Here is a 72,089-nt window from a genome sequence, read left to right as displayed (position 1 = left end):
TAGAATACGAAAGCTCGATAAACACACGAGTCAGCGGAAGCAACAAATATCTGAGTACAGACATAAAACGTGGGGTGCCTTAGAGAAGGCTAGCACAAAAGATACAACGATCGAACGAGGCGAGGCCTCCTGCCTGGGAACCTCCTAACTACTCCTGATCATCAGCGGCCTCCACGTAGTAGTAGGCACCGTCGGGGTAGCAGTCGTCGGCGGCGGGGACCTCCATCTCCTGGGCTCCATCATCTGGTCGCAGCAAACGGATCAAGGGGACAAGGGGGGAGCAAAGCAGCGGTGAGTACTCATCCAAAGTACTCGCAAGTCTTACATCAGAACTATTCTAATTATGCATCAGTATCAAAGAAGGGGGTTATATGTGGACTGACTGCAGCAATGCGAGAATAGAGAGAGAAGGCCTAGTCCTATCGAAGACTAGCATCTTCAGGGTCTTGCAGCAATAGACGAGAGTAGAACAGGGGGAACACATTAATAGTCATATTGTTGCAGCAATATTAAAGTGAGGTCACGCCTAAAGATCCTCCCTCGACTCCCTGCGAGGAAGCAATCCCGAGGCAAACTAATTCCAGTTAAGTAACAATTGTAGTTGTATAAGATCGGGGCACAACTCCAAGTCGTCCTGTAACCGTGGACACGGCTATCCGAATAGTTAATTTTCATCCCTGCAGGGGTGCACCACATGTCCCGTCACGCTCGATAACACTCTGGCCGGACATACTTTTCTGGGTCCTGCCCGGCCTCGGAATACCGACACGTCGCAGCCCCACCTAAGAGTAATCAGAGAGGCCAGCCCGCCGGTCTAAATCCTAAGCACAAAGGGTTCGTGGGCCCAGTTCCCCTTCACGCTCCTGCACGTGGCGTGGGCGGCCGACGTCAGTCCTAGCATCCCTTAATCACAAGCGCGATGCATCTCGGGACCACTCGGGCGCGCGCCGCTACATTGCTGGCATCTGAAAAGCTTCGGCTGATACCGCGATGCCGAGTACCCATAATTCTTCCCGCGTAGCCGGTTAGTGCGAAAAGGTCTCCGACCAACCCAGATCAGATACCAAATCCATTAGCATTTTAATTAGGCCAACAACACAGTCTCACGGGAATCCACCCGTCTTACAACTAATCACCAATGATCCCAGTAACATGGTCGAGTAACTGTGTGGTCGTAACATCGGGGGGGATCCGAGGTATCACCCTCGTTGGATTCCGAACGATGTACCCGTCAAGGTGGGCTTAGAGGAATCACCCTCGGGGGTCCCACACTCGCGGGGTTGCACGACAGAGGCGTCATCGGGAATGGTGAAAGAGGAATCACCCTCGATAACCACGACCGACTAGCTATACTACAGAGATATCCTCAGGAGTACTTAGCGAGGTGTCACCCTCGGTACCCGATAGTATCTCTGTAGCATCGTACAACGAAGGGGGTGAATGTGCTGTGTCGGGTCTGGCTCGTCGATCAAAGATCGAGATTTGAAAACAAGCGGGGCAACTGAACTACGGGGTCAGAGGGGATGACTGCTCCACCTATACTAAGCATATTTAAAGTACAGAACTGAAAGTAGCAGTTCATCAAAAAACAGGCTATGCATCAGATATAGGAGCTAACTACAACAGTAGCAAAATACTAATGGAAGCAGTAGGAAGAAAGACATAGGCGATATAGGAATGATCAAGGGGAGTTTGCTTGCCTTGCTGCTCTGCGGCAAAGGACTGATCGGCAGGGTCGTAGATGTACCCGGCAGCAGCGTCAGTCTCGGGGTCTACCGGTAAGAAGAGGGGGAAGAAACAATAAATAATAGCACCGATGCAACACAAAGCATGACATGGCAAGATGAAGGCTAGACATGAACTAACGCAGCAACATCCGTCATAGACGGGTCGGAAGAATATCTGACGATATTTTCCGGGTCTCGGGCTACTACCGGTTATACTGGAAACGATAGAAAAGTTCCATGTTTGCTATGCTAGGGACGCGTGACAGACGAACGGACCGTGTATCCGGGTTCGTCTCGTTTTGCTGATCAACTTTCATGTTGAAATTATTTTGATCTGACTTACGGATTATTTAATATTAATTTTCAAAAATTTATTAATTATTTAGGAATTAAAAACAGATTTAAATGATTTAATAAAATCCTATTATGACATCATCGCGATGTCATGCTGACATCAACATTTGACTCGTCAACTGACCAGCGGGTCCCGAACGTCATAGGCACAAGTTTTATTTAAGATTAATTATTAATTAATCAGATTAATTTAGTGGGGGACCCACGTGTCATACTCTAATTATTCTAATTAATTAATTTAACTAATATATCTATTTAACTAATTCATTAACTCATTAATTAATTATTATATCTATTTATTTATTCATTTAATAAAAACATTATTTTTAATTATTATTTTTAATTATCGCGTGGGGCCTCCCTGTCATAGACATCGGGTGCGTTGGCCCCACCGGTAAGTGGCCTAAGGCCATTTACTCATCTTTTTTATTAGATACCTAACCGTGCAAATACCGTATTCCTCTAAATATCCATATACGCAAATACATACATCACATCTCATACATACATACATACATACATACATACGCATCTAATACATCATTTTTTTTTTATTTTCTCTCAAAACTCTCATCTCCCTCTCTGTTAACACAAAGACACAGAACTCTTTGTGCTCCAACTCAACCTAGAGGAGCCAAATATTCAATCCTTCCTACCGGAGTCTACCGTCGACGGATCGAGGCCCCGTTTGCCGGAACGGAACCGGGGCGGTGAGGAGATCGACATGGTGGGAGGAGCCCGAGGAGGGGCTCACCGACGGTGACGAGACGGGCCGGTGAAGCCGGAGTTCGCGGGAAGGGGCGAGGAGACGGCGTGGTTCCGGTGGTGAAGGGGACGGTGATGATGGTGGTGACGTGCCGGCGAGGGGGAGCCGGCCGGATCCGGCGAGGTGATGACGTCTCCCTGCCCGGTCCCTCCCGGACCGAGCGGGAGAAGGCCGACGGGGGCCGGGGCTCGCCACGGGAAGAAGGACCGAGGGGGGTCGGGGCTCGCCGCGGGAAGGAGGAGGGGCGTGAGGGGGCTGCCGGCGGGAGGAGGTGGCGCGTCGGCCAGGGAGGGGTCTCGCCGGACAGGGAGGCAGGGGAGGCCGTGAGGGGGGCTGCCGGCGGGAGGAGGAGAGGCCGCCGGCCAGGGAGGGGAGCCGAGGTGGGAGGGGTCGTGGGGATGGAGAGGGGGCGAACCAGGGGGGTCTGGCATGGGAGAGGGTTACGAGAGAGAGAGAGAGAGAGCGCGTGGGGGGTGGGGGCTCTCGTGGGGGTGGGGGGAACCGGGAGGGAGGTGTGGGAGGCGCTGGCGGCGCTAAGAGGGAGGGGAGGGAGAGAGGGGAGGCTGGCCTGCCGCCAGGGGGGCCTCTAGGGTTTGGGTGGGGGTGGGGCGAGGTGGGCTGGCCAGCTAGGCCCTTTGGCCCAGCTCGGCCAGGGGGTGGGGGTTGCTTTTTTTTTGTTGCTTTGTTTTGTTTTATTTTGTTTTCTTTTTCCCTTTTCTATTATTTCTTTCTTTCATTATTTATTTTACTATTTGATTTTTCTTTTTAAATACTTTCTTTTATTATACTTTCTTTTACAATTTATTATACATAATTTTAATTCTTTCTTTCATAAACATAATCTTTTAAAATTTGTAATGAACTTATAAAGTACTTTACTTTTGTTTTCAAATTTGGAATCCGGACAAACTCGAATCAACGCGGGTCTGAGATGAAAATTCGATGACATGGCATCATTAGCGGTTGATCACTGTAGCTTAATTACAATCACTACTGTAGCAAAAGTCGAGGATGTCACAGTTGTCGGCGGTTTCTTTACTCTGGGGATAGGGCCACCCCCAGCTATGTCGCGCCTCCGACGACCACGGGCCTCCGATGGCCAACAGCCGCCGCTCGTCGCGCCCCGGGCCGTCCAAAGTGCCGCCGTGCACCACAGATCCCCCGGTGGCCCTCGCCTACCTCGGCGACGTTAGGCCGCCCGAGATGTCTACCTGTCAACGCTGGTGTGCCCTTCCCGTCGATGGACTCCACCGCTGCAGGTTCTGGTAAGATTTCTACCACTCCCTCCTCAACTCCCCTATGGCGCATCCGCCTCTCGCGAGGACCGGATCGCTAAATCCCGTCGCTCGGGCGCGATGTCAACAGCGGCTTCACCTCCCCAGGAAGCCAACAACAAAAGTGAAGCACCGTCCGGCTCAAATCGCCACCACGGTGAGTAGAGGAGGGGATCTACAAGTCTTCTTTCCCTTGCTCGTCACGGCACAGAGCAACCTGGTGATCCCTCACAGGCAACGGACTTTCGTTCCATACTGACTCTGTTAATTTCGACCTGCAACAGAGGCAACGCCCAAGGCAGTGCTGAGGCTGATGGCCATGAAAGGCCTCACTCTGTACCACCTCAAAAGCCACCTTCACGTTTGTTCAGAAACTGCTCCACTCCTGCTCTTGTCTTCTCTTCTCTTTCGCAGTCCAGTCCAGTGGTGTACTACTTGCTCCTTCCGATCCAAAATAAGTGTCGTGGTTTTAGTTCAAATTAACATAGCGATGCTTGTTTTATCTTATCAGAAATGGCTGCGAAAGCACAACAAGAAATCCACAAACCTGGAATTGGCCAACAGCGGAGGTACATACACACATACATACCTTACAAATGTTAATTACAGTCAGCATCAAGATGCAGTCAAGCCAACGTTTCTCCTTCTAAAGTCCAAACCTGCCATCTCTGCTTTTATCACACTATACCACGCAGGACATCAACTTTCAAATCGGTGCGCCTCTTGTTGTTCCTGCTAGATGCGACGCCGTAAGGTAACTAGCTACACATTTCTCCTCTCCCCCTGGACCTATCTGCGATTGAAATGCCCTTTTTTTGTTTACTGCAATAGGTTGTAAAAAACATCGTCAGTTACCACTAACAGTATATAACGAGTTTCTTCGAAGATGCTTGCTGTCCCAATGCATTTGTTAAGTATGGTCAACAAAATACTGCTAAGGTATCATGTGCTAGAGCTAACTCCTCAATGATCACGAGGCATATATAGAAATCAAGCACTATTGTTTTTGCCTGCAGGACATAACTTAAACCGGCATTGGTACTAGAGATACTCAAGTATAACTGAAAAGTGAGATCTGATTAGTAGTTATACAAGTTAGTAGCAATCATTAGCTTTTCTTGGTTGTGATTAATTTTGCCCTTCCAAAAGTATATATGCAAAGTTCCTTATATAGAGTCACAAAGACGGAATCCTACTGATTACTTACTGTCATGTGTCTTCTATGTGCCTTTTTCATCAGTTGAGAGTGCATGATGATTTAACTAACCATTCTCAAAACATTTCTTATGTGAATCAAAGAAATGCCGCTTGAGGACACCCTCAGGTATGAAATTCAAGTCCAAAGAGAACTGTGTGAACAACTTGAGGTTAGAAAAGTTGTGCATCACTGCTTATACTACCAAACTTTGTACCATATAGGTTAAAAATGCTTGTATCAGCCTAAAAAAATGCTTATTTCTGTGATCAGGTGCAGAAGAAGCTGTAGATGCGAATAGAGGCTCAAGGGAGATATTTAAAGGAAACACTAGAGAAAGCTCAAGAAAACATTTCCTTTGATGCAAATGGATCTGCTGGCCTAGAAAATGCCAGATCCCAGCTTACAAACTTTAACCTAGACCTTCCGGGCTTGTCGGACAATGGAACACATGTGTATGAAGAAAGCAGTGAACAGTTGGTGAAAGCTATATCTGATGACAATCTTCATGATAATAATTTGGATTTTCAGCTCTATCGTGTACGAAGTCAGGAGGCGAAGAATGACAAATGCACCCCGAAAACTGAGGACCTGCTCTTATTAGACTTGAATATTAAAGAAGGATATGACCTGTCTTCGTGAGGAATGCAAGGGTGAGTCAGAATCCAAAGATTAACCAACAGAGGAAATAGAGATATATTTCAGCAAGCTGACAGTTTTGGGGAGTTTCACTGTTTGCTATTAGAATTTGTTTCCCTGTGGCAGTGCTTAACATGCTGGGTCACAAGTTTGACTTACTCTGTGATAATGTTAAATTGATGAAGAAATTCATGAACGATTGAAGCCTGTAATGTATGCATATGTTATGTAGAGTGCACATGGGAGATGAGAAAGCATGTAACAATCAGGTATCAAGATATATGTATATTCTAAATTGTCCTTTATGTACCACACATTGCAAAGTTTGATGTGCACAGATCCACAGAACATGTTCCATTTTTTTGCCTTTATCTCGAAGGGTAGGCAGAATAAACCCAATAACCTTGATTGTTACCATGGTTATGGTTATTTATGATTTATCCTAAAAACCTGAACATTAGCTAAGCATGTGTACAATAACGAGAATAAAAGAGTTTATAGGAGTGGTTTATTTTCTCATTGTCATATGAAGTACCAAATATCAATATTCTACATTTGCTGCCAATATTTCACAAATTAGATTCAATTATTTATTGGTGGGCATCTCTTTTTCTTGAGATGCTTCTATATATATGATGATTGTCTCTTCCTTGGTTTATTGGATTATGTTTTCAAATGATAAACATAGCAATAATAAAAAATAGTGAAAACAGAGAAAGAATAAAGTAAGAAGGAAAAAAAATCAATGAAAACCAAAAATGTACGAAATAAGAAGAAAATAAATAAATAAAAACTAACAAAGAAACACAAAACCGGTAAAAATAAAAAATTCAGTGATTAACCCGAGGAATACCAGTGCAAAAACAAGAAAAAACAACAAAAGTAAGAAACATACAGAAAACAAAATGTAATAAAGAACCAATAAAACCTACAATGGAAAAAAGAAATAAGAATAAATAAATAAAGTGTAATTAACCCAACGTTTCATTTTTCCTTTGTAAAGTCGCTATGCTTTATTATGGTTATTAACCAGCGGACTACAAATTTACCATTAGCATATTTGTAGATTTGGCTAGAGCTCAACCCTTTAATCCATAGTCCTCGATTCAATTCCACATAAGCTTATTTTGTTATTTTTTCTATTAAGCATATTTTTTATATTAATAAAACACAGAATTGGGGAACGCTTTTAAGGGTTGTTCCACGCACAAATCTAAATATATGGTGCATAAATTTAAAAACGGAGTAAGTAATTAAAATGAAAATATATGAAACACTCATGAGCATAATAAAAGGTGTTAATAACCTGTTGATGTATTTAACTTGCTTCATAAATTAAGCTGGCCATTTTTTCTCTCCAAAGAGAGTATACGAGACGAAAACCGTAGGAGTGTAAAGATTTTTTTTATTTAATTGTAACACATGTACATTTGACAAACGAAGACGGAAAAATAGTTGTAGTCATAAGACATGTAACAAAGTCCGTTACAACGCACGGGCTTTTGTACTAGTATAAATAAAAGCCAACAAGGGTTAACCCAAAGACCCTTAGATTGGTCTCATTTTTCCTAAAAACAAAAATCATGACCATAGCCTGTACGCTTTAAGGACGAAATAGCTATATTATCGTTATTAGTTATTATTACACCATTGCTGAACTTAAAACGAGAACTCTGAACACCAAGATACTCGTCAGTGAGACATCCTCACCCGACCATGAGTGACACACACAGACAGACTCGGACACGCCACAGGAATCTGGAGCTCCAGGAACTGAAGGAAATAAAAGCATATATATGCAACCGCGAGAGGTATATCTAGTGACGACTCTTGGTGACCGTCTCGGTGGTGTTATCTCCCCCCATCCCCAGCGTGTTCGCCACCGCGTCCTTAGCGCCGACCACCGCGTTCTTCACCTGCTCGCCGGCCTACACAGTAACCAAGTTCAGCATACGCAGCAGCAGCACAAAGAGAATGATCTACACAATGCCGTCTTTGACAAGTGTAAGTGGCTGACGCACTGACCTGACCGAGGACGCTGCCGGTCTTGTCCTTGCCGGCGACGGCGGAGTCCTTGGTGTACTGCGCCGCGTCGGAGGCCCTGTCCTGCGTGTACCCCGTCGCCTCGGAGGCCTTCTGCTTGGCGGCCTCGGCCGTGCGGCCGAGGTAGCTGCCGGCCTCGTCCTTGCCCTCGGCGGCCCGGTCCTTGGCGGCCTGCGCCGTCTCGGACGTCTTCTGCCCCGCCTCGCCGGCCTTCTGCTTCGTGGCCTCCGCAGCGCCCTGCCCCTTCCCCGTCGCCTGCCCCGCCGCGCCCGACGCCCGGTCCTTGGCCTCGTACGCCTTGTCCTTGGCCGCGCCGGTCACCTGTCCGGCCTTCTCCTGCAACCACACCACAACGACGGGAACATTTCAGGAGACCGAACACGGAGCGTGTTTACGTACGACGGCAGCTACGTGAAGAGGATCCGTCGAGATGGTCACCTCGGTGTGGGCCTTGGCCTCGCCGGCGCGGTAGCTCGCCTTGTCCTGGTTGGAGGCCATGGCTGATGGCTCGAACAAACACTTGAGTACAGACACGAACGGAGATCTCTTGGGAAAAGAAAAGAAAGTTCGCTTTTGCCTAATGGTTAGCTCGGATCAGCTGCTTGCTGCAAGGAGCTTGGAACAGGAAATATTTATAAGCTGCGGCTACCATACGGATAGAGCCCGCGGGCAGGACACGTAGCAGGCGGAGCTCGCACTGTCCGCCACGTAGAAAGAGGACACGCCTTGTCACCCACGCGTCCGTACCTTCGCGAAGCCCATAGGACAAAATCAATGTTTTGACCCACAAGAAAAGAATTCATAAAATGAACTCGGTTCGAAAAGATTCATGATCTGACACTTTTAGAAGCCCATGACATTATTGTTTCATGTAAAAACGTCAGTCTATAATAACGTTTTTAATACACATTCAGACGTCAGTCTAGCCAATCTGCGTTATAGTCAAACCCCATTGATTATGGCGTTTCCAACCACGTCATGGCTGGCTTAGCTAGTACGGCATGCATGCATCCCTCTCTCACCCTATGGTTGGCTTAGCTAGTAAGGCATGCATGCATGTAGCTTGAGGAGAGAGAGAGAGGAATAATATTATAGGTTGACGCCATGCGCCTTGATGTTGCTATATAGGTTGCAATGCCATGTGCCTTGGCGTTGTTGTATAGGTAGACTGGTGTTTCTACGTGCAGCAGCAACACTACAGACTCTGACGTATCTAAAAAGGGCCAGATCCGCAAATATTTTCAGAATGAGTTCATTTTGTGCTCATGTTTACCTGTAAGGTCAGAACAGTGAAAAAACTCAAGCCTGTACATGTAGACAAAGCTAATTCCAAACCCATGTGCGCCAAAAGAATTGATAAGCCTTGCCATAACGGAAGTAAGGCTGATGTTATTGTATGATATTACCTTTATAATGCATAGTATTATAAATTAGTATCATGGATAACCTTATTATTGACATGCATGATATATAGTAGCATAACATTTTACATGTTACGGTATCTACAAACATGCTGATGTGACAGACAATTAAAGAAGAGAGACGGGTTAGAGTAACATAGGTAGATACCGTAACATGTAAAATGTTATGCTACTATGTGTCATGCATCTCAATAAATGAGGTCATCTATGATACTACTTTATGATACTATGCATTATGGAGGTAGTATCATACAATAATATCATATGCATGATACTACTATATGATACTCCCATTATGACCAGCCTAAGCAAACCCGTCCGAAAATCGATACATAATCACACACGTTAGTTCCGAGGTTGCATCTCAAATGAGTCGATAACTCAATCATCCAAACAATCATAGTCGACACCCCACCACGCGACCAAGAACCGCCTCTACGGCTTGCTAACCTTAAGAACACCTACACATGAGCCTTGTGGCCGCATACCAAACAAACCGATGACCCTACTATCCAAGCAACCAGAGTCGACACCCTACAGCAGGATCAGAAGTTGTCGCTCCGACTTACAAACCACATCAAACGCACACACCGACCCCCGAGGCCACGTGCTGAACTAGTCAACGACCCCGCCACCCAAGCAGCCTGGGACGACACCTTGGAAATCCGGAGCAGAAACTCTGACTTCCACGCCGACCCCTGTGGAGACCCTGACTCATAAGTCCCGATAACCGAATGCACGTGTAGAATGATCCGAGGGATCAATGTTTCATACATACAGTATGATACAAATAAAGACCATTAAGGTCAAGCCTTACATAGATAGGGCCTTGAAGGCCAACGCATAAAACATAACTAGTAGCGAAAATCTTGAACAAAAGCGTGAACCCATGACATCTGCCTTAACCTTATATACATTCTGACTCGGAAGCGTCCTAATTTGCATGTTCGTCGCCAACAAACTCTTCACCATACTCCCATTTTTCCATGCATGGCCAATTAAATAACTAGTGGCAAGCCAATGAATACTTTAAATGTACTCGTAAGCAATCCATGTTTGTAACAAGGTAATAACAATGCATGATATAGCACTAAGTAGGTAAGTTGCAAAAATCTAATTTTGAGTGCCATGACATGTTAAATCAACTTGCAAAGCATGCATCAACATGTTGCGGATATCCATACAAACAAGCTACGGGTATCATCATAAGCAGGGGTTGAACATCTCATGTTCATTTATCATGTGAAGTCATGTGACTCAGGTCAAGCATCATCTTTTTCACACTATCATCTTTCTCTCTCACACACACACGCCAAGTTTGTGAAAACATCTGGACATAGTCTAAGAAGGACCACAAACTGTTCATGACCGTGGACATAGCTAGTTGAATAAATTTACACTATGTAGAGGTTGCACACTTTACCCACAAGACTCCGAAAACTTCCGTGTCAAGACACCACTCACGATATTGTGCATACCCGAGGTAAGTACCCAAAATAATGCCTGTCTCCAGACGACACTAACATACAGTCCACTCATTGGCACACAGCCCGCATGATGTACATCACAAGCATCATCCATGAAGGGACCAACGGTGTGCCCGTTGTCTGTAAAAACCGCCCATGGTCGTCTTTCCGGCACGACCCCGTATCGAGAGTGACCACGTCACTCCCGCCACTAGTAATGCGGGTTCTCTGCTAGTAACGACCAAAGTAATCAACAAAGCCCCGTCCCATAAGGGGTATCCTGGTTGCGCATAGGGTGGGACAGTGAGCACATCTTAAATCTAATCCGTTTTTGAGAACAACCACACATCTTGCCTCGGTACACCACTTCTTTCTCAAGTGGTTACCTAACTGAACACCATCTTTCTCAGGCATTAGTGACAGTCGATGGGTTTTATGAAAGTCTTTGAAATAATATCTTTTTTGTCACAATGCATATTCCCACCCCATTTGCGTAGAAACTACATAGCATCCTAACTACTTCCCATGTGCACAACCCTCATAGGAATGTAGGGTCATGCTCAGTGCAAGTATCAACGAGGAGTTATCAGAGACAACCCACCAAGGTGGTCACCGATTCATCATGATTCAAATGCAATGAAGTAAAGTGTCATATGACATGCATAAAAATGGATTCAAGTCATGGTCAAGGGGCTGCTTGCCTGGCTCAAAAAAGTCTCCACGGTCTTCAAAGTCTTCTGGTCCAACTCCTTTGTCAACAATGCAATCTATCGGCGATAATAACGGGCAAAAATAAGACCACAACGAAACAGGGAAAATATAACACTGAGAAAAATGTCTACCCATTTTTGTTTGGTTTGGTTTTTCAGGTTGGTTTGGCATGAAGTTTTTCATGTGCGCTAATTATGAGGAAGATCCATCCGTTGCTCCTTCACCGTACATCAGTCCTCCGGTATGCTTCAGTCATCAAGAATAAACACGTTGTAGATATTATTGTTAGCTTGATATTTATATTCCTATTTTTGTGTTCTCGGTGTTAAATAATTGATAGATTTGAATATATTTATATTTCTATTTTTGTTGTAGTCTCCTCCTCCTCTCTGCTGACCTAACAAATTATTTAAACTACTTAACTAACAAACCTAAAAATATTTTACCCTTGAAGCGTGCGCAGAAATGACGAACGACGTTCGACGAACACCGAGAAAAATGACGAACGCAGCAACCACCACCACCACCTCCAACTGCACCACAAGAACCACCTCCACCTCAACCTCAACCACCATCACCAAAAAAGGTTGAAAACAACCACCACGAACTACCCCATCGCGAGTGAGACGGATGGTTTGGCTGTCCTAACCCTATACAATAGAACTATGATGAGAAATATGGGAAAAACGACTACGATTAAGTGTAGAGATGAGAGATTTTTTGGGTGAAGAGAGAAGGAAAGAGGAGAAGGAGAGAAAGAAGCAGATAAGGAGGAGGAAGAATGGGAGGAGTAGGAAGGAGAGGGTGCGAGCGGGCCATTGGCTGGCCGGTTGGCCACATATCGACCACGCCACAGCCGAGAGGTCTATCGGCCAGGCCGAGGACGATTGGTCAGCCTCCAGGCCGAGAGGATAAGGGGCGACGTGGCCGGGCCAATAGTCGGCCTTCACGTGGCCGAGTAGTCACTATTCGACCACACCAGCGCAGACATGATCCAATCGACCTCACCTGGGCCAACATGATTCAATCGGCCACACCTGGACCGAGGCCACTATATTTTTGAAAATTTTCAAAATAGCATAATATTTTTCAAAAAGAATAAAAAAGTAATATTTAAAAAAATAGCTGTTTTATATAGACTATTAGATATGTTTTGGATGAAGATTAGATTTATGTTTTGAATGTAGATTAAATGGTTAAAGTTGCTGTCACTGGGTCTCAGTCCGCTCGTGGGCTTGGAGTGTTCGTGTAACAGGAGGCGGAAGTAGGAGGCCCGTGCACGGTGTGTACCTACCAGTTCTCGTTGTAGTAGGTAGTCACTGCCGTCGGTGCCGCGGTCGAAGGGCCCACCAGAATCGTGCCACGCACAGACTCCATGGTCCCACTGAAGCTCCGGCCCCACCCGTCAGGCCTTCGCCCTTTCCAGCCGTCACAGCTCACCGCGCTCGGGCCTCGCACAAGCCATTAATAACCGAACACGGAGGGCAGGCGGAAACTCCACAGCTCATCTCCCCACCTGAACGGCCCTATCGGCGAAGAGGGGAACGCCGGGAAGCAGTCGGATCGCGCAGCCATGTCCGCGGACGAGGCCGCACTCAAGGTACATGCACGCCTCATGAGATTTCCTCGGAATTCACCGCTCTTTTAGGGTGTAGATTTCTGCCGTTGGATCACCCGAAAGTTTTTAGGGAACAGTCGAGGGGCGGGGGCTTCAGCTGCTTTGGATCCTTATGGCTAATGCGGGCGATTCGTGCGATCTCGACGCCAATGGTGCTCGGGATTTTGGCCTTCGCCGTTTTGGGCCACTGTGGAAGGCCGGAGGGGGGGCAGGGCGCGGCTGAATTTTGGTGTGTATTTCTGTTCGATTTGCGCATTGCGGAGGATTTGGTTCGGGAGCGCCCATGAAACGCCCCTAGTACCATGCCGTGTTGCTGATCCTATAGTCTTGGACTTCCCTCAAGGGGATGATTAAACATCAACTGTGTGCGACTCAGTTCAGATCATCCCTACTATTTTAAGTATTATTAGGCTGCCCAAAAGCATTGACTGATCACAGTAATAATATAAATATATAAATACTCTATTCTTGTAAAGTTGCAATACGGTTTCTAATCTTAACTTCTAGTGGCCATCTCTTTGAGATCATATATCTCGCCTCAGTTGCTGTCCATCAACTTGCACTTGTTTTCCCAAGTGTTCCAGCTTTGTGATATATTTGAACATATTATATCATTATAAGTTATGTCTTCCTTTTTCTGTGGGTTGGCAAAAACACATAGAATATTCGTCTTTGACACGTGGTAGAAGAAACACGCAGTGCTGTCCTGTTGGGCATTGACTTGTTTGTCACATAGTGACTGATTCAATACCGGGAGGATTTTGAGGCCAAAATAGTACTGAAAACCTTGGATGTTATATGTTGTGAAGAGGCGATACAGTTTGGTGCCCTACCAGCTTCACAACTACTGCTAGATGCACAGCTAAACATGCTCTCACAGTTTGCTTAAAATCTTCTGAATTTTCTAATACATATCTGATTATACTAGGATTTCCACAAACCATGCCTGAGTATATGCCGCAAACTAAAATTTTGAAGTCATTGAAACAACCCGTGTTTTCGTTTTGTTCAGCCTATCGCTGTTGTTAATGCATGAACTTGGTTTAAACTTTAATGACATACTCTAGAGTTTATAAAATGTTTACCAGCAGTACTTGGCCTGTACTACATCTGTTCCTTTGAGTGGTATGTTTGATGCTGGAAAGCTTTCTAACTTTGTTATCCTTGTCAGATTTCATGTTGTCTTGATGAGGTTTATTCTATTACAGGCCTGTCATGAGAGAATAAACCTTAGTGTAGCTGCCTCGCATCAAGCTGAGAATGGGTCTCTCACCACAGTTAGTTCTAAGAAATCAGAGGAGGCGGCCTATGCATTTCTTCCTCCTATCGAGTCAACTGACGCGCACCTTCATGAGTTTGCAGAGGCCATGAGAAGTAATAATACAAATACTTGACATCATCTGAAGTCTGTCACTCTACTGTCTAAAACTTATGTGTGTCTGCACACATCTGTTTAATGTACATATACTTTGCACTTGAAGCTGTTGCAAAAGCACTGCGACAAGTTGCGGAAGGGAAAGCTGCTGCTCAAGCAGAGGCGGCTGAGTGGAAGCGCAAGTATGAGTCAGAGAAGGCAGTCAAGGCACACATGCAGCACAGTGTAATTAAAGGTACACAGTTAGACTTTGTATTTTACTAGTTGTTCATGGTAGCTATCAAATAACACTGCAAAGCATCTTTTGTCGTATTTCAGTACATGATATATTATTATCGTTATTATTTTGAATAATGATATATTAGTATTAGATCAGCCTCCAATGTCTTAGCAGTTCAAATTAGTCAACGAAAGAAGGACCCATTGTACTGAAGTTGTACCTTCCAGGTGCAGAATATTAATGAACTTTCTAAGAAAAACACGTAACCATAGTTTAATCAATATGAAAACTGCACAAATAACATGATTCCAGATACATAAGGAATGTTGTCAGCAAGTTAATGAACTGACTACTTTATCTTATCATGCACCTGATTTTGTCAGGAAAATTCACGCTAAACTAACATGTGCAGGCTGCAGCAACTGTGTCAAGGATAAGCTAGAGCATTTGGCTAGTAAACTGACACTGGAGACTTCCTCGGCTGATGAAACAGGCTGCTGCGGAAACCATGGGATCTGCTCACGTCAAATTCTCCAGGATCAGTGTCCTGGACCTAACCGTAAATCAGATGACAGGATTATTGGAAGAAAGGTATCCTTTGGGATTTGGGCAAGGATACCCTCACATACATCTGTTTGCAGCTGTTGATTTACATGGCCATACTAATGTGTTTTCTTCGTAATGTGGTTTGTGCTAAAATCAACTGATATCCAGCTGTTCTTCATCTGATGCTGTTGGCCTACCTCTAAATACTTGCAGCCTGTCACCCAGATTAACGAAAGGAAGCCAATACAAAATGATATGTGAAAAGAACATTTTGCGCATTAAATATGCACCATTGAACTCGCAGAATTATATTTTATTTATTTCTGATTTGCTATATATATTAGTGAAAAATCTCCCTGACAAGCACAAGTAGTTGCCTATGACATTTTGCTTGTGATACACAAATAATAGGAACGCTTTTCATGTTTTGACACAGTTGGAAGAAAGTCTTTTTCCAGTCAATTCGACTTGTCCTTTTTTTCTTTCTAAAAGCACCTTTTCCTTATATTTGCAGGTACCGTTTAGACTTTCGTGGGGTAGCAATGGTGATAAGAATGGTCAGCACAAGCATGATTTTGTGTCCTTCGAAAAAGGGGATATAACAACAGCAGAACGCAGCAATAAACAGGTAACCCTTTTATCCTCAGCTTGGTCCATTTTGAACAGATATCTTATTTGTTTCCACTCGTCTGAAATGATTGTTTGAGAACTCGAGATAATCTCATTGCTGCTGCATCTTTTTTCATGTCAACAAATACTGTCCTTGCAGATTTTTCTGAAATGGGATTCCCCTCCACAAACAGTTCTTTTTGTGACTAAACCTAATTCCAACTCCGTGCATGCTCTCTGTTCCGAAATGGTTAGGTATGTTTCTTTGCTGCCTACCTGAGAGAATTTTACTAATGTCAATTATCTGGTGTACTGCACGCAACAGTATATTTTGTTAGAACTTATTCTCTCCTGCTTAATGTTTTGTCGAACTGTATCTTCAAATACATTTGCCCACATGTGCTAAATGTTCTGTGTATTTCTTGCAGATGGCTTAAAGAACATAATAACATAAACATCTTTGTAGAGCCACGAGTTAGCAAGGAATTACTGATTGAAGATTCTTACTTCAACTTTATTCAGACATGGGATAATGGTAAGTGATTTTGATTGTATATTTCATCTCTCCATATTGCTTCCGACTGTAATTGTGGAATATTGGGATATTTGCTGTAATTTTCATGCCTGGATGTGTTTTATTTTTAAAATCTTATTTGGTATGTGAATGGTTGTTATGGCTGTTGATTATAAGAATGAAAAATCTTATGTTGTTATTTAGCAATTACATAAATGACTTGTGCACCTCAAAGTTCCAGAGCATGCAAGTGGATTTTCAAGTAATATTCTGAATTTGTGCTCCAACCATGATTTCTTTTGGGAGTACTCCTGTACATTTTCCTTGTTGAACACTCAAGCATCTAAATGTCTCTCGTGATTTTTGCAAGTGACAGCGGTACGGGGGTCTAGTTACCTCGAGCAGTTATTCTTTACTTGTTTACTGATTTTTTTTTTTGTGTGAGATAATCCGTTTCCTCTACTAAGACTACCAAGAACAAACTGCTCTTAAGTCTTAATAGTTGTTATATTTGCTATAATTGTTACTGACTTCCTGTTAATGCTCGAGGGTCATCTTTTATGAAACATTTCCTTCTCCATTGATAAATTATATCCAGTAAAGTTCTTCTGTATTTTCTTATAGATGGTTTTAAGATATCACTGATTGTACTACTTATAGTCACATGTAACCTTTTCCTTTTAGTGCTCAACTAATCAGAAATAACTGATAGATCAGGAAATGAAGACATTACACACGAAGGTTGACCTCATTGTAACTCTCGGCGGTGATGGAACTGTTCTGTGGGTATGCAGCACAATTATTGACAGTTTATTGAATATGGATGTTGTGTGGTTAGTTTGACAGAGCACAACCTTTTGGTTAGTTCAGTCTTTAATGAAAATATATTAGCAGTCTTATAACACTAAATGTGCTATTAGTGCGCCTGGTTCCTTTGTGAATAGGAATTTACTATGCAAGTGTTAGCTCACAATTTGCCCTACAATGTTGATAATCAAAAAGAAATGATGTACATCATGTTTTTTTCTTCAGAGGGTAAGGACATCCAGATGATTAGAGCAGGTCAAACAGTTCTTTTCCAGGTTCTATTAATGTGATGTAAAATTAAAATCAATTACATGTACCTTGAAGGAAACTGAGTAACTATCAGATGTACATAAAAATACAAGCTGTGTGGATGGAAGAGATCTGTAGATAGATGATTGAGTAAGTTCATTAAGAGCAACTTAGAGGAAAATATCAATGCTGTTTAGCATGGCTAGAGTGCAAGATGTTGTAGTGTGTTCACTTAGTTAACAGTGCATTGGAGAGTAGTTCGTCCACTCTTCTATAGTCAATGCAAGATCCGGCGGCTGATTTATTTGTGGCTACAATATACCCTTTTCAGGGATTGTAGATAGCGAGCCAGGTCTAGTTCTATGAGCAATAGCACCGAGTTCTTCAACCATTCTAGTCACATGATTACTTTTCTAACCTAGCTATTTTTCTTGAACTCATATTGTATTAGAAAAAGAATGGCGAGCGTAAAGTACAAACTACCAACTGTGGGGATGACCAAACTGAAAACAAACAAAGCCAAAACCAAAACTAAGAGAAGACCTACTCTACACCACAGAAGTAAGAGATACCTACTCCAATCTAGCAGCTACTACGTTGGTACTCCTTCCGTTCCTAAATATAAGTCTTTTTAGAGATTTTACTACGAACTACATACTGATGTATATAGACATACTTTAGAGTGTAGATTCATTCATTTTGCTTTGTATGTACTCCCTCCGTTCCTAAATATAAGTTTTTTTTAGAGATTTCACTTGAGGACTACATACGGAGCAAAATGAGTGAATCTACACTCTAAAGTATGTCTATATACATCCGTAGGTAGTCTTCTAGTGGAACCTCTAAAAAGACCTATATTTAGGAACGGAGGGAGTAGTCCGTAGTGAAATCTCTAAAAATACTTATATTTAGAAACGGAGGGAGTACTTGGTAGTATAAGCTGAACAATGTCCTACTATTAAATAACTCGATAACCTAAATGCTGTCTGTGTTATGTTGGAACAAATTCTGTCCTGGTTTGTTGCTCTCCATAATTTTCAGTATTCAAGGCTTGTTTTTATAATCAGCTTAAGCTGGGAGCTCTTTAACATGACATCTGTAAACAGGCTGCATCATTGTTCAAAGGACCAGTTCCCCCAGTGGTTGCATTCTCTCTTGGATCATTGGGCTTCATGACTCCCTTCCGTATCCTTAATCATCAGGTGTTATTTTTGTTATCACTGCTTGTAACCATGTTGCTAAACTGCACGGCTGTTTATTTTTGTTATTACATCTTTAACATTTGGATATTGCACTTCTGCCTTTTCAACTTTGCGTAGCTGATCCATGGCATGTTTGATTCCATCTGCAACTGGGCCATAGCAGATTGCAATGTTTGGCCTCAAAGATTTAACACATCCATACTTCACTATATGTGCCACAATCTCATACAATCTCTATACCAGGGGTGCTTACATATTTTGTACCAGACTAACAGTGAATCTAGTACTATATTAGTAATACGACATTTTTTTACTTGGTGGAGCTCTATGCTCTGTGCTCACCCACCATCTATATAGTTTGTCCTTAACTTAAGGTTAGCAAGTGAGCAGTATCGTGAATGCTTGGGCAATGTGCTGAAAAGACCATTTACCATCACACTGAGGAGCCGCCTGCAGTGTCATGTAATTCGTGATGCAGCTAAGGATGAAGTTGAGACCGGGGAACCGATTCTAGTGCTTAATGAAGTTACAATTGACCGCGGGATGTCATCGTACCTTACCTACTTAGAATGCTATTGTGATAGTTCTTTTGTTACATGCGTACAAGGAGATGGGCTAATACTATCAACAACATCTGGAAGCACAGCGTATTCACTGGCAGCTGGAGGATCAATGGTACATCCACAGGTATACCTTCGACACTACATATGTTCCTGGATTTTATTTAGCATTAATATTATGTTTTAAATCACCACCAAGTTTTTGGTACTTGTTATCTGCTGTGTTCCGTATTAAGTAATACTCCCTCCGTCCCAAAATTCTTGTCTTAAACTTGTCTAGATATGAATGTATCTAGTCACACTTTAGTATTTAGATACATCTATTTCTAGATAAAGCTAAGACAAGAATTTTGGGACGGAGGGAGTATAATGCATATTATGTTTCGTTAAGACAAGACTTTGAGCAAAAATCGCTTTGTTAATTGTTATTTATATGACATTAAGTTGGTTTCACTAGATTGTTTTAAATACTTACTGATGATTATGATTTTGTATCATACAAACCTTTAGTATTATTAGAGTAGTTCCTGGTCAAATCCTTGTGTTAATGAAAACTAATACACCTTATATTATGATACGGAAAAAGTATGTGATGACACTAGGTCAGGTGGATCTCAGTTTTTTTAAATCCTAAAAACCTTGTCCTAGTTATTCAAGTTCAGTCTTCGAGGGGTCACTGTTTCTACTAAATGCACTTAATATTCTGTAGCGTTGCCCGAGCAGCTCTTGATATCTCATAAAGCCCATTGTACTGTACATGGTTACCATCTACTCCCTCCGTTCCTAAATATAAGACCTTGTAGAGATTTTACTAAAGACTACATACGGAGCAAAATGAGTGAATCTATACTTTATAATATATATACATTCGTATGTAGTTTGTAGTGAAATCTCTAAAAGGTCTTATATTTAGGAACGGAGGGAGTAATTAATAGGAATCACCTAACAATTTGATTAAAATCATTGCATATTTCATGCCTTGCAGTTTAATCTTGACTCTTCAGTGGTAAATGATTATTTATCGTCTTCTCCGTTTAGTTACCTGGACCTGTATTGCGAGTTTGATGTTATGATTTGCATGTGCATGCAGGTCCCGGGGATCCTTTTCACACCGATCTGCCCTCACTCATTGTCATTCCGGCCTTTGATACTGCCGGAATACGTGACTTTGCGCGTGCAAGTACCGTTCAACAGCAGAGGGCAAGCCTGGGCGTCCTTCGACGGCAAGGGTAGGATTCAGCTAGGACCAGGCGACGCCCTCATCTGCAGTGTCTCTCCTTGGCCCGTGCCCACGGCATGCCTGGTGGACTCGACAACCGACTTCCTGCGAAGCATCCACGAGGGCCTCCACTGGAACCTCAGGAAGAGCCAGGCTCTGGATGGTCCTGCCTGATCGATGAAGTTTGCGTGTCATTGGAACTCGAGATGGCGGATGAGTCGGTAGATGCGATATTTCAGAGCATCTCCTCACAGCCCAGCGAAAATGAAGTGGATATGCATCATGCATGCTCCTGTGTTGGTTCGGTTCTTTATGGGTCTTTGAATATTCTTCTACTATTCCGTACGCATAAAAGGGTTTATTGATATGTTTATTAGGTGTCGGCTCGTGGAATTCGAACTTGGTCAGTTTGCCACCATGTGAATATCTAGAGTTTTATTGAGTATAGGCAATGTAATTATGTAAGAGTCGCAGCTACCATGTGACACATGTATCCAAAAAAATCAAAAAAAAAAGTAAGAGGCGCAGTTTTTTTTTAGGGGTAAGGCCAACTTTATTCATCAAAAACCACAGACAATGGGATACAGTGAGGATCATAGGGTTGACCCAGCCATATGTGGCGGCCCGGACCCAAACCTAGCGAATACTTGGCTAATTTATGTGCTTCAAAATTGGCCGCACAGCCTTCAAAAAAAAAATTACAATGAAAAAGGAAAACTCTAAGTGAGATTTCATGGACTATGGAACCGTTTCGCCCTCCTGTACCCTTAATATCTGCGACTGTTTGCTTGGAATCAGAGGCTATGGCGACATTTGTTATGTTGAGATCATCTGCTAGTGCAAAGGCCTCACGGCAAGCTATGGTTTCTAGAATTGCTGGGTCCTTCAAGCCCGCAATTACAAGCGCCGAGCTCGCTATGTAATTTCCTTGCCTATCCCAACAAACAGCAGCAACTGAGCCTCCTCTCCCCTTTCTGACAGCAGCATCGACATGTATCTTGGCATAGCCAATCGGAGGCGCTCTTGGTCGAGGGACCCTTGTAGACGGCACGCCCCTTGCTGGTGGTTGTTGCTCAATGGATTGCAGCTCCAAGATATACCTTTTAACAAAGGAATTAGTCCCTGCTGGTGACTGAAAGATGCCTTCATGGATGGCCTTGCGCCTGGAAGTCCAGATCGCCCAAAGGGTTACAACAGAGATAACAAACTGCTCATGCGATAACGTCTCCATAAGCGCAAACAGCCATTGCTTGGCGTTTGGTTCGGTCGTTGCCACTATGGATTGTGCAAGATCTTCATCAACTAACGCCCAGGTACACCGAGATGTTGTGCAATCAACAAGAGAGTGCCTCCATGAATCTTGCGAGCCGCACAGGCCGCATCGGGAGCTGTCGGTCATGTGCCTATGCGCTCGAATATCCTTTGTTGGCAGGGAGTGTTTTGATAATCTTCATAGGAACATCTTCAGTTTTCCTGGCACTTTTGTGTTCCACATGGTCTTCCATGCACCTTCTTCCGATACAACAGAGGATGGAGCTGCATTACCTTCTAGCCACGCTTCGCGACGGTGTTTCATTGAGGCGAGCATACGGTATGCAGATTTGACGGTGAAAATACCGTTTGATTCGAACTGCCAACTCTAGAAATCATCTATATTCCGAGTGCATAAAGGTATACTTTTGATGATGCGAGCATCCATAGGGAGGAAAACCGACGAGATCAATTCATGATTCCATGTAGCCGAAGTGTGATCGATAAGTTCTGAGACCATAGCTGGTGGATCTGCAACTAAACACCCATATGGCCGAAGCATCTCGTCTATTGTCAGCCATGTATCTTCCCAAATCCTCGTTGTTTCCCCGTTCCCAATCCTTCGGATCAAACCCTGCTTCAAAATGTCTCGGCCTTCAATGATAACTCTCAAAATCTGACTAGGGTGGTTCCCTAAAGAGGCCTGCGGAATTGTAGAATTTGAGAAGTATATGCTCTTCAACAGCCGAGAGCTTAGAGATTCAGGTGACCGCAGTATTCGCCAGGCCTGACGAGCCAGCATGGCTAGGTTAAAAAGTTCGAAATCCTTGAAACTGAGGCCTCCCATTCCCTTTCGTTGTGTCATTACTTTCCAAGAAACCCAATGGGGTTTTCGCTAAACTTCTTTACTCCCCCACCAAAATTTCCTATTAAGCATGTTTAGATGTTCACATAATCCTCTTGGGAGCTTGAAACAAGACATTGAAAAGAGTGAGATGGCATGTGCTACGGATTTGACAAGCACCTCCTTCCCCGCTGTTGACAAAGTGTTCTCAATCCAGCCCTGAACTTTGCCCCATAAGCGGTCCTTTAAATACTTGAAAGCCCCGTTCTTAGAACTTCCAATATCTGACAGCATACCCAGGTATTTTTCATTTAAAGTTTCATTAGGAACATTGAGCAAATTCTTGATTTCTCCGCGAACAGTCTCTGATACCCCTTTACTGAAAAATATAGATGATTTGGTAAAGTTGATACGTTGACCTGAAGCTTGACAATAACTATTCAAGACTAGGTTCACCTTGTTTGCTCCACTACTGTTAGCCTTACAGAACAGCAGGCTGTCATCAGCAAATAACAGGTGGTTCACCGGTGGTGCCGAAGTGGCAACCTGCACACCGCCCAGGTTGGATGACTCTCTTCTGGATCTTAACAGGCACGAAAGGCCCTCTGCTGCTAGCAAGAACAGGTAGGGAGAAATTGGGTCCCCTTGTCTAATACCCCGTGTTGGCTCAAACTCCTCTAACCTCTTTCCATTGATCATAACAGAGAATTTAAGTGTGGAAACCAGCCCCATAACTATGTTCACCCAATGTTCAGAGAAACCTAGCTTCAACATAACTGCTCTAAGATAAGGTCATTCGACCCTATCATAGGCCTTCATCATATCAAGCTTTAGGGCAAAAGCTTGGTGTTTCTTAGCTTTGTTTCTCTTCATAAAGTGGAGACACTCATAAGCTGCTATGATGTTGTCAGTAATCAATCTCCCTGGTACAAAAGCGGATTGTTCCTCAGATATGATGTCAGGTAGCACAACTTTCAGCCGGTTAGAGATCACCTTTGAAGCTATCTTGTATAACACATTGCAAAGGCTGATAGGTCGGAACTGGGTTAACAGGGTAGGGTTTTTTACCTTTGGGATGAGAACCAAAATGGTCTCGTTAATGCATGCTGCAGATTCCGTTCCCTCCACGATTTTTAACACCGCTTTCGTCACCTCCTCTCCACAAATCTCCAAATGACGCTGGAAGAAATGAGCTGGGAATCCATCCAGTCTAGGCGCCTTGATGGGAAACATCTGAAAAAGGGTTGTTTTCACCTCCTCGCTACTATATGGTGCATTCAGTGCCTCGTTCATCTCCTGTGTGACTTTGCGTGGAACAGTGTCCAACACCTGCTCCATGTCATGGACCCCCTCCGCTGTGTATAGATTTTTATAGAAGGAGGTTGTCATCTCTTCCATCTCGGCCACATTATCTGTCATTTGCCCATACGGCTTTTGTAGCGCTTTGATTTGGTTCTTCCTTCTTCGGCGGCTAGCACGTAGGTGGAAAAAATGGGTGTTCTTGTCTCCGTGAACTAGCCAATCCACTCTAGCTCGCTGTCTCCACAAGATTTCCTATCTATGAAATAGCTCAACCAGTCGGTCCCCAATCTTCGTCTCTTGCCTCGATGGTCCGGTTCTACCTGGTATTTCCCGCAATATTTTGAGCTCTTGTTTCAGTTCTGCTATCTCCTTTCGAACATTGCCAAAGTGGATGCGATCCCATGTCGTAAGCTCTCCTGACAGCGAGAGGAGCTTGTCTTTAACCTGGCCCACCGAATCTCCCGGGTCGAGAGCCCATTTACCACTAACAACTTCCTTCAATGATTGCTCCCGCTCCCAACAAACCTCATACTTGAACAGCTTCGGGCCCCGTTGGCACCCTTGTGTTTCTTGCAGTCGCAGCAGAAGAGGGGCATGATCAGATGTAGCTGTTGTTAGATGTTCCACCGAGGCAGTGGGGTAGGTTATTATCAACTTTGGATTTGCGACGCCCCTGTCCAATCTAACCCTCGTGAAACTTCCTCCCGAGACCTTCTTCTCAAAGGTCCAAAATTGTCCTTTGTATCCTATGTCGGTCAGACCACATGTATCAAGTGCGTCGCGGAAAGCATCCATCTGTGATTGGCTGTGGTTGCCCACTCCGTCATGTTCGTGTGCATGGAGTACCTCGTTGAAATCTCCTATCGCCACCCATGGCAAACTGCCCGTTCCGGCAATGCCTCGTAGCATATCCCAAGTTCTATGTCTTTCGCTCACTTGGGATTCCCCATAGACGAAAGTGATCCTGGTCTCTGTGCCCATTAGTTCTTTTAAGAGTATCAATGTGGTATTCCGAATAACCAAGAATTTCCAGCTTTATTTCTTCATTCCAAAAAATACCTAGTCCCCCACTTCTACCAGAGCTGCTTACAGCAAAGGCTTTATTTTATCCTAGCGATCCTACCAAACCCTCAACACGAGAACCTTCTATTTCCGTCTCCAGTATGCATACAATAGAAGGGGAAAATTGCTTCGAGAGGTCCCGAAGCTCTCGAACTGTCGCCGGATTGCCAGCCCCACGACAGTTCCAAACTAAGCAACTCACTGCGCTAGGCGCGACCCACTGTTGGGGCCCGCCAAACGCGCATCATTGTTAGTACTTGCCACTCTATTCTTCCCCTGGTTCTTTTCTGTTGTGGATAGGTTGGTCTTGGATCTCTTTGGTTCATGTTTGGACGAAGGACTGGCCGGAACTGAGGTGTCTGGGGGCATGGGAATATCTCCCTGTGTTGACGATGTGGTTCCTGGTGCAACAAGTAATGGCATGTTTCCAAAGGAACCCCTCTTGCGGTTCATATCTGCATCCTCCATATCGGCATCGACACCATCCTCATGCATAAACCTCTCATTAGCAGTTTGTCATGGGCTCTAGCCTCGCCCAGAACGGCCATTGCCACGACCTCCTTGAGCTCTTGTTCCTCTTCCAGCTCTCCCTTCGCCAGGTCCACGACCCTGTCCCAGGAACCAAGCAGCACGCAGATCCTTGAAGACTAGGGCTTTGGGTGGATGAACCCCGTCTCCAAATTCTTTGTGCAGATGCCCTAGATGACCACAAACGGCGCACCAGTCAGGCAATCTTTCATATTTGACTCTAAAGATCTCCCTCTTCCTCTTCTTGACCAACGAAACCACGTTCCTCAAAGGTTCTTGAACATTGATCTTGACACGAACTCGGAAGAAGTTCCCTTCGAAGTCCTGGGATTTTGGCTCAGCGAAAACGAACTCCCCTATAGTGGCTGCTAGCGACTTGATCAATGGGAAGTAGCCCTCCGGGAAATCGTGAATTTGTGCCCAGATATCGATCTTGTCCAGAACAATGGTGGAGGGTCGATTAAACCCATCATATGGTGCCATGATCACAACTTTACCTTTGAAAGACCAGGGACCTTCTTCCATGACCCTCTCCCAGTCTCCCAAGCACTGAAACTGGAGGGTGTAGAGATTCTCCTCAAGTGGACGGATTTTTACTTCTTGGGCTAGATCCCAGGTGACCCTCATCGTGCGATAAAACCAATATTGGATGTAGGATTTGGGCGTGTGCACTCTAGCAATCGCCATCCAACGTGTGGATTCTTCCGGCAGATCCTTTTCATCAACCACTACATCTTGCAGGCTCTCTTCGTTCAGACCTAGCTCCTCCATCATCGCTTCCAGATCAGAAGCACCCGAGGACGAAGCTTTCGACGCCATGATATCTCTTGCCCGTGAAAAGATCGCGGACGTTATTGACCCTAACCGGATCGCCGCCGCCCCCCGACCAGGAGCACAAGGCCCCGGCTCAACGGTGGCGAGGGGATGTCGCTGGGGAGCAAGATCTCAACGGAGGTGACGAGCGCTGTCGTCGCCTACGAGAGGACGAAAAACCCTAACGAGAGGGGAGCAGTATGGGCAATGCCCATCTAGCATTGTTGGTGTGCACGTGCTATGGGAGTAAGAGTCGCAGCTGAAACTCTCATCTCAGTATTGGGCCGATTTCTTCTTTGCTGCTTGCCTTGAAAGAAGAGGGGTGCCTACTAAACTTTGCATTTATCCCCCTTGTTCCGGCAGGCCATGACCACCTCAAGGAAAATTGGCATCACGGGGAGTGTAACGTCACAATCAGAGAGGGGATTGAGATCGCACCAGGGCAGAGGTGGGAAAATATCTAGTGCACCGAAGCTTATGGTGCTACCGGTGCCTCAAACTCACATTGTGTTTTTAAAATGTTTAATTTTTTTTGAAAACAAATTAGCACACTCACACAACATCAATGTAAGTTGTCATAAAATCTCAAGTAAAAATTCGAACATAACACAAAAACGAAAATGACAAATTCAGCACTCAACAGAACATTAACATAACTCAGGTTTAGATTTGACCCGTTATCACACTAATGCCAAATTTATCATTTTTATTACTCAAAAAAATATTTCTATTTTTATACAAAATTTTATGACATTATATACTGATGATGTGTTACCGTGTTAGTTTTTTTAGATTTTTTCAAATATTTTATGGCATCCGGTGCATCGGTAGCATCACAAGTGCTGGTGCACGGGATATATTCCCGGGCAGAGGTAGGTGAGGAAGAGAGGAGCATGTGAGGGTCCTCATGGAAGAACCGATAGAGGTGAGAGATAGGTTCACATTTTACTTCATCAATAAACCTTAAGAGTGGTCACACGCACCTTAAATATACATTTTAAGACATTCTCGCTAGGCTTTATTTAAATTATCACAATATTTACAAGAATGGAACTCGCGGGCATGCCTAACTGACGTGGCAGCCGAAACCAAGTGGAAGTGCATGCCTAGCGAGATTGCAAGTCTTGAAATTCAAGCTCATATGCTCGTCGATTATATTAATAACATAAAAAGCAACACAACGTTCTACGATTTCATGTATAATAGTTGCATGATCCGCGAGTGATCGTGGCTTAATATCATCCATCACATTTTTGCAATCGGACGCCTCTTGAATCTTCTGAGTATGCACGCTTAAGTAGCCAGACGAAACACGCCCTATTGTGCCACTTGTCCCACGATTACACGGCCGTGGCGCAACACGAATTGTTGCACTGATCAACGCACTCTCGGTCCGTTGTAGGTTTGGGTTCAAATTCCTGAACCACCTGAACCGTGGGCGTGGCAATCATCCCTCCTTGAGATGATGCTTCTCCCTAGATGTTGGTGTCAGGGTAGCAATTGTGGAGCACGTCATAGTCTTCCCATGCAACGGCGTCGAAAGGTAGAGTGGACCACCGAATTCTGGGTTGCGTGATCGTCGCATCGCTTTTCTTCACCATGCGGCAATCTGGGATGGTTTTCAGCGTCGGAAGGGTAGTCACCATCTCCGGGGTGCATGGCAGCTCGGAGAACACCAACGAATAGTTGGAGTGACCATCTTGAGCTACAAGACATGGAAGAAGGGATGGACCATGTTGTCTTGTGGTAGTTGCAGGCAGTAAGCAAGAGTGTCGATGTGCTCAACGACGGTGAAGGGACCGAAGTATTGTAGGTGAGCTTGGGGCAAGGGCGGCTGGTGAAAGTGCATTGACCTCCTGAATGGTATTTTGGTATTGATTACTATGTCGGTTATCGAGTTTATCTTAGAACATTGCTTGCTCGATAGTTATCGAAGGATATGGATGGCCCATAATTTAAAAAGGGAAAAGGTGTTGGTAATATGAACACACAAAGGTTTTCTCAATTTTATTTGACTCATAGGAAAGGCGCACTATTATGAAGGGTATCTCCTTGGTTTGATGGTGTAGCTCATCTTGGTACATTCCTATACACATCCTATGTCACTATCTTGGTACATTCCTATACACATCTTATGCCATGAAGATAGTCATTCTAAATATTTCTGATATTCACCAATGAAGCCAAAGTCTTAACCATGTCAAAGATCCATTTTCTAGCTTTCTTACACCTTCCGGATGCTCGCTCACCAACTCCGGAATCACCCTCCGAAACTTTTGAAATCCGGCACGTACTCTAGAGATCATGGGTTTGGTTGGCTCTGTGTGTTACTCCAAAGGTTACTCTGAAAGTAGTATCAAAATGCGAGAACCCGGCGGTGTCACTCTAGGAGTTTCGGAGCTACATATATAAGGTGTTTTGGACACCCCCAATGGGCATATTTTCGAGTGGGTTATACTTGTTCTTCCCCAAGGGGTATCCTCCACACCTAACTCGAGCTGAGCTCTTTCTCTCTCCTACTTCATTTTTTAAAGCTCAAAAGATCCATATTCTCTTATTCCCTTCACCCAATCACTTCACTCCACTGAGGGGAAAAAAGAGGGGACCAACCAATCTACACTTCCACCAAACCGATTTGAGTTCCTTGTTGATTTCATTGAGAATTTGTTGCTCTTGGAGTATGGACTACTAGGTTGTTTGTTCCTCCAGAAGCTTCCTTTCTTGTGGTGTGCACCGAAGAAGTTTGTAAATGTGTGGTGGTTGCCTTCAAGACCAACCCTGAGGGACTTGAGGCCCATTCGTTGGGGGTAACTCGAGGAGAATATAGTGAGCCTTCAGTGTTGCTCTCGAGCCTTGACTTTGACACCACTCAAATGGAGAGAATCACTTCCCCAAGGAAGTGTGAACTTTAAGATAGAAAATGTGTCATCGACTCACTTGTGGTTAATCCGTTCCCCCATATTTACATTGCTTTGTATGCTTGTTCGATTTCCAACCATATCGTTGCCTAACACATGTTCCTGTGAGCTTTCTTGACATATAGTTTGTATTCATTTAGTTGCATACCTAGAGAACCAACTTTATCCGCAAATCCCCAAAATTGGTAATTAAGCTTAAAATTTATAGTCCCCTAGTCACCCTCCCCCCTCTAGTCAATCATATCGATCCTTTCAATTGATATCAAAGCTAGGACTCTTAATTTGTGATTTACTGCCTAAGAGATCATTGTCAATACAAGAGATGCGTATTTGGGACAACGGGACCATGGTGTTGGTATTGGGCACCACTGGAGGTTCCCGCCACCACACTACCCGTTGCTCATGTACCCACGACTTGACGGTTGTGGATTTCACTTCTTTATGTAGGAATGTAAATCCCCCTTCATAAAGAAGTCTACAACATTGTCAAGGAAGAGGTGCATACAAGAGTTCAAGATTCCACTACCGCATCATACTCACTTACACTCCAAATGAGACACGTGGTGTGGACGGCTCGAGATAAACTCTTAACCGGCCTCAAACTATTACCACTCCACTGTACAATTATGTACAGCCTCACTACTCTCCATATCATATCCAACATTCACATATTAATCATGTTGGGGCTCCACCCTCTTTGAAGGCTAACATGTTTGCTAAGTGGAAACTCGCTATGGTGTCTCATTAGAAGTTCCTCTACTCAACTATGGTGGGTGATCGTCAAGGGTTCAAGCCAAGTCTTAATCCAAAGGAAGTGTTGATGATCAACTTAATGCCACCACCCTCAACATGCTTCGTCTTGTCGTCACTGATAAGTATGCTGACTAATACTCGTATTTTGACCTGTGGCTTGTATAAATACTCCATAATTTTGCACATAAGAAACAATGTGTTGAATCTTTGTTTACTTACCATAAAATAATTCATGAAATTACTTCTAATAGAAATCACGTGTAAAATATGTATTCCCGTGTTATTTTCTATCATATCTGATGTGGACATGGATGCATCACAATTGCTTCCTTAAAGACCCCCCAAAGAAATTTAGGGTTGCCTTGAGGAAATCTTTGAAGGTGATGATTGTGTTCGAAGTTCGAGGTTGGCCTTGATTAAGCAAACTTAACATATTCTTCAAGAATGAGGGAGAAACCGTGGAAGGGGTATTCCGAAGGTTGAAGTCTCTCTTGTTAGATTTGAGAAACTTTGAGTGCCTTGGGTAGACAACAACTTTGAAAAGAATGTGGATGTCGCCTAGAGGGGGTAAATAGGCTATTTAAAACAAGTACGGTTTAGGCTTGAACAATGCAGAATAAAACTAGCAGTTCATTTGTCAAGCACTAGGCTCCACTATGTGCACCAAAATTTATGCTAAGCAAGATAAACAACTACTCCCTCAGTACCGAAATGTAGGATGTCTTTTGTTACTATCATAGTGTCAAAAAATCTCTTGCATTTTGGGACAGAGGGAGTATGTGATAGCAAGATATATAATAAGAACCACTATGGCTATCACAAAGTAAGTGCATAAGTAAAGGGTTCGTGTAAGAAATAATCGAGGCACACGCAGACAATGATGTATCTGAAAGTTCACACTCTTGCAGATGCTAACCTCTGTTAGAGCGGTGTGGAAGCACAATACTCCCCAAAATGTCACTAGGACCATTGTATTCAAGTCGTGATTCCACTAAGGGACCCTTGAGGGAGATCACCAAACTCATACAATTGGCAACCCTTGGGGATGGTCATTGAACCCATACAATTGGTAACCTTTGGGGCGGTCACCGAACACGTACAATTGGCAACCCTTGGGGGTGGTCACCGCACCCGTACAAATTGCTCGAGGAAATCTCCACAACTTAATTGGAGACCCTCGAAGCTTGCCTTGAGCTTTACACCACAATTACTGAGCTACGTGACACCACGAACCATCTAGGGTGCCCAAGCACCCAATAGGCACAAGCTCTAGGGTGCCCAAACACCCGAGAGTAATAAGCTTCTTAACCTTTCACTTCCACATATCACCGTGGAGAACTCAAACCTATGCACCAAATGCAATGGAAAGAGCACACGGAGTGCTCAAGTCCTTCTCTCCCAAATCTCACCAAAGCAACGAAAGCTATGGAGGAATATGAGAGGAAGAACAAAGAAGAGAACACAAAGAACTCCAAGATCTAAATCCAAAGGGTTCCCCTCACTTAGAGCAGAGATGGATTGGTGGAAATATGGATCTAGATCTCTTCTCTCTTTTCCATCGTGAAGATGCAATAACCATAAGATGAATAGAGAGAAAGCAAGCTTCAAGGGATCAACAATGGTGGGGAAAATTTTCTCAAGAACTGTTAGGGGCAATGGGGAATAGGACCCCCATTTATAGTGTGAAGAAAAATCCAACTGTTATGCACTCGTTGTGCCTTAAGCGGTATGATAACCCTCAAGTATAGGGGATCGCAACAGTTTTCGATGGTAGAGTATTCAACCCAACTTTATTGATTCGACTCAAGGGGAAGCGAAAGAATATTCTCAAGTATTAGGAGTTGAGTTGTCAATTCAACCAACCTGAAAGATTTAGTGTCTGCAGCAAAGTATCGGTAGCAAGGTGGTATGATAGCAGCAGTAGCAACACTAACCAGTAGCAGCAAAGTAACAGCAGTAGCAGCAGCGACGGCATTAGCAGCAAAGTAACGTAGAAAGGACCAGTAGTAAAAGACTCGTAGGCATTGGATCGGTGATGGATGATTATGCCAGATGTGATTCATCATGCAACAGCTATAACACGGAGAGATAAGTAACTAGCTCCCGTTCGTCAATCTAATGTAGGCATGTATTCCGTATGTAGTCATACGTGCTTAGGGAAAAGAACTTGCATGACATCTATTGTCCATCCCTCCCGTGGCAGCGGGGTCCTAATGGAAACTACGGGATATTAAGGTTCTCCTTTTAATAAAGAACCGGACCAACGCATTAACACGTGGTGAATACATGAACTCCTCATACTATGGTCATCTCCGGGAGTTGTTCCGGCTATTGTCACTCTAGGGTTGCCGGGTCATAACACATAGTAGGTGACTACAACTTGCAAGATAGGATCTAAAACACACATATATTGGCGACAACATAATAGTTTCAGATCTGAAATCATGGCACTCGGGCCCTAGTGACAAGCATTAAGCATGGCAAAGTAGTCGCAACATCAATCTCAGAACATAGTGGATACTAGGGATCAATCCCCGTCAAAACTAACTCGATTACATGATAGATCTCATCCAACTCATCATCGTCCAGCAAGCCTACGATGAGATTACTCACGAACGGTGAAGAGCATCATGGAATTCGCGATGGAGGAAGGTTGATGATGACGATGGCGACGATTTCCCCTCTCCGGAGCCCAGAACGGACTCCAGATCTGCCCTCCAGATGAAGAACATGAGGTGGCGGCACCTCCGTATCGTAAAACGTGATGAATCCTTCTCCCTGATTTTTTTTCCGGGCGAAACAGAATATATAGAGCTGAGATTGGAGGCGGTGGAGCTCTGTGGGCCCCACAAGCCTGCCAGGCGCGGCCAAGCTCACCTCCTACGGTGGATCTTTGCGCAGGTATTTTTCATTAATTCCAGAAAAAATTCTTCGTAAATTTTCAGGTCATTCCGAGAACTTTTATTTCTGCACAAAAACAACACCATGGCAATTCTGCTGAAAACAGCGTTAGTCCGGGTTAGTTCCATGCAAATCATGCAAATTAGAGTCCAAAACAAGGGCAAAAGAGTTCGGAAAAGTAGATACGTTGGAGACGTATCACGGTACCACCGCTTAGTCTGGTCAACATAGCCCTTCAAGTAGAGTAGTGCTAGAACGGTAGTTTCATCAGAGCAGTACTACCATGTACAATAAGTCATACTATTGCTAATTGTTCGAGGGGCGATAGAGGACTCTCAACAAGAGGAAGTAGCCACGGTACCACCCAACGGAAATACCGCCTAAGCGGTACTGCCACATGTAGTAAGCGGTACTGCCGTGAAATGTTGAGGGGAAATAGAGAGCAAAATTACAAGAGGAAGTAGTCGTGGTGCAAACCAGTGAAGTACCGCCTAAGCGGTACTATGGTGGGCACCAACGGTACTATCACTTGTCCTCTCCCACACAGCCAGATGAATCAAGTAAGACCAAAACTGCCCTAAATTTTGCAAAAAAACTACAAATTTGATGAACTCAAGATTATCTTTTTGATGAACTTGAGCTTGTCAAGAAGATGACCAGAAGCCCCAAAAACTCACAAGGATAAAACCCAAACAAGAACCAAGAAAGATGATGCCAAGGATGCAATGGTTTGATCTCTCTACGAACAATACGATCAAGCTACTCACTCGACAGCGCCCCTTGATAGTACGACAATCAATCATATAACCCGGTCTCCCAACTAACATAGCGAGACTCATAAAATAGAAAACCTATCAAGGTCAAACAGTTGCCTTGCTCATAGTCCACTTGAACTAGATAATGACGACCTTGGATTCTTCAAGTTGGACCACCTTTCTTGATTGCACTGGCTCGATGAAGACTAGTAAATTGCACCCCATACTCTGCTATGGGGAGCCTCTCTTAGGCACATATTCACATATCCATTATCATGAGAATGGACGGCAAGCTTCGTGATGCTTCACTTCAACTTGCACACCGCTTGACATCATCAGTTGGGTTATATGAGATCTTACTTTTGATGCAATCCCATGGAAAGATACCTAACCCCACATAGAAACCTCAAATAGATCATGGGTTAGTACATAAAGCATAATGGACAATGCTTACTATACCATGGAATGACTTGACCCCACTCAGTACATCTTCTACGCTCTGTGTTGATCAACCTGAATCACTCTTTCACTCATTATTGATCAACCTTGTATCAAAACTTCTCTCTCTTCATAAATATGATGTCTTGAAGGTAAACATGAATGTTCAAACAATCTTCTTCTTCGAGACATGCTTGAAATAGGCTCAACTCTCACACGACCAAACTTTGGATAGCTCCTTGAATAGCATCTTTTTCACACATAAACTCCTTATTATAACCTTGAAACTAACATATGGTCTTCAAGCAATTCGTATGGTAAACCTTAAAGTATAACTCAAAACAACCATTAGTCCATATGAAATGTCATCAATTACCAAAATCAAACATGGGTGCACCATGCTCTTTTAAACTTCATCAAGGATAAGTTCATTGGAGTTGTGATCTTGATAGATCACAGATCACACCATGGTCAAGACGATCCATTCATCTAATTACTATGATCACATGACCCCTAATCAAGTTGTGTCTACCTTTGTTACTCGCTACATGACCCGTTGCGCCATTGGTGCAAAGAGCAACTGTAATCGGGGAGTTAAGCAAGCTATGGGTGATAGCAAACATTCGTTTCATGAATTATCATCACAGGTCGTAATCATGCATAAGAATAAATGACTTGTTGTGCCAAGACCAACTACAACCAGGAAGTCAGAACGTTTGGTAAATATTGGACATTACTCCTATAAAGGGTGTTGGAGTACCCGTCGCTTGGGGGTCTTGAGAGAGATTGCATATCGAGGTATTTGTTTCCAGGTGGCGTCCCATGGGGGCTCTTCACCCCATACAATATTCACAAACAATGTGCACCTGGGTGACCCGCCTGAGTGGTCCGCGATGGGTGGACCATCATGGGACTATTTCTGGCACATCCATGAGAACCCCTCTAGCATTGCCTCGTGCATAAGGAGGAGGTCGGACTAGATATGCATCTTTGCCCCGCGTTGGGTTGGTTCGGTCAAGACACGAGGGTGCTTGCTGCCCACAACACTGGCTCGCGTGATGGACCCCCTCTATCGGGGTGGTTCGCATGAGCGAGTCGGATGCGTGTGTGGTGTCCTCACCAAGTTGGTTCAGTCGCGCCAAGCATTGTGTGTGATGCATCTGCGTCGTGGCTTGCGCATGGGGCCCCCTCTACTAGGGTTGTTTGCTCGGGCTAGCCGGGTGCCAGCATGGCGTCCTCAGTACCGGCTCTCGCATAGGGGCCGGCTATCAGTAGCATTCGCCTTGTGGTTGGTTATTTTGGGCTCCTTTGTTAGGGGCACTGCTGAAAGGATCGATATGGTTGAATAGAGGGGGTGAATAGGCAACTATCAAATTTTAATTGTTTCTTTTAACAAATTAAGTTTAGCAACAAATAGGTTGCCTAGATATGCAACTAAGTGAGCAACCTATATGATTCTAACAACAACAATAGTAAGCAAGAAGTAAATACAAGTAAAGGTAAGAAATAACCACAAGTGGAACCGATGAAGATGAGGATGTGTTTCTGAAGTTCCTTCCCTTTGAGGGGAAGTACGTCTCCGTTGGAGCGGTGTGGAGGCACAATGATCCCCAAGATGCCACTAAGACCACCGTATTCTCCTCACGCCCTCACACGATGTGAGGTGCCATGATTCCACTAAGTGGTGCCCTTAAAGGCATCGATAAGACTTTTACAAACAAGGTTGGGGCTCTATCCACAACTTAATTGGAGGCTCTCAACGAAACTATGAAGCTTCACCACAATGGAATATGGCTTCGAGGTGACCTCTTCCGTCTGGGGTGCTCAAACACCCAAGAGTAACAAAATCCACACAAGAAAGTATGGGGGAATCAATTTTCCTTTGGTGGAAGTGTAGATCTAGATCTCCTCCTTCAATCCCTAGCAAGACAACAAGTTTGGGTGGCTAGAGAGAGAGATTGGGCAAGAAAGCTTGGAGTGCATCAATGGTGGAAAGAGAGAGGTAAGAGATAAGATGTTGCGGAACATGGTAGTGGTATAACCGGTGTTGCGGGCGGTACAACCGGCATGACCGGTACAACCGCCCAACCACCGCCCAACCATCTGACCACAACAGAAACGTTGTCGGCTATTCCACTCAACTCGATCGCTGGACATGGCAAAATCACAAGCGGTATAACCGCCTGGAGCACTGGTAATACCGGGCTATATAATACAGCGGTACAACCGGAGCTCAACAGAACCGTGTCCGGTTGAAGCCCGGTGCTGGGCCGGTTCAACCGTCTAGAGCTGCCACCCCTGGGTCACCCAGCTGTGGGTGGTACAGCCGCCCGGGGCAGCGGTACAACCGGCAAGCATGGAAGGAAAGAGGGGCATCTCTCCCTTTGATGTGATGGAACGAGTTCGGTGCATAAGAATGTGGAGAGAATTGATTCACCCAAGAACTTCCAATGTGGATTCCCTCTTAACAGTACGGGATCCCTACGACCAAACAGAATAAACACGTCGAGAACACCATCTTCGATCTTTTCCGTTTGGAGGGAATACCTAATTGTCTTGTGTCTCACACATGACACCTGGACAACTTGACACCCGATTAGATAACATAGTGAGGTGTCATCATCACCAAAACACTTAAGGTAAGAGAATGCCCTTACAATATCTCTTTTTTTGTGGATGATGACAACAGCACGATTTGCATTGATGGTCTCTAAAATAAAAGCGGAGCTCCCCCTCGTTGTGTGCCCCAGATGAGACAAGTACAGGAATTGGAGCTCCCCTTTGATTTTAGAGACCAACCAATGGGTACACAGAGGGAATAACATTAAGGAGCGATTGTACGAGATAATAAATAAAGCTTAGTGAAAAAGGGTAAGAATAAACTCAGTCTCTACTGAAACTCAAATAGTATTCACATAAGATAGGTTCATGGCCGACTAAAAAGCAATAAGAGTTCAACTGGGAAGCAAAACGAAATACACAATGACAACTAAACCCCCCCCCATGCAAATCCCGTCATAATATAGCTCTCTACCCCTTTGGCATCACGACACCAAAAAGGAAAAGAGCGATGCTAATGCCCCGATGCTCAGTAAAGCTCATCTTATCCGTCAGTCTCCTCGGAATCACCACTAGCAGACCCATCATCATCATCATCATCAGCAGCAGCAAAGGAGGAGGCAGCACGCTGACCCTAAATCTCATCATCAGTCCAAGTGATATGTGCATAGATCTACTCCTCCTCGGGAGTGATAGTCTTCTTAGAACCACTAGCGGCCTCAAGTTGGAGAGCCCGCATAATCTAAATCTGTCTGCGTCATGCAAGTTTCTCATTGACGTGGGCTTCATAGAGCTTCTTCTGAACATGATTCTGGAGGCAGAAGGTCTTCTTTAATTTGTGGGAGAGCTTGGAGACCCAAGATGGCGCGGCTCCTGCAGGAAGCTCAAAATCATCGTCACTGGAAGTAGCAAAGACATCCTCAGGGTCGACAGTGGTGAAGCGAGGTGCAAGATGCTTCTTCTTCTGGAGTTTCTTGACCTCATGCTCAATGAGGTTGTCTGGAGAAGTGAGAGGCTCGCCAAGCCTACGAGCCACCCACACATAGTTGAGGAAACACATGATGAAAGGAGCATAGGTGGGGACCTTTCTGAAGAAGACCGTGGAGTACATCTCCTCCCACAACTAGTTGAAAGCATCAAACGTAGCCTAGAGCCAGCTTCAGTCTGCATGGCAACAAGCAGTTCAACAAAGTATCCATGAATCTCATCTTGATTTCCAACCTTGGGCAGAAGGACATTCCGGAAAACACGATGCAAAATATCATAGACCTGCTGCAGGTCCTTAGAGGTTCCAGGAATCCCACGCCCGGGAATGTACAAGGGGGCTAGCTTCACCTTATCCATAGGAGAAGCCCGATCATGAGGACGGATGCCGCCATTCCCAGTGAGGCCATTATCATCATAATAGTTTACGGGCTTCATGAGTGGCAAAGTGAACAGTGGCATAGAACTGGTGAATGAGGTGCACATCAAAGGGAAAGTTGATAGTCATGAGCTTGATCAAGTCAAAGTCTTCACATAGTGCTAACGCCTCTCCAAAGTAATCCATGTTGTTGTTCTAGTGCTCAATGTCAATTGTCCATTGCTTGGCAAACTTGTTCTTGAGATGGTCATGGAGCTCATGCACATTCCGCATTTCTTACCCATTCCGGAACTGAGGGGTGGTCCACCTGGGAGCAACGGTGACCTCATAAGGATTTTGAAAACGAACCCGCTCCCAGTCAACTTGCTTCCAGGAGTGCACAGACGTAGCAGTTTTTTGCTTGGCGGCCAAGGACTTCTCACGGTGAGTTGGCTTGGTAGGAATCAGAACTTCCTCTTGCTCAGGATCATCAACGATCCTACACCTGCGAGCCCGTTTCTTGGGCTTCTTCCGAGGAGCAGAACGAGAGCAAGAGCCACCTGCAGACACACACAAGAGGAGCACACAAAACAAACCCGAAAAAGATGAGAAGATTGTACGCAAAAGTAGGAATAAATTTGGTGTGAAGAGGAGAAACAAGAATCAGTTGGGCAGGAATCAGAGAGTCCAGTTGAACCGGTCACCCAAGCGGTTGTACCATAAATTCAAGCGGTTGTATTGCTGTTGGGGACGGGTGCATCCGGATCTGAGAAATACACCACCAATTATAGTTTCTACTCATCATAACTAATTGGAAGTGCATATAAGATCTCATCCCTCCAATAGTTTTGACCAAAAAACGCGGGAACCGAGCAATGCCCTAACAAAGGAGGATTCGAAGGAAAGAATCCAAGAACGAGAGAAAAATAGGGCATTACCAACATCCATGGGAGTAGATCAGGGGAGGAAAGGGCCTCCACAGAGCAAATCCATTCCGACATGAACTTACCGTAATTTCCTTGAGGTACTTGTATCATGGGACCCATGTGCATCATGGCGTTGAAATGGTCACTAATCACGCTAATCTTCTCCTCCTAGAAGTGGCCACTAACCCACCCATTGCCATTCTATAACCTCTGAATATGGTTTTTCTCCTCCTAGCATTGACAGGGAGATAAGAATGAGTTATATTCCCTAAATGGTTCATGCTTAAATTGCCAACACAAACCGAAGAAAAGATATATTTATAAAATTGTCAAATAAACATGCTGACCAAGGTTGCTATCAGATAAAAACAGAGATATAAAATTGTGTTCAGTTAACAAAATAAATTCAGGGCTATTACAAAACGCAGGTGCCGAGATTCAGAACAACGCAGATATCAAAATCCCAACACTATACATAATACTAGCGTGGTAGTTCACAGAAGTTATCAACCCTTCAATTTATGTTCAGATAGTTTACATGATACAACCAGGTCAGAAGCTACAAGTAGCAAAACAAGAGAGCTCTTTTATGGTACCCTTAAGTAAATATGGACCATCTATTTTAGCAAATCAAACGGCTCAGGTTAGAGGGTGTTTGGATACTCTCTAGTCATGTGACTAGTAGTAGTCAGACTAAAAGTTTTTAGTCAGGCCCTGTTTGGAAGGTGACTACTAGTAGTCAGCATTAAATGTCTCAGTATTAAATTTTTCTCTCTCCCTTCCATTTATCTCTCTTCTCTCCCTTGTGCAACAGCAACTCCCGCGCAAGGAAGGAAAGCAGCTTCCTTTTCTCCCTCACGCCATGCAACAGCAGCTCTCAATACCCTTTTTTTCTCTCCTCACGCAAGCAACACAAGCACCAGACTATCCCTCACGAAAAGCACAAGAAAAAATGTACATACATAAGAAATCAAAATTGTCCACACAAGGAAATCAAAACTGTCCACACATAAGAAAACTAAAATTGTCCCATAACGTTACATGTTGGAAACGAAATAAATAACATCAGAAATTTCTCAACGCCTGTTGAACAAACCATCAGCAATCATATCTCTCACTCGATTCATATCCACTGAATCTAGCTCCATTTCTTCACCCCTAGTGTTACGACGCCTCCTCCTCCTTGTTTCCTCAATGAGAGGTTGATAACTCTCATCATTGTCACACCTATCGAATTCCTTGTCCGCCAAATGACTTTCACGAATAAAATTGTGCAAGGCCATGCATGCCACAATAATTTTTGTTTGCTTGCGTAGAGGATAACTTGGTACTTTGAAAAGAATCCTCCACTTATTTTTCAAGACTCCAAAACAACGCTCAATGACATTGCGTAGTCTAGAATGAGTATAATTGAAGTGCTCCTTTTTACCTCTCGGCATGGTGCCTTGATGGAACTCTTGAAAATGATACTTTTGGCCCCTATACGGTGCAAGATAACCCTGTTTGTTGGGGTAGCCCGAGTCAACAAGATAAAATTTCCCTGTTCATGGCAATGCATTTTAGCAAATGTCAATGTAAGGCATAGAACTATTGTACTGAGTATCAAGTTTTGTACCTGAAGGTGGATGTGGAAACTTGTGATCAAACCGGCTAAGAGCATCCTTGAATGGCCTCATATCATGGACCGATCCAGGCCACCCCGCAAGCACAAAAGTGAATCTCATGTCGAAATCACACACAGCCATAACATTCTGACTACAGTAACCATGTCTGCTTAAATACTGTGGAACCTTGTTTGGTGGCACCACAACCGGCACATGAGTCCCATCTATTGCTCCAATGCAATCATTGAACCATGGATACCACTGAGCACCTCTTAACCTTTCATGGACAACTCTAAATTCAGGATCTCGTGGCTTAATGATGTCAATGGAAAGCTTAACCATACATTCCAAAACTTTGTTAAACTTTCTACTGACTGTCTCCATGGACCTGATAAACCGATTCTCAGCATGTCTAACAGATTGGGGAGATCCAACTATATATAAAAAGAGAGCTAAACTCTCAACTGATGACATTTTCTTGGTTGACTTCAATCCATAAGACTCCACTAGCAGATTATGTAGTTTATCAAACACCGGTGGGTACATCCTAAACATTTCTACTTTCCACTTAACAAGCTGTAGTTTTTACTTTCTACTTTCCACTTAACATACATTCATTCAAGCAAACACAACAATTGGACAAATATTCTACCTGGGTATGCTGGTTCAGCATGCTGTCGTCTTCCTCTGCCTGAACATCTTCTTCAGCTGGTTCATCTTCTTCCTCAACATCTTCTACCATGATCGGTGCTGCTTGCCGCTGCCTGCCGCTGACTGAGCGACTTGAACCAGCACCACCTCGTCCCGACGTCGCGACGACCTGCTTGCCACGACGATCCTGGGCCCTCACTGGGGGGAGACCTTGGCGAGGTGGACGACCCTGCCGCTGCGTCACACCGTCCGATCTGGTCCGCTGGAGGGGCACACCATGGCCGGCCGCACTCCCCTGATGAAAAAGTTGAGTGTACATGCCCATGTTGGGGTAGGAGGCGGCGACGGCGGAGTCGGCGTTGAGGTCGATGTTCTCCAGCCCGATGGGAGCGCGGAGCCCCCCGGCCACCGAGCCGCGGCCGAGCCCCCCTGCCACCAAGCCGCGGCCGGCGGATCCCCGGAGACGAGGGGGCGTCATCCCCCACCCGTCCTCGTCGATGTGGTGCGCCGCAGCACCGGAAGACGCCGTCTGCGAGAAGAAATCGAAGGGGAGTTCGCCGTCGCCGTCCATGGTACGGACACGGGAGCGCGGCGCGGCGGAGTGCTGCGGGCGCGGCGCGGCGGAGTGCTGCGGGCGCGGCGGGAGTGCGGCGGCGGCTGTGGATGCGGAGCGGCGTGGCGGGGTGCTGCGGGCGCGGCGGGAGTGCGGCGGCGGCTGTGGATGCGGAGTACGGACGCGGAGCGGCGCGGCGGAGTGCTGCCGCGGCGGCGGAGTGCGGCGACGGCGGTGGAAAGGGGAGCGGCGGCGGTGGAAAGCGGAGCGGCAGCCTCCTGCCTGCGTGCGAATGGGATGGGGCGGCAGATGCGGCGCCGATGGGCCCGGCAATTAAAAGTGACTTTAGTCACTTTTAGTTGGGGATGGGGTGACTAGGGACTAAACTAGTTTTAGTCACCCATTAGTCAGGGGTGTTTGGAGGTTTACTGACTAAAAGTGACTACTACTAGTCTCTAGTCTCTAGTCACTAGTGATCCAAACACCCACTTAGTCTGTGCTGCTCCTCAAGGTGAGCAGCACTGAGTTGTACTGCGCCTCATGCGTGAGCAGTATTCACGACATCAAGGATGAAATCGGTTAATGACCAATTAGATAATTTTCATGGCCACCGTGTTGTTTGGTATCGCTTCGACCAGGGCGGCGGCCATGCTAGCTGCTGGACAATCCCATAATTGGTTAATTGCATCCTTTGGATTTCTAATCCCTCGTCGCCGGCTGCTTGCGAGCCGTCGGCAGATCAATTCGGTGGCTACTAGGCACCTAGGAGGGCAGCAGCATGACGACAAGAGATCAATGGGATCGGCGACGAAGCATGGTAACTATGGCGAAACGGCCGCACGATGCACAACGCCCAACTCGGAAACAAAAAACGATTGATGGGCTAGGAGAAAGACAGAAATACCCTCAGGATCGTAATCCACATCAACGGTCAGATTAGATCTATACTGCTCGCCGTTATTTAGCAGTATAAGGTACCGTAAAAAGGCTCAAACAAGAACAAGAAACGGCAAGCAATCCATTGGACTGCTCTTATTCTTCCTTGCAACATTACCTGACCTTCGGTGATACTCGGCCTTCAGGTTCCTTTTTGTAGCATTCACAAATATACTTGGTTCTGCACCTAATGCAGAAACAGAATCTAATGTCAGCAGATCATTAATCTGATCACCCTTCAGGTTCCTTTTTGTAGCATTCACAAATATACTTGGTTCTGCACCTAATGCAGAAACAGAATCTAATGTCAGCAGATCATTAATCTGGAAATTTGCACTACTACAACCACCCAGTAACAACCACATCACAGAAGAAATTAGTACCGCGGTAGCAGAAATGAATCGATTTACTTCCGAAATCTTAGTTTGCCGAGAGCAGCACAAATTCACTTCTTACAACCAACGAGCCAACAAACTAACGAAGCATTGGCGATCATTCATCGATTTCCAGCCAGCACTAACACCAGTTCTAGTTGCAGATACAGGTAATTGCAGTCTAATTAAGATGAGGTGAACTTGGTGACGGCCTTGGTGCCCTCGGAGACGGCGTGCTTGGCGAGCTCGCCGGGGAGGACGAGGCGGACGGAGGTCTGGATCTCCCGGGAGGTGATGGTGGGCTTCTTGTTGTAGCGGGCGAGCTTGGCGGCCTCGCCGGCGAGCTTCTCGAAGATGTCGTTGATGAATGAGTTCATGATGGACATGGCCTTGGAGGAGATGCCGATGTCGGGGTGCACCTGCTTGAGCACCTTGAAGATGTAGATCTTGTAGGTCTCCACGCTCTTCTTGCCCTTCTTCCGGCCCCTCTTCTCGCCGCCCTCCTTGGAGGCGGTCTTGCCCGCCGGCAGCCGCTTCTCGGCCTTGGGCTTCTTCGCCGCAGGGGCCTTCTCGGCCTTCTCCGTCGTCGGCTCCTCCTCCGCGGGCTTCTTCGCCGCCGGCTTCTTCTCAGCCTTGGGGGCCATCGCTGCTTCGGAAGAGTGGAGGAGGGCGGGGATCTTGCAGGTGGGTTGCGTGCACTGGGCGGTGGGGGATTTGGAGCGAGATGAGAGGAAAGGAGGAGCGGGGCTGATGGGTTTATACAGAGGAGGAGGTGGGCGCTGATTGGTCGAGGGGTGGTTGCCCCGGATCGATGGCGTGGAACCGTGCGATGCGTTCGGACTTCGGCGACGAGTGAGATGGCCGCGTTTCGGCGCGGATCGCTGTTCCTGGCGAAAATGTCTGAGCGGGAACGGGAGATTCTTCGTTTTCAGGTGAGTGAGTTTTGGTATTTCGTCTCGCGGTTGTATAGTTTCGAAAATCCATTTCGCGGTTGTTTAATGTTTACTCATGCGTTTGGAACGGAGGAGTTTTCAGAGGAAAACCGTGGAAGCCACTATCTGGAGCGCATAGGAAAACTGTTCGTGCGTGTGGTTTTTGGATAATTCTGTAGAAAATAAAAGGAAAAGTTTCGCCACGGCTCGGCCGGTCGAGCGTGACCCGCGCATGAACTGATTAGGCATACAACTTTTATCTCGTTTAAATTTGCTGCAACTAGTGTTTAAATTTGCTACAAGCGTTTTTCATTTGTTACATATGTCTATTAAAAAAGTTGCATCCACGTTTGGTTGCAACTCGAATTCGTCGGATTTTTTGCTATGTGTTTTTGATTTTTGCTACAACCGTGTTAATTTTTGCTACAACCTGTATATATTTTTGCTGCAACCGTTCACTAAAATAATTGCATACAAGTTTCTCAGAGTTGCAATTCGAGTTCACTGGATTGTTCTGTTACAAGCATTTTCTTGTTTTGCTATCACGCATCATCGACTTCGGTTTTTTTTTACAATCACGTTGATTTTTTTTGCTACAACTATATTTTTTTTGCAACCGTGGACGAAAATTATTGTATCGTGGATGAAATTTGTTGCATCGAGAGAAATTTGCTGCATGGAGATCTAACGATGCGGCCCGCGTGCAGCTGGCGTATCGGGCGGCCGACACGCCGGCGCACAGCACTGCCCAAAATAAAACATTCAATTGGTCATTTTCTTTGAGGAATAACTACGTGTGTTTATTGCAAAAAGCATATATCCTACGTACATACAAAATTCAATGGAAGGAGCCAGGGACACATGCGTCCCCTATGATTACACAAAATTCACTTAAAGAAATAAAGTAAAAACTCAATCCTAGTAAATCCTTGCATCGATCGTCATCTTCTCTTGTCGTTGACCACCATCATCGCCGGAGATGGCAATAAACAAGCAACATTATAGAGCCTATGGCTGAAATGTAGGGATGACACCCCTCTTTTCTCTATCCTCTCTAGTCGCTGGGCATTGAGTCTTATTTTTTTCTTAAAGTTAGCAGGAGAGCTGCTAAGATTCTATTTCACAAGGAGTTGTCCGAAGAAGGAATACAGCAGTCGAATCGACCAAAGCAAATGAAACACAAAGGAGCCTGCGAGAGCAACCAAGGAAAAAAAACGTCAGGTGGTGCCATGTTTTACATGGGACCCCTAAGAAAAAACAGAGCAACTACTCAGCCTCGGTCGAATTGGACCTAGCAACCAACTAGCCTCCAGATGGAGGCCTCGTCTCTGAACAACACGAGCACGCTCGCGACTGATAGCTCTTTCTTATTAAAAATCTTGTGGTTGCGCTCACGCCAAATCTCCGAGCATACTAGCATGGCATTGAGCCTTACTCTACTTCACACCTTGCAGGATAGACAAGAACCCCTTCTTGGACTGATTTATTTTGAACTTCTTCAAAACCTTGTCAATGTATGTGTTTTATGAAAGTCTTATTAAGCGTCTTGATCTATATAGATCTTGATGCCTAATATGTAAGCAGTTTCTCTGAGGCCTTTCATCGGAAAACTCTTATTCAAATATATCTTCACGCTTTTTAAAAGTTCTATATTGTTTCCAGTCAGCAATATGTCATCCACATATAATATTAAAAGCATTATAGAGCTCACACTCACTTCTTGTAAATACAAGCTTTTCCATAAACTTGTATAAACCCAAACGCTTTGATCACCTCATCAAAGCGAAGATTCCAACTCTCAGATGCTTGCACCAGTCCATAAATGGATCGCTGGAGCTTGCATACTTTGTCATCATTCTCTGGATCGACAAAACCTTTCGATTGCATCATATATAACACTTCCTTAAGGAAATCGTTAAGGAATGTTATTTTGACATCCATCTGCCACATTTCATAATCGAAAAATGCAGCTATTGCTAACATGATTTTGACGGACTTAAGCATCACTATAGGTGAGAAAGTCTCGTCGTAGTCAACTCCTTGAACTTGTGAAAACTCCTTTGTCACAAGTCGAGCTTTATAGACGGTGACATTATCGTCTGTGTCAGTCTTCTTCTTAAGATCCATTTGTTCTGAATAGCCTTTCGACCTTTAGGTAATACTTCCAAAGTCCACACTTTGTTTTCATACATGGACCCATCTCGGATTTCATGGCCTCTAACCATTTGTCGGAATCCGGGCCCACCACGCTTCTCCATAGCTCGCAGGTTCATCGTTGTCCAACAACATGACCTCTAAGACAGGATTAGCGTACCACTCAGGAGAAGTACATGTCCTTGTCGATATACGAGGTTCAATAGTAACTTGATCCAAAGCTTCTTGATCACTCACAAGTTAGATATCCTCTACTTTGTTGTTGTATGTTTTACGTGGATGCTATGGGTAACTATGAAGAACCATTCTTACCTACGCAAAGCCACACCTGTGATATTGAAGTTACTATTTAACCTTCTACAAGGACCGCTTCTGTCGAATCCGATTCAACTAAAGTTGTTTTGTGCAAGTGATATGCTTATTGTCTCATCTATCTTCTTGCACTTGTTGTGTATTTTATTAATTTTGGGGGAGCAACGATCCTATTTTGTGCACTTGTATCAAATAAAAAAACTTATTAGTGCACAAATCATGGGGAGCTCCTCTAGTTTTGATAAAACACACCTTTGCCCTTATCATAATATTTTTTATTCATGTGGTTCGAAGGATCATATGATTGCTTGTTCCTATTGGTATCTTTTGATTGCTTGCTTCTCTATTTTATATGTCTTTGTGACATACGATCCTTCTTGCAATCTTTGGGTCCTCGATATAGTTTGTTTTCCTCCAAGGTTTATCATTGTACTTATGTATTTCCTTGCACTATTATTGAGAAGTGCACACTTTTTGGAGGACCATCTACTATATTGGCTTTCTAAACCTTTTGTCCATTTTGGCAATCGATGTCAATTGGGGAGAAGTTTAGAGAGTTTAGTTTGGTGATGCTTAGAGGGTAATGCTTTTATTTCTTAAGCATTTACATGTTGTACGCATGCATTATTGCTTTGTATGCGTGCGCTTGGTCATGCTTATTTCCTTATATAAACTCTCTTGTAGTGATTGTCATCAATTACCAAAATGGGGGAGATTGTTAGATCATATTTCTCCATATGTGGTTTTGGTAATTGATGACAATCCCTATGGACTAATGGTTGCCCTATGTTACATTCGAAGGATTTGTCCATAGGCACTTCTTGAGGTCCATCTGTTGGTTTCAAGAAGTTTATATGATGACCAAGGTGGTATTCAAAGTATTATCGAAAGATTGATCATAAAGACACAAGGTCGATCAAGACTAAGCAGAGAGTAAATCAAGATGATCAACACACAAAGTGTACAAGATGTACCGAGAGGGATCAAGTGATCCCATGGTATGGTAAGCATTGTCCATAACGCTTTTGTGTACTAACCCATGGTCTTCATGAGAGTTCTGTGTGGGGTTAGGTGTGTTTACATGGGTCTATGTCAAGAGGAAGATCTTATTCAACCTATGAAGATGACATCAAGTGGTGATCGTCATCAAGATTGCGATGTGCAAGTTCAAGCGGAGCATCACGAGGATATCATGCTTGAAGCTTGTCGTCCATTGTGGTGGCAATGGACTTGTGAAGGCGTGCTGAAGAGTGGCTCACCCATAGTGAGTATGGGGGAGCAATCAACTAGTCTTCATCAAACCAAGGCAGTCAAGAAAGGTGGTCCATCTTGAGAAGCCATGATCATCATCAACTAGCTCAAGAGTACTAGGTGCAAGGTATAGATTTCCCCTTGATAGGTTGTTCTATTTTAGGATAGATTGTCGTACTGTCAAGGGGGGATCTCAAGTGAGTAGCTTGATCATATCATTCGTTGAGAGCTCAAACCATTTGCATCCTTGCATCATATTTCTTGGTTCTTGTTTGGATCTCTTCGTGAGTTTTAGAGCTTATGGTCATCTTCATGACAAGCTCGAGTTCATCGAAAACGGAGTCCATATGCATCTTCTATGATGTTTTCGGTGTTGGAAGTTTTTGTTGGTTCTTCGTTCGTAGAAGTCTCACACCTCTATATCATTGGCATTTTCATAACTGCATGTTCTTAAGATTTGGATAGCTATTGTCGTCCTGAATTCAACAAATTTGAGTTTGCTCGATTCGGAGTTCGTATGTGAAAGTTATGGCACTTTCAGTGGCCAGCGGTAGTATCGCTCTCTAGGCGGTAATAGTTTTTTACTACCGCTCCATCGGACTTTTTGCGCATCCTTTTGCCTCAGCAGTGGTAGATACGGTAGTAGTTTTTTACTACCGTGGTTGGTGAACCTACCATGCGATAGTACCGCTCCTAGCAGCGATAGTACTGCTCTGCTCGGGCTGTGAGTGGGGGTAACGGATGGATTCTTTTCCCCCACTATATAAAGGGGGTCTTCTTCCCCATTGGATCTTATCCATCAGTTGAGCTCGTGTTCTTCCACATTGTTGACCTTCTTAGAGCTTGCTAACTCTCAATCCCTCCAATGGTTCTTGCTAGTCCTTGAGGGAAAAGAGAGAGGATATGTGGTTTTACATCTCCACCAATCACTTTCTCCTCTATGTGACGGGAACCCCTTGGATCCTGATATAGGAGTTCTTTGTGAGCTCCTTGTTCTTCCTCTCATATTTCTCCATAACTTTTGTTGTTTTTGAGGGATTTGAGTGTGAGGGACTTGACCACTTCGTGTGGTCTTGCCATTGCATTAATTGCATCGGCTTGAGTTCTTCGCAGTGATACGTGGAAGTGAGTAGTTGAGAAGCTTATTACCCTTGGGTACTTGGTACCCCTAGAGATTGTTCTTCGTGGATGCTTTGCCATCCTAGAAGCTTGGTGGTGCCTCGGAGCTCAATCATTGTGGTGTAAAGCTCTGGGCAAGCGTCGGGGTCTCCAATTAAGTTGTCGAGATTGCCCCGAGCATTTGTGGTCACCTCGAAGCCATATGCCATCGTGGTGAAGCTTCGTGGTGCTGTTGGGAGCCTCCAATTAAGTTGTGGAGATTGCCCCAACCTTGTTTGTACAGGTTCGGTGACCGTCTTCAAGGTCCCCTTAGTGGAATCACGACGTCTTGCATTGTGTGAGGCCGTGAGGACATTACGGTGGCCTTAGTGGCATCATGGGGAGCATTGTGCCTCCACACCGCTCCAAACGGATATTAGCATCGGCAAGGGTGTGAACTTCGAGATACATCATCGTCTTCGCGTGCCTCTGTTATCTCTTATCCCAACCCTTTACTTATGCACTTTACTTTGTGATAGCCATATTGTTTTTTGTTATATATCTTGCTATCACTTAGTTATTTATCTTGCTTAGCATAAGTTGTTGGTGCACATAGGTGAGCCTAGTTGTTTTAGGTTTTGTGCTTGACAAATTAAACATTAGTTTTATTCCGCATTCCTCAAGCCTAAACCGTAATTATTTTAAAGCGCCCATTCACCCCCCTCTAGGCGACATCCACGTACTTTCAACCTTGCTGCTTTTTATTTACGCTCACTTTATTTGCATCTAACAATCTATCCTTTCACTTTACCCACGAGGGATTGACAACCCTGCACGCGCTGGGGTTTTGAGGATTTGTTATTTCTGTGCAGGTGCCGCTTACATAGTCTTGTGGATTTTCCTACTGGATTGATACCTTGGTTTTTTAACTGGGGGAAATACTTGTCGTCGTTGTGCTACATCACCCTTTAAGCTTGGAGGGAAACCAACGCAATCAACGGGGAGTCATGGAGCTGTCCCGGAAGGGCTTCACCAAGCGGTGTTGCGGTAGAACGAGAGAGAGGAACGACAAGAGAGAGAGGACAGAAGCACCGTTGTTGTTTTAGGTGCGGCTGCCCTCCCTTTCCTCTAGTATATACATGATGGAGGGAGGAGGGGTGGCGCCCTTGGGTTCCCCCTAGGGTGGGGAGGCGGCCACCTAGGTGGCTTGGCCCCCAAGTTGGTGGGGCGCCGACCCACTTTGGGCCAGCCCACCTCCTTGGACGCATGGGCCTTAGGTGGGAGGGTCGGCCAGCCTGGGGCTGTTGCGCCACCTCTCATAGCCCATGGGACCCTACGGGACAGGTGGACCCTCCCGGTGGACCCCCGGAACTCTTTTGGAACCTCCATCACAAAACCGGTAACCTTCTGGAACTCTTCCGAAGCTTGAATACCAACTTCACATATATCAATCTTTACCTTCGAACCATTCCGAATCTCCGGTCATGTCCGGGATCTCATTCGGGACTCCGAAAAATCTTCGGTCACCAACACAATAATTCAACTATACTAGATCATCACAAAATGTTAAGTGTGGAGACCCTGCGGGTTCGAGAACTATGCATACATGACCGAGACACCTCTACGGTTAATAACCAATAGCAGGACCTCGATGCCCATATTGGTTCCTACATATTCTAGGAAGATCTTTATCGGTCGAACCACTATGTCAAGGATTCAACAAATCTCGTATGCAGTTCCCTTTGTCCATCGGTATGTTACTTGCCCGAGATTCGATCGTCGGTATCTCCATAACTAGTTCAATCTCGTTACCGGTAAGTCTCTTTACTCGTTCTGCAATACAATATCACATGACTAACTCCTTAGTCGCATTGCTTGCAAGCTTATTGTGATGTTGTATTACCGAGTGGCCCCAAGATACCTCTCCGTCACACAAAGTGACAAATGCCAGTCTTGATCCATGACAACTCAATGAACACCCTCGGAGATACGTGTAGGGCATCTTTATAATCACCCAGTTATGTTGTGACGCTTGATACATGATGTCCCACAAGCATATGGGATCGCAGCAGTTTTCGAGGGTAGAGTATTCAACCCAAATTTATTGATTCGCTCACAAGGGGAAGCTAAAGGATATTCTCAAGTATTAGCAGTTGAATGCGTCAAATTCAACCACACCTGAAAGATTAGTGTCTGCAAGCAAAGTATCAGTAGCAAAGTAGTATGATAGCAATGGTGCCAGAAATTATCTGGTGACAAGGCAGACTATTCCTAATAGTTGTATCAAGGGCGCCAGTAAAAGCTTTGACAATCCCCGGCAATGGCGCCAGAAAAAGCCTTGTTGACGGGATGTTAGCACCAACGAAGTCTTCCAACAAGTAACAACGTAGTAGCAAGGAACAGTAGTAGCATCAGCAGCAAAGTAACAAGTAACAACAGTAGCAATAGTAGCAGCAAAGTGACAGCAGTAGTGACAGCAACGGCAAAGTGGCCCAATCCCTCTTGTAGCAAGGGACAAGCCTAGGCAAAGTAACGTAGCGAGGACCAGTAGTAAAAGACTCATAGGCAGTGGATCGGTGATGGATGAGTGTGACGGATGTGATTCATCATGTAACAGCTATAACACGGAGAGATATGTGGCTAGCTCCCGTTCATCAATCTAACGTAGGCATGTATTCTGTATGTAGTCATACGTGCTTAGGGAAAAGAACTTGCATGACATCTATTGTCCATCCCTCCCGTGGCAGCGGGGTCCTAATGGAAACTACGGGATATTAAGGTTCTCCTTTTAATAAAGAACCGGACCAACGCATTAACACGCAGTGAATACATGAACTCCTCATACTATGGTCATCTCCGGGAGTGGTTCCGGCTATTGTCACTCCGGGGTTGCCGGGACATAACACATAGTAGGTGACTACAACTTGCAAGATAGGATCTAAAACACACATATATTGGCGACAACATAATAGGTTCAGATCTGAAATCATGGCACTCAGGCCCTAGTGACAAGCATTAAGCATAGTCAAGTAGTAGCAACATCAATCTAGAACATAGTGGATACTAGGGATCAATCCCCGTCAAGAACTAACTCGATTAAATGATAGATCTCATCCAATCATCACCGTCCAACAAGCCTACGATGAGATTACTCACGAACGATGAAGAGCATCATGGAATTGTCGATGGAGAAAGGTTGATGATGATGACGGCGATGATTTCCCCTCTCCGGAGCCCGAAACGGACTCCAGATCTTCCCTCCAGATGAAGAACAAGGATGTGGCGGCGCCTCCGTATCGCAAAACGCGATGAAACCTTCTCTCTGATTTTTTTTCCAGGCGAAACGGAAGATATAGGACTGAGATTGGGGGCGGTGGTGCCACGTGGGCCCCACAAGCCTGCATGGCGCGGCCTAGGGGGTGGCCGCGCCGTGTGGGCTTGTGGCCCACTGGCACACCCCCTCACGTGGATCTTTGCGCAGGTATTTTTCTTTTATTCCAGAAAAAGTCTCCGTAAATTTTCTGGACGTTCCGAGAACTTTCATTTCTGCACAAAAACAACACCATGGCAATTCTGCTGAAAACAGCGTCAGTCCGGGTTAGTTCCATTCAAATCATGCAAATTAGAGTCCAAAACAAGGGCAAAAGAGTTCGGAAAAGTAGATACGAGGGAGGCGTATCAATACACACAAGACATTCCTTCGGTGTGCTGGAAAGTTGCACGATCTCATGGTCATAGGAACAAATACATTAACATGCATAAACCAATAGGTGTAAACTTGATACGATCAAACTCTATGCTTACGGTTTGGGTCTTGTCCATCACATCATTCTCCTAATGATGTGATCCAGTTATCAGATGACAACTCATGTCTATGGCTAGGAAACCTTAGCCATCTTTGATCAACGAGCTAGTCCAGTAGAGGCATAGTAGGGACACTTTGTTGTCTATGTATCCACACATGTATTTGAGTTTCCAATCAATACAATTATAGCATGGATACTAAACAATTAGCATGAACAAGGAAATATAGTAATAACCACTTTATTATTTCTCTAGGGCATATTTCTAACAAGCAGGATTGATGAAGATGGCCTCCGTGATCGATTCCCCCTCTCGCAGAGTACCGGAAAAGGCCTCGAGATGGGATCGCGGAAGAGCAGATACTCGCGTCAGCAGGAAAAATGTTTTGGGTCTTGCTCTAGGTTTTTTTGCAATATTTTGGAATTTACACAAGTGGAATTAGGTCAGGCGAAGCTACGTGCGCCCCACAAGACATCAGGGCTTGCCTACCCCTAGGGTGTGCCCTGTTGTCTTGTCGCATCCTCTTAGGTATTGTTGTCCTCCCCCAAAGCTTCTAGGGTGTCTTCTGGTCTAGAAAAAACTTTGAAAAGTTTTGTCACATTTGGACTCCATTTGACATTTATTTTCTAAAAAACAGGCAAAAATGACAATTGATATTGAGTTAATAGGTTAGTCCCAAAAATGATATAAAAATTTATATAAATTATCCAAGATTGATAAAATAATAGCATGAAACAATCATAAATTATAGATACGTTGAAGACGTATCAATTCCATTAGGAGGGAGGTTGGGAAGAGTTAACCACCGCACGCCCCCGACGAGACATGACACATGCTTTTCACTCAAGGACAAAGAACACTCCAACTTCCTTCTCATGTCAGGATCCACACTTTAATGAATGGTGAATCACAAACCTTAACACCATTATTAATACTTAACTTTAATTCTTTTACTAACATGCCCCCATATTACCACCTCAATGTCGCAAAACTATTGCAAAGAATCAAACTTATCATGTTCAGTGATGTACAAGTTTATGTAGGTTTTTATGACTAACCATGTGAATAACCAATTCCTGTCAACTCTCTAAATAGATATAAGTGAAGCATGAGAGTTTAGTTATTTCTACAAAATACCTAGACACACTCTAATAAATACAAGTGGAGCAAACGAGCATTCTACAAATAAACGGTGTTTACAAAGTAGAGAAGCAAGCATTCAAACTTCAAACAATAGAAGTGAAGCACACAAAGCATTCTATAAAGCCATAGTCAAAATATATAAGTGAAGTGCAAAGAGAATTATATAAATCATCCAAGGACTATCTCATACCAGCATGGTGCATAAAATAAAAAGGCAAAGCAAACAGAAAATATGCTTCAAGAATTTATGCATATCATGTGTACAAAACAAAAACCAAGACATATCGATAATTGTTGAGGAAGAAAGATGGAATGCCTTCCGGGGCATCCCTAAGGTTAGACGCTTGAGTCTCCTCAAATATTTACTTGGGGTTCCTTGGGAATCCCCAAGCTTGAGGTCTTGTCTCTCCTTATTCTTCTCATATCGATACTCATACGTCCATTTTGCGTCATGCTTTCATATTGATATTTATCGCTTTATGGACTAGTATTATACTTTGTGGTACCATACTTATGCCTTTTCTCTCTTATTTTGCAAGGTTTATTTGAAGAGGGAAAATACCGGCAGCTGGAATTCTGGACTGGAAAAGGAGCAAGTCTGAGTCCTCTATTCTGCGCAACTCCAAATGCCCTAAAAATCAACGTGAAATTATTTGGGAATATATAAAAAATATTGGGCGAAAGAAGTGCCAGAGGGGAGATGCTAGGGGCCCACAAGCCTGGTGGCCGCGGCCTGCCCCCCTGGCCGCGGCTACAGGGCTTGTGGGCACCCTGGTGGCCCACTGGCCCCCCTCTTCTGCTACATGAAGGGTTTTGTCCGGAAAAAAATCAGGGCAGAGCTTTTTCGAGGAGGCGCCGCCGCCACGAGGCAGAACTTGAGCAGAACCAATCTAGAGCTCCGGCAGGACGATCCTGCCGGGGAAACTTCCCTCCCGGAGGGGGAAATCGTTGTCATCGTCATCACCAACGCTCCTCTCATCGGAGGGGGCTCATCACAATCAACATCTTCATCAGCACCATCTCATCTCCAAACCCTAGTTCATCTCTTGTAACCAATCTCCGTCTCGTGACTCCCATTGGTACTTGTAAGGTTGCTAGTAGTGTTGATTACTCTTTGTAGTTGATGCTAGTTGGATTACTTGGTGGAAGAGTTTATGTTCAGATCCTTGATGCTACTCATTACACCTCTGATCATGATTATGATTATGCTTTGTGAGTAGTTACTTTTGTTCTTGAGGACATGGGTAAGTCTTGCTATTAGTAGTCATGTGAATTTGGTATTCGTTCGGTATTTTGATATGTTGTATGTTGTCTTTTCCTCTAGTGGTGTTATGTGAACGTCGACTACATAACACTTCACCATATTTGGGCCTAGAGGAAGGCATTGGGGAGTAGTAAGTAGATAATGGGTTGCTAGAGTGACAAAATCTTAAACCCGAGTCCATGCGTTGCTTCGTAAGGGGCTGATTTGGATCCACTAGTTTAATGCTATGGTTAGACGTTGTCTTAATTCTTCTTTCGTAGTTGCAGATGCTTGCGAGAGGGGTTAATCATAAGTGGGATGCTTGTCCAAGTAAGGGCAGTACCCAAGCGCCGGTCCGCCCACATATCAAACTATCAAAGTAACGAGCGCGAATCATATGAATATGATGAAACTAGCATGACAGAAATTCCCGTGTGTCCTCGGGAGCGTTTTCCCCCTATAAGACTTTGTTCACGCTTGTGCCTTCCGCTTTGCTGCAAAATGGATTGGTCCACTTTGCTGCACCGTTGCTATTACTTGTTACTTGTTACTTTTCACCTGCTACATTTCACCTCACTACACCATCACTTGTTACCGCTACTTTCAGTGCTTGCAGTTATTACCTTGTTGAAAACCGTTTATCAGAGCCTTCTGCTTCTCATTGGGTTCGACACTCTTACTTATCGAAAGGACTATGATTGATCCCCTATACTTGTGGGTCATCAAGACTCTTTTCTGGCGCCGTTGCCGGGGAGTGAAGCGCCTTTGGTAAGTGGAATTTGGTAAGGAAACATTTATATACTGTGCTGAAATTTATTGTCACTTGTCACTATGGAAACTGTTCCTTTGAGGAATTTGTTCGGGGTATCTTCACCATGAACGGAAGCACGAGGAGTTGCTCCTCAACCTAAGGTACCTACTGAAAATATCTTTTATGAAATTCCTTCAGGTATGCTTGAGAAACTGCTGGCTAATCCTTTTACAGGAGATGGATCATCGCATCCAGACTTGCATCTAATCGATGTAGATGAAGTTTGTGGTTTATTTAAGCTTGCAGGTTTGCCCGAGGATGAGGTAAAGAATAAAGTCTTTCCTTTATATTTGAAGGATAAGGCGTTGACATGGTATAGGCTATGTGATGATACTGGATCATGGGACTACAATCGGTTGAAATTGGAATTTCATCAAAAGTTTTATCCTATGCATTTAGTACATCGTGATCGGAATTCTATTTATAACTTTTGGCCTCATGACAGGGAAAGCATAGCTCAAGCTTGGGGGAGGCTTAAATCAATGCTATATTCATGCCCCAATCATGAGCTCTCAAGAGAAGTTATCACTCAAAAATTTTATGCTCGGCTTTCTCATGAAGATCGTACCATGCTTGACACTTCTTGTACCGGTTCTTTTATGAAGAAGGATATTGACCACAAGTGGAATTTATTGGAAAGAATCAAACGTAACTCTGAAGATTGGGAGCTTGAAGAAGGTAAGGAGTCAGGTATGAATTTCCAGTTTGATTGCGTTAAATCTTTTGTTGAAACAAACACTTCTAGAGATTTTAGCGCTAAGTATGGATTTGACTCTGAGATAGTAGCGTCTCTATGTGAATCTTTTGCTGCTCATATTGATCTTCCCAGAGAGAAGTGGTTTGAGTATCATCCTCTTGTAGAAGTCAACATAATTAAACCCAATCTAGTTGAAGAGAAAGTCATTGCCTATAATGATCCTATTGTTCCTTGTGCCTACACTGAGAAACCACCTTATCCTGCTAGGAAAAAGGATTATTCTAAAGCTCCAACTGTGATACGTAGGGGTTACATTAGACCACTTGCACCCCGTGAAGAAATTAGAGTTGAACCTAATGGTGCTATTATCAAAGATCTCTTAGCCAAAGACATAGACGGGCATGTTATCAAATTATGTGAGGACTCCGCTAGAATTCCTAAACCTCACGCGAAAGACAAATACAGACCTGTAGTTGGCCTGCCCGTTGTTTCTGTCAAGATTGGAGATCAATGTTATCATGGTTTATGTGATATGGGTGCTAGTGTTAGTGCAATACCCCGGTCCCTATATGATGAAATCAAAGATGAGATTGCACCTGTTGAGTTAGAACCCATTGATGTCACTATTACGCTAGCTAATAGAGAAACTATCTGCCCTGTGGGAATTGTGAGAGACGTAGAAGTCCTGTGTGGTAAGACGAAGTATCCTACTGATTTCTTCGTCCTTGCTACTGCACAAGATAGCTTTTGTCTCATCATATTTGGTAGACCCTTTCTCAACACTGTCAATGCTCGTATTGATTGCGTTAAACAGACTGTCACTGTTAGTTTCGAGGGTGTGTCTCATGAATTTAACTTCTCCAAGTTTGGAAGACAACCCCATGAAAAAGAGTCGTCTTGTAGGGATGAAATCATTGCTCTTGCCTCTATTGTCGTACCTCCTACGGATCCTTTAGAGCAATATCTGCTTGAGCATGAAAATGACATGCATACGGATGAAAGAGATGAGATAGATAAAATTGTTTTAGAACAATATCCTATTCTTAAGAATAATCTGCCTATTGAACTGCTTGGGGATCCTCCCCACCAAAGAGTGATCCTGTGTTCGAGCTAAAACAGTTACCAGATACTCTTAAGTATGCCTATCTTGATGAGAATGAGATATATCATGTTATTATTAGTGCTCACCTCTCGAATCACGAAGAGAAGAAGTTATTAAAAACTTTGAGTAAGCACCGTGCTGCTATTGGATATACTCTTGATGATCTTAAGGGTATTAGTCCCACTCTATGTCAGCACAAGATTAAAACCGACCCTGATTCTAAGCCAGTTGCTGATCATCAACGAAGATTAAATCCTAGGATGAAAGAGGTCGTGAGAAAAGAAATATTAAAGCTTCTGGAAGTAGGAATCATTTATCCTATCGCTCATAGCGATTGGGTAACTCCAGTGCATTGCGTACCCAAGAAGGGAGGTATCACCGTCGTTCCTAATGATAAGAATGAACTAATCCCACAGAGGATTATTACTGGCTATAGGATGGTGATAGACTTCCGAAAACTGAACAAGGCAACCAGGAAAGACCATTATCCTTTGCCGTTTATCGACCAAATGCTAGAAAGGCTATCTAAACACACACATTTCTGCTTTCTAGACGGTTATTCAGGTTTCTCGCAAATACCTGTTGCACAATCTGATCAGGAAAAAACCACTTTCACCTGCCCCTTCGGTACCTTTGCTTATAGACGTATGCCTTTGGCTTATGCAATGCACATGCCACCTTTCAAAGATGTATGATGGCAATATTCTTTGACTTTTGTGAAAAAGATTGTTGAGGTTTTCATGGATGATTTCTCCGTTTACGGTTCTTCCTTTGACGATTGCCTCAGCAACCTTGATCGAGTCTTACAGAGATGCAAAGATACCAACCTCATCTTGAACTGGGAGAAGTGCCACTTCATGGTTAATGAAGGCATCGTCTTAGGACACAAAATCTCTGAGAAAGGCATTGAAGTTGATAAGGCTAAGGTTGATGCAATTGAGAAAATGCCTTGCCCCACAGATATCAGAGGTATACGAAGTTTCCTAGGTCATGCTGGTTTCTGTAGAAGGTTCATTAAAGACTTCTCTAAGATTTCTAGGCCTCTTGCCAACCTCTTGCAGAAGGATGTTCCTTTTTGTTTTTAATGAGAATTGTGAGGAACCTTTCGAAATACTTAAGAAGGCCTTGATAACCGCACCTATTGTTCAACCACCTGATTGGAACTTGCCCTTTGAAATCATGTGCGACGCTAGTGATTATGCTGTTGGTGCTGTTCTAGGACAAAGAGTTGACAAGAAGTTGAATGTTATTCACTATGCTAGTAAAACTCTAAACAGTGCCCAAAGAAACTATGCCACTACGGAGAAGGAATTTTTAGCAGTCGTGTTTGCATGTGAAAAGTTCAGATCTTATATAGTTCACTCCAAGGTCATTATTCACTCTGATCATGCTGCTATTAAGTAACTTATGGAGAAGAAGGACGCTAAGCCTAGGCTAATCAGATGGGTTCTCCTGCTATAGGAATTTGATCTGCATGTTGTTGACCGAAAGGGTGTTGATAACCCTGTAGCAGATAACTTGTCCAGGCTAGAGAATGTCCTTGATGACCCATGACCTATTGATGACAGCTTTCTTGATGAGCAACTGAATGTCATCCGTACTTCACGTAGTGCACCGTGGTATGCTGATTACGCAAACTATATCGTAGCCAAATACATACCACCCAGTTTCACCTACCAGCAAAAGAAGAAATTCTTCTTTGATTTGAGACACTAATTTTGGGATGATCCTCACCTTTATAAGGAAGGAGTAGATGGTGTTATTAGACGTTGTGTGCCTGAACATGAACAGGGACAGATCATGCAGAAGTGTCATTCCGAAGCCTACGGAGGACACCATGCTCGAGATAGAACTGCTCATAAGGTATTGCAATCAGGTTTCTATTGGCACACTCTCTTCAAGGATGCCCGTAAGTTTGTCTTGTCTTGTGACGAATGCCAAAGAATAGGGAACATCAGTAAACGTCATGAAATGCCTATGAGCTATTCACTTGTCATTGAACCATTTGATGTCTCGGGCTTTGATTATATGGGACCCTTCCCGAGTTCCAATGGGTATACTCACATCTTAGTTGCTCTTGATTACGTCACTAAGTGGTTAGAAGCTATCCCCACTAGAAATGATGATCACCACACCTCTATTAAGATGCTTAAAGAAGTCATTTTCCCAAGATTTGGAGTCCCTAGATATCTGATGACTGATGGCGGTTCACAGTTCATTCATGGTGTTTTCCGCAAGATGCTCGCTAAGTATGATGTCAACCATAGAGTTGCATCTCCTTATCATCCTCAGTCTAGGGGTCAAGTGGAGTTGAGTAATAGGGAGATCAAATTGATCTTACAAAAGACTGCCAATAGATCTCGGAAGAATTGGTCTAGCAAACTTGACGATGCACTATGGGCTTATAGGACTGTTTATAAGAATCCCATGGGCATGTCACCGTATAAAATGGTTTACGGTAAGGCCTGTCATTTACCTCTTGAGCTAGAACACAAAGCTTATTGGGCAATCAAAGAGCTCAACTTCGATTTCAAACTTGCCGGTGAGAAGCGGTTGTTTGATATCAGCTCATTAGATGAATGGAGGGCCCAGGCATATGAGAATGCCAAGTTGTTCAAGGAAAAGGTTAAGAGATGGCACGGTAAAAGAATACAAAAACGTGAGTTCAATGTGGGTGATTATGTCCTGCTATACAATTCTCGCTTAAGATTCTTCGCAAGCAAGCTTCTCTCTAAATGGGAAGGTCCCTACGTTGTCGAGGAAGTATACCGTTCCGGTGCCATCAAAATCAATAACACGGAAGGTAATTTTCCTGGAGTGGTAAATGGGCAAATAATCAAGCATTATATCTCTGGTACTCCCATAAATGTTGAGAGCAATATCATCAATATCATCAATATCATAACTCCAGAGGAGTACATAAGGGATGTTTATCAGCCCGTTTCAGACTCTGAAAACGAAGAGGTATGTGTTTCGGTAAGTAATTGGACTCCAAAACTTTTCTAGTAGGAAATTTTCTCTGTTTTGGAATTTATGAAAAAATAGAAAAATAAAAAAGCAGTCCGGAGAGCGCACGAGGCGGCCACAAGCTTGGTAGACGCGGCCTCCCCCTGGTCGCGGCTACAGGGCTTGTAGGCACCTCGTGTGCCTCCCGAACTCCATTTTCTTGCGGAGCACTCCTTCTGGTCCAGAAAAAATCATTATATATACGCCTGAGGGTTTTGATCTCCGTATCGCGTAGTTTTCCTCTGTTTTCGTTTCGAGCCTGTTGTGTGCCGCAGATTTAGGTCAAGATGTCTTCTCAAGATTCAAAAGAAGAGATCTATGTGGCCGATGACCGTGCTAACTCCAGGATTAATGGGGACTTAGAGCCTTATGGTTGGACCACAGATGAGGAAGAGGATCATGAACCAAAGGGGAAGGATCAAACAAGCTCTGACGAGGAGGAGGCTCCTCTACCTCAACCTACAAACACCCATGTGGAGTTCAAGAAGTCAAGCCTCCCCAACTCCAGGAAGAAGCATAAGACTTTGTTTATCCCTTCTCGTTTCCTGCAGGAGAGTAAGCAGGAATTATGCCAAAGGGTGTTGAAGCTTGAAGAAGAAAACGACGATCTGAGGGAGCAGAATTTCATGCTCCATTGGAAATTAAACAAGCTCAAGACCTCTGCAAAGACTCCACCACCATCACCACCAAAGGAAGACAACTAAACATTGGTATGGGCAACTCCCTTGGCTTATGCCAAGCCTGGGGGAGTTGCCCTGGTATCGTATCACCTTTATATTTTTTTGTTTTTACCTTTGTTTTAGTTCTTTCTTTTCAGTTTTTATTTCTTCTCTTAGTGGAATAAGTCTTTAGTGTTTAGTTTGAGTCTTTTGCCTTGTGTCTCCCCTGATGTATTCGAGCTTGCAAGCTATATAATAAAGAGTATCTTAGTCAAGGGCTTTATTTTGTGCCGTGATTCAAAAGTATGAAAAGAACGATAGATGAAAGATCATGAGATGATCTTATGGAAAGTGATAGCTTCATATATAACAAGTATGATGATTGAAACTTGTTGAGAATAGACCAACATAGACCCCATTCATTGTTGCAATTAATAAGAAGTAATAAGGAAAGAGAGGTTCACATATAAATATATCATCTTAGACACTTTCTATAGTTGTGAGCACTCACCAAACTATTACATGCTTAGAAGTAGATGTTGGACAAGGAAGACAACATAATGAATTGTGTTTGCTCGGTTCCAAACAATGTTATATGTCTAGAGATACCTTAGCATGTGACGATTGCTTCCACCTCATATTAGCCAAAACTTCCGTACTAAGTAGAAATACTACTTGTGCATCCATAAACCTTCAACCCAATTTTGCCATGAGAGTCCACCATACCTACCTATGGATTGCGTAAGATCCTTCAAGTAAGTTGTCATCGGTGCAAGCAATAAAAAGTTGCTATCTAAAGTATGTATGATTTATTAGTGTGTGGAAAATAAGCTTTGTACGAACCTGTGATGAGGAAGACATAAAAGCGACAGACTGCATAATAAAGTTCTTTATCACACGGGGCAATATAAAGTGACGTTCCTTTACACTAAGAGGTTGTATATCCAAACCTTAAAAGCGCATGACAACCTCTGTTTCCCTCTGCGAAGGGCCTATCTTGTACCTTTACTTTTGTCCTTGTGGAAGTCATGATGATCAACACCAATTCCCTATTCCGTCTTCATCTTGGTGAACGTCATATGCTAGGGAAAGATCTATATTCATATATCAACTTGGAGATGAGTACTTATGCTTTATTATTGTTGACTTTACCCTTGAGGTAAATGGTTGGGAGGCAAAATTATAAGCCCCTATCTTTCTCTGTGTCCAAGTGAAACTTTGATACCATGAGTACCACGTGAGCTGTAACAATTGTGGAAAACAAAAGAGATGATTGAGTATGTGGATTTGCTTTACAAGCTCTTATTTGACTCTTTCTGATGTTATGATAAATTACAATTGCTTCAATGACTATGGACTATTGTTGGCTACTTCTCGGTAAGTTTTTTTGTTTCATACTTTGCTTTGTGAAGGAATTGTTACTTTCCCATAAGAATCCTTATGATGTATTGTTGTCCTATGTGTGATCATGATGCCCTCATGTACGTATTATGTTTTATCGACACCTTCATCCCTACACATGTGGACATGTTTATGGATCTTGGTTTTCGCTTGAGGACAAGCGAGGTCTAAGCTTGGGGGAGTTGATACGTCCATTTTGCATGATGCTTTCATATTGATATTTATGGCTTTATGGACTGTTATTATACTTTGTGGTACCATACTTATGCCTTTTCTCTCTTATTTCGCAAGGTTTATTTGAAGAGGGAGAATACCGGTAGCTCGAATTCTGGACTGGAAAAGGAGCAAGTCTGAGTCCTCTATTCTGCGCAACTCCAAATGCCCTGAAAATCAACGTGGAATTTTTTGGGAATATATAAAAAATACTGGGCGAAAGAAGTGCCACATGGGAGCTGCCAGGGGCCCACAAGCCTGGTGGCTGCGGCCTGCCCCCCTAGCCGTGGCTACAGGGCTTGTGGGCACCCTGGTGGCCCACTGGCCCCCCTCTTCTCCTACATGAAGGGTTTCGTTCGGAAAAAATAAGGGCGGAGCTTTTTCAAGGAGGCGCTGCCGCCACAAGGCGGAACTTGAGCAGAACCAATCTAGAGCTCCGGCAGGACGATCCTGCCGGGGAAACTTCCCTCCCAGAGGGGGAAATCGTCGCCATCGTCATCACCAACACTCCTCTCATCGGAGGGGACTCGTCACCATCAACATCTTCATCAGCACCATCTCATCTCCAAACCCTAGTTCATCTCTTGTAACCAATCCCCGTCTCGCGACTCCGAATGGTACTTGTAAGGTTGCTAGTAGTGTTGATTACTCTTTGTAGTTGATGCTAGTTGGATTACTTGGTGGAAGAGTTTATGTTCAGATCCTTGATACTACCCATTACACCTATGATCATGATTATGATTATGCTTTGTGAGTAGTTACTTTTGTTCCTGAGGACATGGGATAAGTCTTGCTATTAATAGTCATGTGAATTTGGTATTCGTTCGGTATTTTGATATGTTGTATGTTATCTTTTCCTCTAGTGGTGTTATGTGAATGTCGACTACATAGCACTTCACCATATTTGGGCCTAGAGGAAGGCATTGGGGAGTTGTAAGTAGATGATGGGTTGCTAGAGTGACAGAAGCTTAAACCCCAGTTTATGCGTTGCTTCGTAAGGGGTTGATTTGGATCCACTAGTTTAATGCTATGGTTAGACGTTGTCTTAATTCTTCTTTCGTAGTTGTGGATGCTTGCGAGAGGGGTTAATCATAAGTGGGATGCTTGTACAAGTAAGGGCAGTACCCAAGCACCGGTCCACCCACATATCAAACTATCAAAGTAACGAACGCGAATCATATGAATATGATGAAACTAGCATGACAGAAATTCCCGTGTGTCCTCGTGAGCGTTTTCCCCCCTATAAGACTTTGTTCAGGCTTGTCCCTTGCTACAAAAGGGATTGGGCCACTTTGCTACACCGTTGCTATTACTTGTTACTTGTTACTTTTCACCTGCTACGTTTCACCTCACTACACCATCACTTGTTACCGCTACTTACAGTGCTTGCAGTTATTACCTTGCTGAAAACCGTTTATCAGAGCCTTCTGCTTCTCGTTGGGTTTGACACTCTTACTTTTCGAAAGGACTACGATTGATCCCCTATACTTGTGGGTCATAAGATACCTCCACGGTCTTCGGACACTTCATCCACACAAAAATTAACATAACTTTTATTAGAGGGGTTAGTACATATAACATCAAATACCTTCATCTCTTGTTGTATCACTGTTGTATAATTATAATCAAACATTACCTATTCTATGATAACACAATTCTACTGCTCTCAAATCAATGTGGCTCGGCAAAATTGCAAACACAAGCAAATAAACAAACTATAACAAGAATCTATGAAAACATGAGAGTGTGTAAATATGAAGGTGAAAGATATACTTATGTAACTCCAAAAATTCTGAAACATTATGAAGTGATAACAAAATTGAATAATGTACTGTGTAAAAATTTCAGAAACTTTTGAAGTTCCACTAAAATATGAAAAATCAAACACTACAACCAAGGTTTCTGTTTGTGCACACCACATATCAATCAAGAAGTATAAAGACCCTAAAGGTAGATCTTGGCACATTATTTTTTATAATAAAATGGATTTGTACAAGGGGATAATTATTTTTGTTGAAAATTTTATGTAATCAAGATTAACAAAGTTTCCATGGGCATGAACAAAGTTCAAGGACGTCCCCCGCTTCAATGGTGCTCGTCTTTCTCACTTTCACTTTTACTTTTTTTTAAATGTTTTAAGTTCCCCACTTTATTTTGTTTGTTTTTAAATATTTTTATAAGCACACTAGAGAATAAAAGTACTCTGTAAAACTTTTGGGTTGTGTCCCACGCCATTAAGCTACGCATAAAGTGCTAGAGTAATTGATCCACCCGGATCTCAAGGTATACCAAAACTAATTTTAATTAACAATGATTTGTAATTTAGTAGTGAGAGCAAAGTAATATATATCATATAACAAAGGAGTCTAACTCTCTTTCTATGGATTGGCATGTAATAAAAGAATAATTCATTCACAAAAAGTAAAGGCCAATACATAGCATAGGTAGTTTCTTGCAATTTTGTCGTATTGGGAAAATACAGAGGTGAAGATTTGGTTATTATCTCATAATAGTTGCAAGTAGGATCAACAAGCACATGCATATTATATTCCTCATCATCATGTGCAACAGTAAAATGCAACCCATCAATATAATCCTTAATAAGAACAAACTTCTATGATATAGTATAGATGGGAGAATTCAAAAAGATAATAAGACTATCATGTGTGGGTGCAATAGCAACAATTTAATGCTTCACATAAGGAACTATAGCAAGTTCATCTCCATAATCATAATTCATATTTGCATCATTACCACAAGCATAAAAATCATCAAGTTCATCAAAAAGGGATACTTCAAACGAATCCAAGGGATTGTAGCAATTACCAACATAGCATTCATCCGCTGGTAAGCACGGAGAGAAAATCAACAATGTTTGAGATAAATAGTTTGTGCGAGCCCGAGACCGACGCTCCAGAAGATTCCCCTTTTATGTTGTTGTCGTCGTGTTGTAAGATTGTCTGTCGCATTCATCATCGCATCATGCGCATCATCTGCATTGCAACGACACACCGTTGCCGCTAGTTTTCAAAACCTGCATCCGTTATTAGTTGCCGGTTCTCCCCATTATCATCGTTGAGCATTTCAAGACCAACCACACACGCACGCACCCACGACATCGTTAAATCTTGTTTTTAAAAGTGCATTAAAAATATTCTCGTATTAGGTTGAAACTTGGCGTGCGGTTTTATTTTAATGTAGTTAGGCCGCCTGTCAAATTTCGTTCCTATCGGAGTCCGTTTGATACCCGAACGGTCGACTCTAGGGCACCATCATGGGTTATCGTCGAGCGTTTTTTTGGTGTTTTAAAATATCGCGCCGGGCCACCAATCTCCCTCTCATCCCCACCTAGCCTATCTAACACAGCCCACCAAAACCACCTCTCTGATCGGACCGTCTGATCATGATCGGAGGGTCGCAAAACGCCCAAACCCCCTAACCCTAACCCCCTTTCCCTATTTAACAACCTCCCCATGCCAAATTAGGGCAAAACCCTAGCCTACCAGCCTCCTCCCACCTCGGCCTCGATTTACGTGTCGGCCCCGTCCTTCGCCGCCACTTGGCGTGCCACCGAGCCACCCAGCCGCCGCCAGCCGCCCCTCCATCCAACCGGGGCGCGCCATCTGTCCCTCCTGACCGCCTCCACCCCTTGCGCCGATGCCAGCCCCTTCCTGCCCCGTGCATCCCGCTCGGGCCCGATGCTGGCCCGCTCTAGCCCATTAGGGCTCGGAGCAGCCTGCATCGCCGCACCGCTTGGGAGCTCGGCCTTGTGCCCCGCTCGACAGCGCCGATGCCTCCGTGCTCGTCCGACTGCCGTAGTCGCGAAGGTCGCGCCGCCGCCAGTCCACCCCTTCACCGGTTCTCTCCGCTGCCCCTCGCCCTCTCTCTCCCATCACCGTGCCTCTCGCTCTGTCACATTGCTCTCTCTCTCCCGTGTCTCTACAGGAGAGTCAACGGTGCCCTCGAGTAGGAGCTCAATTCTGAGCACCTCCCTCCCCTGCCTCCACCGGGAAGGGATCCTCGCCCCTGGATCCGACCTCTCCAAACTCCACCGTTCCATTCCCGGCCTCCGTGCCCGCCGTCATCGCCTAGCATGTCGATCTCTGACCCCCCTCTGTAAGCAGTTCAACCGTGGCCAAGGCTTCCGTTTTGTCCTAGATCCATTCTGTCATGCATAGATAATATGATGTTAGCGCTAGTTTTGTACACGAACATGCCGTAGCTTAGCTGGTCAACCCACAACGCTAGCAAGCAAGAGGTCTTGGGTTCAATCCCTAGCGCCTCCAACTTTTTGTTTTGTGCTTTGTTTTTTTAGCTCGCCAGCGGCTCTGTGTTTGATTCAGATTCGTTTAGATCAGCTCGAAGGGATGTGCCATAGTATGACAAACCCATCAAATATCACTTGCCCATTGTAGCTCAGCTGGTCCGTGTGTTTGACTACAACCAGGAGGTACTTGGTTCGATTCCCACGTATCCCAATTTTTGCCATGTTCTTTGCACTGTGCTGCTACTGGCTAATATGTCCAAAATGCATCACTATTTTGTATCATAATTTGTCTCTATTCATTGATATATTTCACATTATGATGATGTACTTATAGTGTTTTGGCTTATTTTACACAGTTTACAACTTTCCGGTGCCGAAACAGCAGACGCAGGATTCAGCGGAGAAAATAGCACGAAGAGTTACCATATCAGAACATCTCCAATTGTGCTGAAATTTACGGGGAAGGAGTTTACAAACAGATCACGAAGATAGGCCAAAGAAGGGTCGGAGGGGGGCCAGAAGGCACCCACGCGACCTGCTGGCGCGGGTCACCCCTATGCCGCGCCCAGAGGCTGCCTGGGTGGTGGGTCCTGCCTCCGGTGCTCTCCTTTGGCCTATATGATCCTCGTGACCTAAAAGTTACGGGGACAGAAGTTTTTTCGGAGTTCCGTCGCCGCTCTGGGGCAGAAACCTACAGAGAAAAAAATACATTTCCGGCGGGCAGATTTCGCCGGGGAGAACTCCTCCCGGAGGGGGAGATCGTCATCATCGCCATCACCATTGTCACGAGCATCATCGAGATCATCATCACCATCACCCTCAACACGAGCACCATCTCCATCTTCACCCCATCTTATTTTACGATTGCAATCGGAGTTGTACCTTGCACTATTCATCCCCTCTACTCTACCGGTGTTGATTACTCTTTTGTGGTGAATGCTATTGAGTTTTGTTGGAGAATTATTGTTTATGACCAGATTGTTTATCATATTTTCATCACATCTGACCATGTTCTCTTTTATGTCTTGTGAGTAGTCACTTTAGTTCTTTAGTAGATGGGAGAAGTCTAGTTGCTAGTAGTCATATGATGTTGAAGTAATATGTGTTGATTGATATTTAAGTTATGGTGTTATTCTTCTAGTGGTGTTATGTGAACTTCGACTACATAAAACTTCGCCTTTTTAAGGACCTAGGGGAATGCATCGTGTATAAAGAATGCTTATGGTGGGTAGTCGGAGTGACAGAAACCTGAACCCCAGTTCGCATACTTTTGCACGAGGAAGCATTGGATCCTAGCTTATTTCTATGGTTAGGATTTGCCTTAATTTCTCTCTTGTATTTGCGGACGCTTGCAAGAGGGATTAATCATAAGAGTGTACTTGTCTTAGCCTAGACGGTGCACTAGTTAAGATCCACCCACATAAAACTTATCAATACAAAACATAGTACTAGACAAAATATGGCGAAAGCACTGACTATATCTCCCGTGTGTCCTCAGGAATGCCTTAGTCTTTATAAGTTTAGTCCCTCGGCTTATCCTTTGTGTTCAAAAGTATTGGGCCAATTACTGCACCTCGGCACCATTTACTTTCCTTGCATTTATTTCCTTGTTGCTTATACCAGAAAACCCATAAAAAGTTACCTTTCAGTACTTGCAGTTATTCCTTGGTCAAGGTCGTTTGCCAATACCTTCTGCTCCTCGTTGGGTTCGACACCCCTAGTTATCTAAAAGGCTATGATAGATCCCCTACACTTGTGGGTCATCAAGACCATTTTCTGGCGCCGTTGTCGGGGAGCGTAGCGATATTGGTAAGCGAAATTGGTAAGGGGACCTTTACGCTGTACGTGTTGTTTTAGTTTACTGTTTCCGCTTTTTGTCCCTATGGACAACTCTGCTCTTGGTTTGTTGCTTGTGGGGAACCACCCCAACGCTATTGTGGCGGAGAAGCCTCCCTCACCTACTGAAATTGTGCCCTTTAAAATACCAACTTGTATTATTGATTGTGTGTTGGCTAATCGATATGCAGGAGATAGACATCCAGGTGAACACTTGCTATATCTTTCATAGCTATGCTCCTTATTCAAGCTTGCACGTATATGGATGGATTTTCTTATGAGAAAGCTATTTTCTCGATCATTAAAAGATAAGGCTTTGGATTGGTATAGGCTTCTCGATAACTCTCATTTATTAAATTGGCAATATCTTATGGCTCTCTTTTATGCAAAGTTTTATCCTCTTCATGAGATACATCGAGACAGGAACTATATTTATGACTTTTTGTCTCGTGACGGAGAAAGCGGCGCTCAAGCTTGGGGGAGATTGAAGTCCCTAATGCTCAAATGTCCCAATCATGAGTTCTCCAAGGAAATTATTCTTACAAATTTTTATGCAAGACTTTCTCGTGAAGGTAAAGAGATGCTTGATGCCTCCTCTAGTGGGGCATTCTCCAACAAAAGCACTAAAGCTAAGTGGGATCTTATTGAAAGGATCCGGATGAACACTGAAGACTGGGTGATTGGTAAACGTATTGAACCCGTTATAAATTACGAGCATGATTACATTGAGAGCTATGTGGAACTGATTACTTCAAAGCCTTTTCTGTTAAGATTGGTTTTGATTCCCAACTTCTAATTGATTTTTTCAAAGACTTTGCCTCTCATATTGACTCCTCTAAGAAGAGGGAGGATCAACACCATAAACCTTTTAAGGATTTACCCGTTGATATCAATGTTGTTGACCCTATCTTGCCTGCAGTTTTATATGAAAAGCCCCCTTTTCCCACCAGGATGAGGGAGCATTCTTTTGTCACACGCATACTGAATGAAAGTGAAAGAACGACTGATGAGCATGAGGGCCTGATTAAGTTCCGCAAGCGTGTGGGAATGTGAGGATCCGTTCGACTACGTCGGTTCGTCTCCTTCACGGAGTCGTTCTTCTTCCAAGCAGTATCTCAGGCAAGATAAATTTTTGTGATGTTTCTACTAACCTTCTTACAGCCAAGAATAAAGGCCCAATTTCAGGTACTCCAATTGTATGTGTTAAAATAGGAGATCATAATTATTACGGACTATGTGATTTCGGATCCAGTGCTATTCCTTTTTCACTTTATCAAGAGATCATGAATGATATTCTACCATGTGAAATTAAAGACATTGATGTTACTATTCATCTTGCAAACTAAGAAACTATCTCTCGTATTGGAATTGTGCGAGATGTTGAAGTTCTATGTGGAAAGGTAAAATATCCTACTGATTTTCTAGTACTTGGTTCAGTGCAATATAGTATTTGCCCTATTATCTTTGGTAGGCCTTTTCTCAAAACTTGTGGAGCTATTATAGATTGCAGGAAAGGTAAAGTATGCGTTGAATTTAATGGTCAGCTATATGAATTTAACTTTTCTAAATTCTCAAAGAAAACTCGTGGTACTGATTTGCCTACTAATGATAAAATTATTGAAGAGATTGCTTCTATTGTTATTCCTCCTAACGATCCTTTGCAGCAATTTATGGAGGACCACGAGAATGATATGCATGTGCAGGAAAGGAATGAGCTAGATGACATATTCTTGAGACAATCTGCTATCCTGAAGCACAACCTTCCGGTTGAGCCTTTGGGAATTTTATCGAAACCAAAATAAGACACGACGTTTGATATTAAACCTCTTCTGAGTACGCTCAAGTATGCTTATTTAGATGAAAAGAAAGTATATCCTGTTATTATCAATTCTAACCCTTCAGGATATGAAGAAGAGCGATTATTGGAAGTCCTTCGTAAACACCAAGGCGCTATTGGCTATACCCTTGATGATCTTAAGGGGATTAGTCCATCTATTTGTCAGCATACTATCAATCTTGAGCCTGATGCTAAAGCGGTTGTTGATCATCAACGGTGGTTAAACCCAAAGATGAAGGATGTTGTGAGGACCGAAATCCTCAAGCTTCTAGCCGCAGGTATTATCTACCCTATAGCTGGTAGTAAGTGGGTAAGTCCGGTACATTGTGTTCCTTAGAAAGGAGGTACGACTGTGGTTCCTAATGATAAGAACGAACTAATACCTCAAAGAATTATTATTGGATGTAGAATGTGTAATGATTACAGGAAGCTGAACAAGGCAACCAGGAAGGACCACTACCCACTGCCGTTCATCGACCAAATGCTTGAAAGGTTATCCAAAAACACTCACTTTTGCTATCTTGATGGGTATTCTGGCTTCTCTCAAATTCATGTTAACACTGCCGATCAAGAGAAGACCAATTTTACTTGTCCTTTTGGTACTTATGCTTATAGACATATGCCTTTTCGTTTATGCAATGCTCCTACTACTTTTCAAAGGTGTATATCTGCTATCTTTCATGGTTTGTGTGAGGACATTGTGGAGGTTTTCATGGATGATTTCTCCGTCTATGAAACCTCCTTTGACCATTGTCTCCACAACCTTAATAAAATATTGCAGAGATGTGAGGAGACAAACTTGGTACTCAACTCGGAGAAGTGCCACTTCATGGTCAATGAGGGAATTGTTCTTGGCCACAAGATTTCTGAAAAGGGAATCGAGGTGGACAAGGCAAAGGTCGAAGCAATCGAGAGGATGCCTTATCCAAAGGACATCAGAGGTATTCGTAGTTTCGTGGGTCATGCTGGTTTCTGTAGAAGATTTATTAAAGACTTTTCTAAGACTTCTAAACCTCTCACTAATCTTCTCCAGAAGGATATTCCTTTTGTCTTTGATGAAGATTGTAAGGAAGCCTTCGAAGTTCTTAAGAAAGCTTTGATAACCGCCCCTATAGTCCAGCCACCTGATTGGATTTGCCTTTTGAAATCATGTGTGATGCTAGTGATTTTGCTATTGGAGCTGTGTTGGACAAAGGGTTGATAAGAAATTCAATGTTATACATTATGCTAGCAAAACCCTTGATAGTGCTCAAAAGAATTACGCTACTACTAAGAATGAATTTTTAGCGGTAGTGATG

The 72,089-nt window shown here is 43.9% G+C and overlaps 4 protein-coding genes and 1 pseudogene across 4 annotated transcripts; 2 read left to right on the top strand and 3 right to left on the bottom strand.

Annotated features, from left to right (window-relative positions):
- The first annotated feature begins 3,893 nt into the window (after nt 1–3,893).
- On the top strand, nt 3,894–5,008 carry LOC123411876. The gene is made up of 2 exons (XM_045104837.1): nt 3,894–4,278; nt 4,406–5,008. Exons 1-2 carry the CDS (start codon nt 4,203–4,205, stop codon nt 4,858–4,860), a joined length of 531 nt encoding a protein of 176 aa, XP_044960772.1. The 5' UTR covers nt 3,894–4,202; the 3' UTR covers nt 4,861–5,008.
- Nucleotides 5,009–7,557: 2,549 nt separating this feature from the next.
- LOC123411867 (late embryogenesis abundant protein 19-like) lies at nt 7,558–8,619 on the bottom strand. The gene is made up of 3 exons (XM_045104828.1): nt 8,437–8,619; nt 7,981–8,334; nt 7,558–7,883 (listed from the first exon to the last, which is right to left on the bottom strand). Exons 1-3 carry the CDS (start codon nt 8,494–8,496, stop codon nt 7,773–7,775), a joined length of 525 nt encoding a protein of 174 aa, XP_044960763.1. The 5' UTR covers nt 8,497–8,619; the 3' UTR covers nt 7,558–7,772.
- A 4,429-nt stretch (nt 8,620–13,048) lies between these two features.
- Nucleotides 13,049–21,053, top strand: LOC123439805 (putative NAD kinase 3). The gene is made up of 11 exons (XM_045116474.1): nt 13,049–13,196; nt 14,423–14,588; nt 14,696–14,824; nt 15,222–15,400; nt 15,870–15,983; nt 16,125–16,219; nt 16,393–16,499; nt 17,191–17,264; nt 18,641–18,719; nt 19,116–19,423; nt 20,387–21,053. Exons 1-11 carry the CDS (start codon nt 13,170–13,172, stop codon nt 20,687–20,689), a joined length of 1,581 nt encoding a protein of 526 aa, XP_044972409.1. The 5' UTR covers nt 13,049–13,169; the 3' UTR covers nt 20,690–21,053.
- Nucleotides 21,054–41,236: 20,183 nt separating this feature from the next.
- On the bottom strand, nt 41,237–41,733 carry LOC123411856 (annotated as a pseudogene).
- A 1,306-nt stretch (nt 41,734–43,039) lies between these two features.
- LOC123439792 (histone H2B.1-like) lies at nt 43,040–43,735 on the bottom strand. The gene has a single exon (XM_045116469.1). The coding sequence runs from the start codon at nt 43,667–43,669 to the stop codon at nt 43,211–43,213; it is 459 nt and encodes a 152-aa protein (XP_044972404.1). The 5' UTR covers nt 43,670–43,735; the 3' UTR covers nt 43,040–43,210.
- Nucleotides 43,736–72,089: the final 28,354 nt, after the last annotated feature.

The sequence above is a fragment of the Hordeum vulgare genome, chromosome 1H (assembly GCF_904849725.1).
Source record: "Hordeum vulgare subsp. vulgare chromosome 1H, MorexV3_pseudomolecules_assembly, whole genome shotgun sequence".
NCBI classification, from domain to species: domain Eukaryota; kingdom Viridiplantae; phylum Streptophyta; class Magnoliopsida; order Poales; family Poaceae; genus Hordeum; species Hordeum vulgare.
Note: the sequence above shows the minus strand (reverse complement) of the source record. Positions and strands in the feature narration are given on the sequence as shown.

What these genes read in the sequence shown, in the direction of transcription:
- LOC123411876 (XM_045104837.1), top strand. Translation starts at nt 4,203, where the DNA reads ATGTCAACAGCGGCTTCACCTCCCCAGGAAGCCAACAACAAAAGTGAA. An exon ending in CGGCTCAAATCGCCACCACG is followed by an intron (nt 4,279 to 4,405) that starts GTGAGTAGAGGA and finishes GACCTGCAACAG; the next exon opens with AGGCAACGCCCAAGGCAGTG.
- LOC123411867 (XM_045104828.1), bottom strand. Translation starts at nt 8,496, where the DNA reads ATGGCCTCCAACCAGGACAAGGCGAGCTACCGCGCCGGCGAGGCCAAG. An exon ending in AGGCCAAGGCCCACACCGAG is followed by an intron (nt 8,335 to 8,436) that starts GTGACCATCTCG and finishes GTGTGGTTGCAG; the next exon opens with GAGAAGGCCGGACAGGTGAC. An exon ending in CCGGCAGCGTCCTCGGTCAG is followed by an intron (nt 7,884 to 7,980) that starts GTCAGTGCGTCA and finishes GTTACTGTGTAG; the next exon opens with GCCGGCGAGCAGGTGAAGAA.
- LOC123439805 (XM_045116474.1), top strand. Translation starts at nt 13,170, where the DNA reads ATGTCCGCGGACGAGGCCGCACTCAAG. An exon ending in GTTTGCAGAGGCCATGAGAA is followed by an intron (nt 14,589 to 14,695) that starts GTAATAATACAA and finishes TTGCACTTGAAG; the next exon opens with CTGTTGCAAAAGCACTGCGA. An exon ending in GTGATGGAACTGTTCTGTGG is followed by an intron (nt 17,265 to 18,640) that starts GTATGCAGCACA and finishes ATCTGTAAACAG; the next exon opens with GCTGCATCATTGTTCAAAGG.
- LOC123439792 (XM_045116469.1), bottom strand. Translation starts at nt 43,669, where the DNA reads ATGGCCCCCAAGGCTGAGAAGAAGCCGGCGGCGAAGAAGCCCGCGGAG.